General features: G+C 42.3%; 4 protein-coding genes across 8 annotated transcripts in view; 2 read left to right on the forward strand and 2 right to left on the reverse strand.

The window, feature by feature from the left end:
• Positions 1-1922: 1922 nt before the first annotated feature.
• Positions 1923-31552, forward strand: rc3h1a (ring finger and CCCH-type domains 1a). 4 transcript variants are annotated; one of them, XM_021603435.3, is made up of 18 exons: positions 1923-2471; positions 7798-8239; positions 15672-15792; positions 17292-17528; positions 17707-17882; positions 18089-18289; positions 18406-18538; positions 18854-18972; positions 19323-19435; positions 19648-19914; positions 19985-20169; positions 20327-20727; positions 21252-21413; positions 21548-21688; positions 22050-22257; positions 22347-22618; positions 22945-23036; positions 24129-31552. In XM_021603435.3, the coding sequence occupies exons 2-18, from the start codon at positions 8009-8011 to the stop codon at positions 24292-24294; spliced, it is 3225 nt and encodes a 1074-aa protein (XP_021459110.2). In that variant the 5' UTR covers positions 1923-2471; positions 7798-8008; the 3' UTR covers positions 24295-31552. The 4 variants fall into 4 exon arrangements, with proteins under 4 accessions (XP_021459110.2, XP_036833810.1, XP_090091452.1 ...); XM_090235326.1 differs by lacking the exon at positions 1923-2471 and adding an exon at positions 6723-6926; XM_090235325.1 differs by lacking the exon at positions 1923-2471 and adding an exon at positions 7214-7647.
• A 7874-nt stretch (positions 31553-39426) lies between these two features.
• On the forward strand, positions 39427-45143 carry serpinc1 (serpin peptidase inhibitor, clade C (antithrombin), member 1). Of its 2 annotated transcripts, XM_021603437.3 has the most exons (8): positions 39427-39717; positions 40658-40710; positions 41333-41702; positions 43041-43256; positions 43748-43885; positions 44029-44247; positions 44414-44653; positions 44871-45143. In XM_021603437.3, the coding sequence occupies exons 1-8, from the start codon at positions 39649-39651 to the stop codon at positions 45045-45047; spliced, it is 1482 nt and encodes a 493-aa protein (XP_021459112.2). In that variant the 5' UTR covers positions 39427-39648; the 3' UTR covers positions 45048-45143. The 2 variants fall into 2 exon arrangements, with proteins under 2 accessions (XP_021459112.2, XP_021459113.2); XM_021603438.3 differs by lacking the exon at positions 40658-40710 and having other exon boundaries at positions 39532-39717.
• A 5668-nt stretch (positions 45144-50811) lies between these two features.
• LOC110522975 (zinc finger and BTB domain-containing protein 37) lies at positions 50812-54268 on the reverse strand. Its single transcript, XM_036977916.2, has 4 exons — positions 53716-54268; positions 52568-53627; positions 52195-52294; positions 50812-52094 (listed from the first exon to the last, which is right to left on the reverse strand). Exons 2-4 carry the CDS (start codon positions 53596-53598, stop codon positions 51579-51581), a joined length of 1647 nt encoding a protein of 548 aa, XP_036833811.2. The 5' UTR covers positions 53599-53627; positions 53716-54268; the 3' UTR covers positions 50812-51578.
• A 15371-nt stretch (positions 54269-69639) lies between these two features.
• LOC110524100 (sphingosine 1-phosphate receptor 1) overlaps positions 69640-71656 on the reverse strand; it is a 3748-nt gene continuing 1731 nt past the window's right edge. Inside the window, exon 2 of the mRNA XM_021603441.3 lies at positions 69640-71656. This exon is cut by the window's right edge and continues 245 nt beyond it. Coding sequence (XP_021459116.1) covers positions 70587-71656 — 1070 coding nt within the window. The 3' untranslated portion in view covers positions 69640-70586.

The following is a 71656-nucleotide window of genomic DNA, read 5'->3' on the forward strand; positions in this document are numbered from 1 at the left end:
CACATTTTCCTCATCAAACTACACACAACACCCCATAATGACAAAGCGAGAAAAAAAACAGAAATACCTTATTTACAGAAGTATTCAGACCCTTTGCTATGAGAATTGAAATTGAGCTCAGGTGCATGATTGATCATCCTTGAGATGTTTCTACAACTTGATTGGAGTCCACCTGTGGTAAACTCAATTGATTAGACATGATTTGGAAAGGCACACACATGTCTACATCAGGTCCCACAGGATTGTGTCGAGGCACAGATCTGGGGAAGGGTAACAAAACATTTCTGCAGCATTGAAGGTACCCAAGAACACAGTGGCCTCCATTCTTACATTGAAGAAGTATGGAACCACCAAAACTCTTCCTAGAGCTGCCGTACATCCAAACTGAGCAATCGTGGGACTAGGGCCTAGGTCGGGGAGGTGACCAAGAACCCGATGGTCCCTCTCACAGAGCTCCAGACTTCTTCTGTGGAGATGGGAGAACCTTCCAGAAGGACAACCATCTCTGCAGCATTCCACCAATCAGGCCTTTATGGGTAGACTGGCCAGACGGAAGCCACCCATCAGTAAAAGGCACATGACAGCCCGCTTGGCATTAGCCAACAGGCACCTAAAGGACTCTCATACCATGAGTAACAAGATTCTCTGGTCTGATGAAACCAAGATTGAGCTCTTTGGCCTGAATGCCAAGCGTCACGTCTTGACGAAACCTGGCACCATCCCTACAGTGAGGCATGGTCAAATCAATGTTTTTCAGTGGCAGGGGCTGGGAGAGTTCACCTCCAAACAGGACAACGACCCTAAGCACACAGCCAAGACCACACAGAAGTGGCTTCGGGACAAGTCTCTGAATGTCCCTTGAGTGGCCCAGCCAGAGCCCGGACTTGAACCCGATCTAACATCTCTGGAGAAAATAGCTGTGCAGCGATGCTCCCCATCCAACCTGACAGAGCTTGACAGGATCTGCAGAGAAGAATGGGAGAAACTCCCAAAAATATGGGTGTGCCAACACTGTAGCGTCATACCCAAGAAAGACTTGAGTCTGTAATGACTCGCAAAAAGGTGCTTCAAAAAAGTACTGAGAAAATCGTCTAAATACTCATGCAAATGTGTTAATTTGTTCTTGTTTTTTTGTTGTGAAAATAAATGAAAAAAACTGTTTTTGCTTTGTCGTTATGGGGTATTGTGTGTAGATTGAGGGAAAATATTTTTTTCATCCATTGAAGAATAAGGTTAAAGTAACAATGTGTAAAAAGTCAAGGGGTCTGAATACGTTCCGAATGCACTGTGTATATTGAAAAAAAATATTTTGACTGGGCAAGTCAGTAATTTAGGAACAAATTCTTATTTACAACGACAGCCTACCCTTGCCAAACCCTCCCTAACCTGGATTTTAAAGTATTCAATGTAGTCCACTAGTTGGGGCTCCTATGGGTTGTAGCCTCAATGGTGCTGCCCATGCTGTCACAGATGCTATATGGCACAGATATAAAGATGAGTCCTCTATCTATCTTTATGGTCAACACTGCAATAGTCTTGAGGCAGTTGTTTGATGTCTTGAATGACATTCCTCCCAGTTGTCAAATCAGATAAAATTGTAATTGTCACGTGCCCGAAAACAACAGACCTTACAGTGAAACGCTTACTTACAAGCCCTTAACCAACAATGCAGTTTTAAGAAAAAAAGTGTTAAGAAAGTATTTACTAAAATAAAATAAATACAAAATAGAAAAATAACTAGTAATTAAGGAGCAACAATAAAATAACAGTAGCTGTTGTGTGTGCTGCAGATGGTCAACATAAACAGGGTAGGCCTATGCACAAAGCAAGTTCTCTCCAATTGGTTAAACAGTAAAATCATTGTATTTGATACATTTTAATAACTTTGAGCATGTAACAGTGCAGTCTAACAGTCATATGACTATGCTTTGTGGAGGCTGGGATGGACTATACATGGCTCTTTCAATAACCAATCAGTGCAACTTCCAGCAAAATATTCTGTTCAACAAGTGATATGCTTTGTGGAGGCTGGGATGGACTATACATGGCTCTTTCAATAACCAATCAGTGCAACTTCCAGCAAAATATTCTGTTCAACAAGTGATATGCTTTGTGGAGGCTGGGATGGACTATACATGGCTCTTTCAATAACCAATCAGTGCAACTTCCAGCAAAATATTCTGTACAACAAAAGTGATATGCATGTGCAATTTTTTTTATTATGTAAATTACAGTAAAGCATATTTGCAACCTTTTCCTTTTAGAAATTCTGTTATAGTAACCTGCCTATGTGTTATTTTTTTTCTCAGGTCTTGCACCTTTCCTTACTGTTTTGGGTGCTGTCTGACACACACCCTACCTAAAAGATAGTAACTCGCTTGCTCGTTACTGCCAGGCTCCAGCTACACCGAGGAAATACAACAATATTATCATAGAAACAGCTGAAGATTGATGGCATTTTATTGGAAATTGTAAGTATATTCTGCCGGCGGGACTACATTAGCTATAAACAGCTAACGTTGGCTAGCTAAGATTTATGTTCGACATGTTTTATTTTTGCGGCAAATTTACGTCTAGCTATGCTAGCAGCTAAGCTAACGTTAGCTAATTAAACGGGCTAGCCGTCCAATCTAGCTGTCGAGCTAGTTATTGTTCATGGTTTATTGAGGACCTTAGGTGCATGAAGTAGATTAAAAAAGATTCATTTGTATTTGTGATTACTAGCTAGCTACTTAACTGGTTGGCCGTGTCAATACGTTAACGTTAGCTTGCTCGTAACTTAGCTACGTTAGTTAGCTATCCTAGCTAACGTTTACATGTGTCCACTGAATTTGCATTACTACTTTACCCTTATAGCAAGTTCTCTGTAGCTAGTATTTCTGCTAAAGCTAACTAGATCGAAAGGGCTTGATAGACACAGCGTTATAACTAGTCAAATAGTTAGGTTATATGGGCTTTTGCCAAATGTTGCGATGGGTACCTTTTTTAGCTAGCTAGTAACGTTAACTAGCCTAATTTGAAGTAACTCAGTAGCTAGCTAGCTACTCTTGCATTGTTTCCATTGCACCGTAGTGATATATTTGCTTGCTATGTTTAAATGCTTTTAACTAATACATTTTCAGAGGCCTAACAACTTAAAAACATTTGATCTTACTGCTGTGAAAGTGGAAAACAGAGGAAGTGCCCATGCTATTCAAACTGAGTTCCCAGGTTGTAGTATTCATATATCCAACAGCATAACCAGAGTGAACAGTGAAACAAAACAAAAATGCAACTACTTGTTACTTATAGTGCTTTTTACATATTCAGGAAAAATGGTGGCTTTGATGATAAAATTGTAAAAACGCATCACAGATACTGGTCTGGATTGAATTGATTTAGTGTAGGGTAATTAATAGGCCTGTGAGTAGTGGTTGTGTAAGACTAAATGCAGTTCCTTATTGTTAGCAATTATGAGTCATGGTAAAAAAAAATGGTTTGGTAGCTGTGAGTGTTTGCATCTGCATCCTCATCATGACTGTATGTCTGCAGTGGCCACAGTTTCCACTATGATTTAGGCCGAGGCCTTACTTGACTTTGTTTGGGACTGATAGAATACAGTCAGCCGGATAGCAAATCACATAGTTCTACACCGGTAGCCTGTCTAGTTGAAATTGGCTATAAAGGGAACGTTATAAAGGGACCAGCAATTGGGATAGCTAGTGAACATTAATCTGTCAGTGTCACATCATGATTTATATGGCATTTGTAACATGCACAATTGCGTAAGTTAGATGTGAGTAAAAGGGTCTGGCCTAAATACTGTGTGAAATGTAACCGCACAGTATGTAGGCCAGGCTATAACAGCCAGACGGTCAGGGGGAGTTGGGTGTAAATTTAGTCATGTAATTGTAACCTCACTTTGGTGAAGGAGTCATAGCTAAGACAGAGGCTGTATTTTATCTAGGCTAGAAGTCACTGCAGGATGTGTCGCATCAGTCTGCGATGAAAGATGAAGTGAAAGATGAAAACGTAGACCTCAAATCTCTGATTTGAGTTCCATGTAATTCAAACTATTGTGCCTTGTCTTACAGTAACCATATTTCCAATGTCCAGTTATTATGTGAGTAAAGTCATACCAACAACAACAACAACAAAATCACGCTCATGGTGATGGAATCAGGAAGTGCCGATGCAATTTTATAAATGTTGACAGACAATTTGTTCATTCGACATGGTGCGATCTTTTTGTGTCGGTAAACTGAATTATGTGACAAATTGCGGTGGAAGCGATTTTCTGCGCAATTGTTGATAGAATAACCATGTTGAGGTAAATTTGCAGTCACGCAGTGCTATGTTGTGTGGCCCTCCCACTACGACTTGAAAAAGCATGTCCAGTTTATTAGGCTACAGATGCTACAAATAATAATGAACTTCACAGGGTGGTGAAAGTGCACGGTGATGAGCTTGATGCTCTTTTCCAATAAATATCCAGGGTGTTAATTTGTATGCTAGTAACATGATGATCAGTGCTTAGCTGCCAATTAACAAATACACATGATCTTTCTCTTTTCCAACTCACCATATAACCTAACCTATCCAGTGTCCACTTTATCAGCAAACTGTTGTCTAGAGGGCATACGTGAATACCAGATTGGACAAGTTTGCCATTTATTGCAACAGTTTGTGTGACAAAACCATCAATATAGTGAAAAATGCTATAGAAACGCATTGAATTTGTTTTTGAATTTGTTTTTTTAATGTGTACTAACTTTACGTCATCACACACAGCCTTGTATCCGCAGCAAGTCAGCTTGGTGGAAACAAACTTCTTGTGGGAAAACGTGCATATTAAAAAAACAAAGTGGACTTTTATAATATTTGCATGATAATCTGTTGCATATAGGATGGAAACCTAACTATTGATGTCAATGGAAGATTTGTGTGGAAGTTGACCTCGGAAGGGCGGCAGGTAGCCGAGCGGTTAAGAGCGTTGGGCCAGTAACCGAAAGGTCACTGTTTTGAATCCCTAAGCCGGAAAGGTGGACAAATCTGCCGTTCTGCACTTGAGCATGGCAGTTGACCCCCAACAACAACTGCTCCCTGTGCGCCGAGGATGTCGATTTAAGCGAGCCCCCCCACACCTCTGATTCAGGTTGGGTTAAATGCAGAAGACACATTTTGGTTGAATGGATTCAGTTGTGCAACTGACTAGGTATCCCCTCTCCCTCAATTGCCCTATTTCAAGTAGTTGTAGTTTATGGACAAGGCTGCACTGCATTCACTTATCTATTTGGTCTTGTGTTGTTAGATCACATGCAGACATAGCCTACCTATTACACCATTTTGTTTTGTCCAGAAGTATTAAAGGAAATGACAGATGGCCTTCTGCTACTGCATTTTGAGTGGAACCAGAGCAGTCCCAGGCAGTGACCGCAATGTCTATCATCCTTCCCCGAAACACATAGGAATATTTCTCTTCTTGGTGTAGATTAGTATATAGTTGAATTTATAAGAGGGTACTTTCCCGCTGTCTGTCAAACACTGACTGAGGAAAAGCCCCTGTTGTTCCATTGTCACCTGTTACAGCCAATTCCCAGGCTTAACACACACACATAGCCTGGGCCATTCAAATCAAATTTATTTATATAGCCCTTCGTACATCAGCTGATATCTCAAAGTGCTGTACAGAAACCCAGCCTAAAACCCCAAACAGCAAGCAATGCAGGTGTAGAAGCATGGTGGAAAGGAAAAACTCCCTAGAAAGGCCGAAACCTAGAGATGAACCAGGCTATGTGGGGTGGCCAGTCTTCTGGCTGTGCCAGGTGGAGATTATAACAGAACATGGCCAAGATATTCAAATGTTCATAATTGACCAGCATGGTCAAATAATAATAATCACAGGCAGAACAGTTGAAACTGGAGCAGCAGCACGACCAGGTGGACTGGGGACAGCAAGGAGTCATCATGCCTGGTAGTCCTGAGGCATGGTCCTAGGGCTCAGGTCCTCCGAGAGAGAGAAAGAGAGAATTAGAGAGAGCATACTTAAATTCACACAGGACACCGGATAGGACAGGAGAAGTACTCCAGATATAACAAACTGACCCTAGCCCCCCAACACATAAACTACTGCAGCATAAATACTGGAGGCTGAGACAGGAGGGGTCAGGAGACACTGTGGCCCCATCCGATGACACCTCCCGGACAGGAAGGTGATAACCCCACCCGCTTTGCCAAAGCACAGCCCCCACACCACTAGAGGGATATCTTCAACCATCAACTTACCATCCTGAGACAAGGCCGAGTATAGCCCACAAAGATCTCCGCCACGGCACAACCCAAGGGGGGGCACCAACCCAGAGATTGCAACACTGTGAGGGTGTTTCCTGCTCCTATTTCATGTGGTGTATGTTGCTACATTCGCCACAGCCCTACTCTGATTGGTAACTCACCCACTGAGTACACCCCTCTGGCTATTTTCATTCTGTGAAATCCTTGTTCAGGTCGAAGACATCGGTTGTGACTTTTTTGAAACTGGCCACAAGACCAAATGATGCCTTAGTGACGGGCCGGTGGTGGCACGGGCATGTATGTGAACAAAATATATAATTTGAATGTTACACATGTCCATTTTGAATCAGATACAAGGATACGTGCAGATTTTAGGCAAATTCGAATGACTGTTTTGTTAGGTTTGTTTTTGCTTCCGGGAGCATAAATCAACTGAGAACCTCTTCCTCATTGTTTTCACATGTCAGGTGAGAAAGTGGCAACACTAGGCGCACAGTGTTTCTATCTCTGCAGACTAGCTAACCAGTACCAGCATCATGGAGTAGACTATCTTATACTCTGGAAATCCGCAACAAACTAAGAAGTGATTAGCCTCTCTGTCTGTCCACTCATGTTGCAACAGATGCATTTCCATCATATCATCCATACTTCTTGTGGTGAGTCTTTTTTTATTGTTGGTTGGGTTGTTTTGTTTCGGTGCGTTTGAGAGCACTGCTTGTACAAGAGAGGTTTACACAGCAGACTTTTGTATTGGCATCTATCTTGATATTCAAATCATTTCTAATGGAAAAGAGGAGTTGATACGCACTAATGGGTCACAGCAACATAGCAGCAGAAGTGTTTTTTTTGTCTACAGGCTCAGACATGCTTGTGAAGTGAATCATAGTTCGCCACGTGATTACATAAAGACAATGATTTATTGGAGTGAACCATTTGGTTGTTTCCTGATAGTCATGCTCACGTTGCATAAGGTTTGCCTAATATTAATCATGTGAAACTCCCTTTGGTATGTGATGAGACAGTCGAAATTATGTTTCTTTCCACTCGTTACGCATCAATAATGGAATAACATCTAGCCCAGGGTTTCACTTTTGCAGCTGAAATGTGGCTATTCACTTACGGTAACCTGTTCGTACACAGCAACAAGAAGCAGTCTCTCCCCATTGAAGCCCCAAACTTCCTGTTTTCAGATGAGCGCTTTTTATTGGACAGAGGAAGGGTCTTAAAATAGCCACTAAGTAACTCATCAGCCTGCTGGCATTTAGTGAACACGACTGCTGCTGGGGGATATCCCAACGCTCCCAGACCTCAGTGAAGACAACAGGGGAGTCTCATTGACGTCCTGCTGGTTTTGTCCTTTACTGAAAGGGCAGACAGGTGAATCTGCTGCACCCTTGCTGCTTTTAGCTGGCCATAGCATAGTTAGGTAGTTAAAGCAAATTTGGATGTTTTTTCTTCCCACGGGATTAATCTGTTTGCTCTTTGGGTTTGGTGTATGCAGTTGACTGTTCTCTTTTGTCTTTTCAGGTCATACCACGTACTGAATGTTCATGATGTCTGAACATTTAGAAGAAAATTGATGGTCAGAAGAGTTTTTGATTCCAGTGGAATTTGTCACATCTTTTGCGTCACTTTGTTTTCGAAAAGAAAACGCACTGAAGGATCTACCTTTTTATTTGAAAGGGAAGGCGTTTTGTCGAAGCCATTGTGCTTCCCCTAGTGACCTCTGTGGGTTACAATGCCTGTACAAGCGCCGCAATGGACGGAATTCCTGCTGTGTCCCATCTGCACCCAGCTGTTCGAGGAGAGCGTCCGCAAGCCCATCAGCCTGGGCTGTGGACACACCGTCTGCAAGATGTGCCTGAACAAGCTGCACCGCAAGGCCTGCCCCTTCGACCAGACGGCCATCGCTTCCGACATCGAGCTGCTGCCTGTCAACACTGCCCTACTGCAGCTGGTGGGAGGACAGGTGAGACATAATCTAGGCTGGGTATGTGCTACTTAGATGAGATGCTAGGCAGGTACAACTCGGGTACTAATCAGGTGAGACAGGCTAGGTAGGTGCTACTCATGTGAGAGGCTAGGTAGGTACTACTCAGATGAGATGCTAGGCTAGGTACTCACTCAATGTCACGTTCACATTCATAAGATTATGAATATTGTTACTGTTGGGACAGGTCCAATGTAAATGTGCGGACAATTGCCCCCCTTATTCTCTCCCCTATTCTCCTAATGACAGTTTGTATCACTTGATGAGGTGAATGTAGGTTATGTTAATGTAGCGTGGGAACGGTACTCAATTGTTTATGCTCATACATGGACTGGTGATGACTGACAAACAAAATATCTGGTTTGGAAAATTGGTATTCTTTCATTTGTCTTGTTGTGTAGTAGCAGTTTACCCGATTCTGGATTGGGACAGATTTATTCTGCTAGTCAATGCAATTTTCCCATTACATTTAGAGACAAAATAACTTTCACTTGTCTTTATATTATTCTGGCTGTTGTACCTAAGTCTTAAAGGGTTCATATTTTGAGTCTTGTGGGAGAGCTACAGTGCATTCGGAAAGTATTCAGACCCTTTACTCAGTACATTGAAGCAGCTTTGGCAGCCATTACAGACTTGAGTCTTGAGTATGATGCTACAAGGTTGGCACACCTGTATTTGGGGAGTTTCTCACATTCTTCCCTGCAGATCCTCTAAAGCTCTGTCAGGTTGGATGGGGAGAATCGCTGCACAGCTATTTTCAGGTCTCTCCAGAGATATTAGATTGGGTTCAAGTCCGGCCTCTAGCTGGGGAAACTTAAGGACATTTAGAGACTTGTCCCAAAGCCACTCCTGCGTCGTCTTTGCTGTGTGCTTAGGGTTGTTGTCCTGTTGGAAGGTGAACCTTCGCCCCAGTCAGGTCCTGAGCGCTCTGGAGCAGATTTTCATCAAGGATCTCTCTGTACTTTGCTCCTTTCATCTTTGCATCGATCCTGACTAGTTTCCAGTCCCTGCCGCTGAAAAACATCCCCACAGCATGATGCTGCCACCACCATGCTTCCCCGTAGGGATGGTGCCAGGTTTCCTCCAGACGTGACGCTTGCCATTCAGGCCAAAGAGTTCAATCTTGGTTTCATCAGACCAGAGAATATTGTTTCTCATGGTCTGAGTGTCCTTTAGGTGCCTTTTGGCAAACTCCTAGCGGGCTGTCATGTGCCTTTTACTGAGGAGTAGCTTCCGTCTGCCCATTCTACCATAAAGGCCTGATTGATGGAGTGCTGCAGAGATGGTTGTCCTTCTGGAAGGTCCTCCCATCCCCACAGATAACTCTGGAGCTCTGTCAGTGACCATCTGGTTTTTGGTAACCTCCCTGACCAAGGCCCTTCTCCCCCGATTGCTCAAGAATGATCAATGGTACCAGGATGCACCTGAGCTCAATTTCGAGTCTCATAGCAAAGGATTTGAATACTTATGTAAATTAGGTATTTCTGAGGGGTTTTGGCCAAAGTTTCTAAAAACCTGTTTTGGCTTTTTCCATTATGGGCTATTGTGTGTAGATTTGAGAATTAAAAAAAAAAAACACAAAAAAGAGAAAAAATATAAATTTCAGAATAATGTAACAAAATGTGGAAAAAGTCAAGGGGTTTGAATACCTTCCGAATGCACTGTCAGTTTTTTTTCCCTGTACAAATTGAAGCCGAACATTGTCAAAACCATTTATCAGTTTGCCTTTCAGGGCCACAAAAAGGTGGTATGCTATCTATCAGTTTCTGCATGATGATCTGTTTGATGTATCAATATCTGTCACGCACAAACAGTCAGTGAATCCCCACTGCTCATTACAATACCACTGTGTCATATTTGTGAGATTTGATCAGAAATATGATACTAGCTTGCAGCTGGTTAGGCTGGTTAGGTGTTTTCATAACTCAACCAATGTTGCACAATAGCTGTTTTTTTTATTTTACCTTTATTTAACTAGGCAAGTCAGTTAAGAACAAATTCTTATTTTCAATGACTGCCTAGGAACAGCCTGTTCAGGGGCAGAACGACAGATTTGTACCTTGTCAGCTCGGGGATTTGAACTTGAAACCTTCCGGTTACTAGTCCAATGCTCTAACCACTAGGCTACCCTACCGCCCCAACTGTCATGAGATGTTTACTGTCCCCAGCGGTTGTTTTATTTAGCTACTGTGACGCATTCGAAGGGATACAGGAAGGACTACTGTTAGTCACAATGTCACAAAGATGAACCTCTGAGAAGGTGAGATGGCCTGAGAGACCACAACTGAGAAGGAAGGGCAAGGAGAGAGTGCACACATGAAAGGTGGGAGGCTAACATGGATCCTGAAGCAGGATTCTGTAGCGCGTGGTCTGGGACTCAGCACACTGTGTGACAGCCATTCTGATTTTTATATATCAGCCTGTTGAAGGAATTCTAAATTCCTCTGTATTATTTCCCAATCAGAATTTAATACTCTGTCAATGCATTCGAAGGGTTTGTAAGACCCTTAATTTATAAGAATGGACAGAGCCCCGGTCTTAAAATTCAGGTAACAGCGTTTAATTCAAGAGAGTACTGGTTACATACACATTTTTCCACAGGTTATAAACTGAAAATGACGTCAGCGTTTTCTAAATGTTCTATCTCTTCATGACACGGGTAGAGAGGCCCTATAGTTCTCGAGCCTTCCCTCCTCGCCTGAAGCCAAGGTCAGTCAGTATAAATCGGCATTCTAGACAGTCTGGAGATAGTCCGTCCCTGCCATCTGGAGATAGTTCATTCATTTGTACAAAGGAACAGACCGTCATTGTTACTAAACTCCTGACAATATTATATACAATTGGGAATGGGAGCAGGAGACAAAATTCATTATGTACAGTACATAATAGCATTTGGACTAGTCAGTCCTGATTGAAATGTATACATTATTAGTCATCATTGATAAAAATTCCCTTAACACAGCCCACCGATGTTGTGGTCAGAGTTTCCTCTAGTTTTCAGTTGTCGTGCTTATGGCTGTAGCTGTCATGACAATTGATCATCCGGGAATTGTCATGCAAAAAAAACTGCCGGTCTCATGGTAATTGACCGTTAAATGCTAAACGTGTTTATTTTAATGAAGAGCTTCCCAGCACAGCCTACAAGCCACTGATGCAGACCTTTTGGAACATTTTACATTCTAAAAAGTGTAATGAATCCATTTAATATAGCCTACACCATCACAATAAAGCCATTATTTATGTTAGGCAGGTCTAAAGAAACATTATGATGTAAAGAAAATGTAGCCTATTTCAGAAGAACCGAATAGCAAATTCTGAGTCGTCCTTAAGTTAGGCCCTGATCTGGCTATGCCATATGGCTTTGGGCTGCACTAGTTCATTTAACAGACCAATATTTGCTTATAATTCCTGTGGCATTATTTTATCTGTTTTTATAGTAAGAAGAATATAATTGAACATAGCTGAATAAAATGGAAAGTTTTTTTCCCCCCAAACGATTTCCAAAGTAATGCGCACATTAATAATGTGCGCATTCTGTGTTGAGCAGTTAACAAAGTGATCATTTGAAACATGTCCTCCCATATGCTTAATTTAGAGTTATTCATGCAACTTTAGTTGTGATACAAACCTTAGGCTCTATGTTTCTATCTCTAATACATTTTAAGGCTACATGATGCGACTAATGATTTTTAAAAAGTTCCATGAAAGGCATGCACTGCTCTGTTTCTTTTGCATGCTGCACACAGTTCATCACTCTCATTCACAATTTGACAAGCACTTGGTAATATATTCTTAATTTAATCTTGTCTTTTACACACGGCCTACTAATATACAGTTGAAGTCGGGTTGCGTGAGCATTGCGGATGCTATATAGATATGCGGTGTTCATGCCTACAAAGTTCTGATTGGCCTATTAGGAGTGGTTGAATAAGGTTTCTGCAAATATAGGACACAAGGGGCGTATCCAATAGTGAGATGTCGACTGAAAGAGAACACTTTTGTACGTGTCGTGCGCACACACACACACTGACCCAAACACACGCTAAAAAGAATTACCCTTCAACTAAAACAAATACACAGGAAGTCTTACACCCTCAGCAGTTAACTGGAAAAAGTTTTACCCCTTCCCCTTTTAATGCAAATTTTGCCTTTTAGAATGGGAGTGTGTGTGTGCATGAAACTGCACTCGTTTGCAGAGAAACTGAAAGCAAACCTTTGAGCTCCAGTTCGAAGGCTGTTTGTTTGGGGTCCAGTTACTTTTCAAAAAGAGATGTAAGCTAAAAAAAAATACGTAACCTCTGGTAAAAGGGTGTGCCACCATGTTTCATAAATCAACCACCATGCTAGTTGACCTCACTTCCTCATCGGTTGATAAGTTCCCATAGGGTGTTTAAATGAAGTGCTGGTTTGCCCTGTGTTGAAGGCACTCAGCATACTATCTCCATGTGACAAGGAAAAATACTGTTTTATTATGGCCCAAGTAGCTTTGGCAGAGGTAGTATGTGACCGATGTTATGTAACACAGAAAACACTGCCTTACTGCCAACTCCTTGCCTTTGCTACTCTCCACAGTCCTCAGTTCAGATCCTGCTCTTTGTACTCATGGGATATGAATGAATTCACTAAAAGTAGGCCTACACAATGTGTACACATTAATAGATATCTATAAATAGAAGGGGGGCTTTTGGATTTCAAAATGGGAGCAGGCACAGCCAGCAACTGCGGCTGGTTGAGGGTTTGCTGAAATTATGATCTAGAACTTTCCTGCAGCTGGGAGTGCTTGGTGGAGACCTGCATGTCATGTTGGGAGGGATGACGCACGTGTGTGTGTGTCAGAGTTCCTCTTCCTTGGCAAACCCAATGACTCAGCAAACACTGATACTCATTTGCTCCCTCCTCTTACAGCTGCCAAACATCAGAGGTTTGATGGATTGAGGGGAGGGAGAAAGGGAGCGGGAGAGAGGGAAAGGGTGGGTGGGTGCCACACTGGCAAGTCCCGAATCATGACCATCATTAGTAGCTGACCAAACTTGCTAATGGACGGTCACTAATGGCCTGGTACTCAGCACTCTATTGTCCCTCTTATCACTCTGACAGCAATGCAAATGCGATCAAATCAAATCCTATAAGCCCATGTTGCACAACATTTCTATAGGTAATGTGATGCAATTGTGTGATAAAACAAATTTGATGGCCTCTATTAAAAAGAAGATTCCATCAGCTTTCTATTGGCTACCCCTACTATATTTATTTGAAAACTTTCCTAATACTAAGCACATTGCTTACAACTGGAGTAGCCTACCTGGCTGGCATGAAAACGACCCGCGGGAAAAGCGTTCTCCAAGTGCATACAGATTACATGTCTTTTTCCCCCCTGCCCCTGTTCTGACAGGTGCATGATAATGGCCCGTTCTAAATCAAGACAAATTTCACACATAATATTTAGTATATTTTATAGACTAGATTAAATTGAGAATGGTCTGATGGGTGAGAATATTATAATTGATGCCCAATGTGTGGTAAGAAACAGCATGTGCTGTTTAAATAGTTGAATGCATCACGTAGCCTAGCCCATACGCCTAGATGTTTTGATAAGGTTCGTATCCCAACTAAAGTGTCCAAATAACTCTAAGCATAGCCTATAGGCCTAGAACTCCTGGGACAGAGTTGGAGAGCCCAACGCCTACAGAGCCTAGTGAAACGTGTTCTTACAAGCCCAGTCATTGCACAATCGCGTTAGAAACCAGTTTGACTGGCCACAGTTTAAAAGAGGTCTCGTGCAGCTATTGATTGCTCAATTCTTAAATTTAAGCACATTAATCCGCTTTACAACCGGTGTAGCCTACCAGGCTAATTCGTAAATTTCACCGCACGTACCCTCTATTTGCTATTCGAGAGCAAGCTACGGATGTTGTTTTTTTGGCAGGGCCATTCTGAATCAATAAATAATTCCACACATAGAGTTGAAGTCAGAAGTTTACATTCACCTTAGCCAAATACATTTAAACACCGTTTTTCACAATTCCTGACATTTTTAATCCTAGTAGATATTCCCTATCTTAGGTCAGTTAGGATGACCACTTTATTTTAAGAATGTGAAATGTTTCATTCAGCTTTTATTTCTTTCATCACATTCCCAGTGGGTCAGAAATTTACATGAACTCAATTAGTATTTGGTAGCATAGCCTTTAAATTATTTAACTTGGGTCAAATGTTTCGGGTAGCCTTCCCCAAGCTTCCCACAATACGTTGGGTGAATTTTGGCTCATTCCTTCTGACAGAGCTGGTGTAACTGAGTCAGGTTTGTAGGCCTCCTTGCTCGCACACGCTTTTTCAGTTCTGCCCACAAATTTTCTATAGGACTGAGGTCAGGGCTTTGTGATGGCCGCTCCAATACCTTGACTTTATTGTCCTTTATCTTCTTATGGCTGCATCCCTTGTTCTCAATTTCTGCCTGGAGACACCCTAATCTAACTGCCTGTAGCTCAGCCCCAGAGGCAAGGATATGCATATTCTTGGTATCATTTGAATGGAAACATTCTGAAGTTTGTGGAAATGTTAATTGAATGTAAGAGAATATAACAATAGATCTGATAGAAAGAAAGAGCATACGTTTTCTGTCTTGTTGTTGTAGCATCTTTCTAGAATAGGATGCTGGGGATAATTTTGATGGATAACACGAGGGCAAGTGTAGTTGTGCAAAGTTTCAGACTGATAACTTCAGGAATGGGTGAGCTACATGACATTTAGCATGAAGTCACAGAGGTGTCCCACACAAGTTGCCCAAATGTACCCAAGTGGCCGAATTGGTGAAATGATATAACTATATACAACAGTGCAAATAACTATATACAACATATCAAAAAGCAATTCTAACACACAAATGTTTTTATAAAAATGTTTTTAAAAATGTTTAAAAAAAACGGGGGTAGACCCTCAGTCCTCTACACAATATTTTGCTGCTGGTGCCATGTCCCATAGCAGTCTCTTTCTGCTGTAAAGCAGAGGCAAACTGAACAAGTGGTGCAGGTGATGGGGAACTTCATGCGACACAGAACACAACGACTCCTCCATGCTGTGCCCTTTTGGCCCTGAGGCACATTCATGCCTGCAGTTATGAACTTTGGCATATGAACACCCCTGGAGGCAGAGGTAGAGGGGGCAGAGGTAGAGGGGGCAGAATGTGATGTAGTGGACTTCGTGCTATAGCCAGCAAGCTCCTGGTTGAGCAGCTCCCTGAAAGGCTAGCTGTGATATGGGGGGCTGTACATTAATATAGTGTATCATTTTTTTTGTCCCTTAAATTCAGTCCGTTTATATGCAGTGTCTCTCTCACACACACACAATGGAAATGGAAACTATATTTAAACGTGTGTGTTGTGACCATGGTGTGTCTGTTTTGTCTCCCCAGGTGCCCAAACGGCAGACTACCACCTTGCTGACGGGGCCAGAGGACATAGCCCACTATGAGGAAGCCAGTGATTGTGTGGAGGAGCTGGCTCTGTACCTGAAACCACTGAGCAACAGCAGAGGTCAGTCAGACACCACCTCATCCTGCTCACCGTCACAACCATGGCTCATTAATTATGGGAAAAGCTTCTATTCACCCTGCATTAATTTCTCAACATATCATATTTAATAGCATCAGATTCACACACTCTCCCTTTGTATCATGACAATCCACATTCTATTCTAGTGCACTAGTTTTCAGTGCCTGTGAAGAAGTATTTGCCTCCTTTCTGATTCTCTATTTTTGCTTGCTTTTGATACTATCAGATCTTCAACCAAAACCTAACATTTGATAAAGGGAACCTGAGTTTACAAATAACAGAAAAATGGATACTTCAAAGTTATGCAACACCCAATCCCCCTGTGTGGAAAAAGTCATTTCCCCGTTACACTCTAACTGGTTATGCCACATGTATCTACAATGACTGCAACCAAATATTTCCGGTAGTTGTTGATCAGTCTGCACCTGTACATAGTCCATCTATAATTTAGCCCAAACAACTACCTCTTTCCCTACTTTATTTATTTATTTAGCTCCTTTGCACCCCATTATTTCTATCTCTACTTTGCACATTCTTCCACTGCAAATCAACCATTCCAGTGTTTTACTTGCTATATTGTATTTACTTCGCCACCATGGCCTTTTTTTTGCCTTTACCTCACTTGCTCACATTGTATATAGACTTGTTTTTCTACTGTATTATTGACTGTATGTTTGTTTTACTCCATGTGTAACTCTGTGTTGTTGTATGTGTCGAACTGCTTTGTTTTATCTTGGCCAGGTCGCAATTGTACATGAGAACTTGTTCTCAACTTGCCTACCTGGTTAAATAAATAAATAGATAAATAAAGTCTCTCACATCGCTGTGGAGAAATTAAGGCCCACTCTTGCATGCAGAACCGCCTCGTCAAAGTCCAGACCTAATCCCAATTGAGATGTTGTGGTAGGACTTGAAACCAGCAGTTCATGCTTGAAAACCCACAAATGTCGCTGAGTTAAAGCAGTTCTGCATGGAAGAGACGTGAGAGCCTGATTAACAACTACAGGAAGCGTTTGGTTGGGGTCATTGCAGCTAAAGGTGGCACAGCCAGTTATTGAGTGTAAGGGGGCAGTTACTTGTTCACACAGGGGAATTGGGTGTTGCATTGCTTCTGTTTATGAAATAAATCAAATAAGTATATAATTGTTATTTGTTCCCTTTATCTAATATTAGGTTTTGGTTGAAGATCTGATTGCATTCAGTATAGAAAATATGCAAAACTAGAGAATTATTTTTCACAGCACTGTATTTCGGGAATAGCTTGGCATATGGTATAAACAGTGTATTGAATGGTGCTTCTTCTCTCTCCCCCTCCTCACAGCCTCACACTTTCCTCTCATCCTTATCCATTTGCTTTGATCCTTGTGTATTTACTTGTTTCGCAATTCCTCCCTTACTGTTGCACTGCTTCTAAGTTGCGATGGATACAACCCCAGCCTCTCTCTCACACTCCACCCCCCTTCTTCTCTCTCCGGGTGTAGGGTTGAGCACCAGCGGTGCACAAAGCTCTCTGAGCCGGCCCATGCAGAGGAAGCTGGTGACCCTGGTGCACTGTCAGCTGGTGGAGGAGGAGGGCCGGGTGAGGGCCACGCGGGCGGCCAGGTCCCTAGGGGAGCGCACTGTCACTGAGCTCATTCTGCAGCACCAGAACCCACAGCAGCTCTCCTCCAACCTGTGGGCTGCAGTCAGGGCAAGGGGCTGCCAATTCCTCGGCCCAGGTAACATACAAACAGACAGAAGCGCAAGCGCAGGCGGGCAAAATGGCGAGCAAGCCACTCATACACATACACACACGGCCCAAATGACAAATGTTTCAATTACATCCGCCCTGAACGACTGAGAAAATGAATGCTATCGGAAGCATGTGAAAATATTATGCATGTGTTGTTGTTGTAGCGATGCAGGAGGAGGCTCTGAAGCTGGTGCTGTTGGCTCTAGAGGACGGCTCCGCTCTGTCCAGGAAGGTCTTGGTGCTGTTTGTGGTCCAAAGGTTAGAGCCACGCTTCCCTCAGGCCTCTAAGACCAGCATAGGCCACGTGGTGCAGCTCCTCTACAGGGCCTCCTGCTTTAAGGTAGGTCTGACTACCTACAAACATACACCTAAACACGGTTCTAAGACCAACATGTGCCATGTGGTGCAGCTCCTCTACAGGGCCTACTGCTTTAGGGCACACAACTGAAACCGTAAAAAAAAAAAAGTCCCTTTCAGTGCATTTCCTTCATATTGGTGCCTAATGAACACAACCCTGATGTCCTGTCTGTCACCCTGTGTCTTCAGGTGACCAAGCGAGACGAGGACTCGTCCCTGATGCAGCTGAAGGAGGAGTTCCGGACATACGAGGCACTGCGGCGCGAACATGACTCCCAGATTGTCCAGATCGCCATGGAGGGTGGCCTCCGCATCGCCCCTGACCAGTGGTCCTCTCTGCTCTATGGGGACCAGTCGCACAAGTCCCACATGCAGTCCATCATCGACAAGGTATGTAGGTGTGTGTGTGTGTGTGTGTGTGTGTGTGTATTTTGATGTAACTTAAATGTGATCCCTAGTGGTGTTGCTGTGTATTTGAACAGAGATTTTGTGTGTGTGTGTGTAAGTTGCAGACGCCAGCGTCGTTTGCTCAGAGCGTTCAGGAGCTGACCATCGCCCTGCAGAGGACAGGCGACCCGGCCAACCTGAACCGTCTGCGACCACACCTGGAGCTGCTTGCCAACATCGACCCCAGCCCAGGTTGGTCCATTCACAGTACATCAATACCCTTTTCAAACTATCGTTCCGACCCGTACTAAACTGTGGTGGCCCGGATGTTTTCTGTACACACTGTCCACTCTTGGCTCGGCAGTGCGAAAAGCCCTCAACGCACTCACTTTAAAAGTTATGTATCAGTAAAAGGAATCCAAATTGTATGCGTTTTTTAAAATTTAAGCGACACTGCCGTGCAAGTCGCCATCACTTTCACAGGGCCTATTAGACCGGGTCCCCAGCGCTCTTCCAAGTATAATGCATTTGAACCCAAAAAATACCCCGTCTTGTCCTCCATCTTAGACTCCCCTCCCCCCACGTGGGAGCTGCTGGACACGGGCTTGGTGGCGGTGAAAACGGTGGTGCACGGCCTGGTGGACTTCATCCAGAACCACAGCAAGAAGGGGAGCGACACGCAACAGGTCTGATTCTAGATACTCAATCCCCCAAAGCATATCAGTGGAATAGGGCTGAAATTATTGATAATCCCAGGGTCGTGTTCATTAGAGCAACGCAACTGAAAATGTTTTGCAACATAAAATGTAAGGAGTGTTTTTCTTATTAGACAAGTCCAGGTAGTCCCTTCCTGTTTGTCAGTTTATTTTTCTTCTGTTTGGTGCCTAATGCATATGACCAATGTTTGAATCTTGATTGATACTTGTTAAAGCTAATAATATCAGTCAATGACTGTCTGCTGGTTCGTGATCTTAACAGTAATAACACCTTTTGAATTTTCCATTATTAACATGCCCTTGTGGTGGCTCCTCCCCAGCCTCCCCAGCACAGTAAATACAAGACGTACATGTGTCGGGACATGAAGCAGAAGGGGGGCTGTCCTCGAGGAGCCAGCTGCACCTTCGCCCACTCTCAGGACGAGCTAGAGAAGTGAGTATTCCACCGTGAGCCACTCCCAATGGGGATCGTTGGGCATATTCCCAACTTTACTTAACAGTGAATGTTTTGTGTTATGTTTTGATGTCAATGAGACGTTGACTGTTCATTGCACAGATCCGCTCTGATAGTGTGACAACAATCATTAGGCCAGACAGAGGTGTCAACCTCTTTCACTAACCATGTATTTCTCCTCCTTTCTGAAGGTATCGTAAGATGAACAAGCGTCTGGCTGCCCGACGGCCCCTCAGCCTATCCTTGACGCAGCTCAACGAGGTGGGCCTATTGCCTGAGGAGGTGGGGATGATGGAGGGGCTGGCCCACAAGGGCCTGACCAATGGCATGGTGGCATCAGTCACAGGCTCCGCCCTGCCCCAGCTCATCTCCCGCGGTGCCGACCCCTCTTATGAGCCCATTATGCGGAAGCCCCAGTCCCAGGGAAGCCACAGTGCCCCCGGCTCTCCCCCTGACTTGTGAGTAGATGGACACACACAGCGTCTGTTACACGTACTCACACACACACTGAAATTCTGTCTTTTCCAGACTGGATCCCATGCCCAATCGGTCCATGGCCCACCCCAGGATGGCAGTGGACCACCTGGCCATGCATAAGCCAGTGCCCAGGGGGCCCCCCATGTACCCCTCACAGCAGGGTGAACATTTCTACCCCCCTGAGCCCAGGGCACCACCATCAGCCATGCAGTACGAGTCCACCCAGTACCCCCCAGGTAAGGCAGAACAGACCACTCTTTTTCCCGTGATCTCCTATGTATTGTCTGCTGACGAAAGGAAGTGTTTCTCTCTAGTCTTGTAAATCTCCCAGTGTGGTTCTATTGTGCTTATCTAATACCAATCCTGTTGCCACGCTCTTCTATGTCCTCTCAGGTAACCCCCCCTACCCCTACCAGTCCTCCCAGTACCTTCCCCAGCCCCGCTACGTTCGGAACCTCCCTCCCCCTAACGACCTGGCCACGCCTGCCTACCCGGAGTCCCCCTACCCCGGCACCTACCCACAGGAGCATGAGTGTCCCCCTCCCCCACAGCCCTCGGGTCCCCACTTCTCCAACGCCAACCCCCATGGGTACCCACCTCCCCCTCATTATGACGGCCGTCGACACCCCTCCTACCCGCCGCCACCACCACAAACCTATCCCCACCGGGAGGAACTCTCCTCCATGCCTGCGGACGAGGCCTCCAGAGAAAGATACCCTCCCGAGGGTTACCAGCCCGCTGGCCCCCACCCCGCTGGCCCCCACCCCGGCCACATGAGGCCCTACTCCACACGGGTAAGCACACGTCTGCAGTACTAGGCTCTTTATAAATCTCAATATCCATAGCTCTAAACACCGATGCAATTACTTTTTAGGAGTTTAGTCATCAGCATTATCCAGATTGAGTAGTGACATTACTCAGCCGATTGGCCGTGCATACAGTCTTGCGTGCATAATAAAAACACATATTTATATATTTTACATATCGGGAAGTGTCAAGAATGTATCATTTTTTAAATTTTATTTAACCAGGAAAGGGCTCATTGAGATTAAAATCTCTTTTTCAAGAGCGCCATGGCCAAGCACCAAGTCATTACAAAAAAATGACAGACAGACAACATGAACAACAACAAGTAGTCTAGTAAAAACCATTGAATTCACAAGAGTATAAAACAGCTAATAAAAAACATTGACCGGTCAGGGAATCAGCCTCAAAATCCTCATAAGACTTTCCAGGATAAATCCACTGCAAAAAAATGTATTTCCAACGCTGCAAGAAGTGCACTACAGTAAAGGTGTCCACATGTCCTGTTGTACAGGAGGATTACAGTCGGCCCCAGCCCCCTCCCACTCTGGACTACCTGCACCGCCGACGCCAGGAGATCATGGCCCAGTTGGAGGACAGGAAGCAGGTGACTCCCCCACCCTTTGCCCCCTCGCCCACGCTGCCACACACATACGAGTCCAACTACACACAGGAGGTAAGAGGCTACACTCGTCTAGTGTTTCTATGGTAGTACGCAGTGGCATCTCGCCCCACGTACTACCGCAGCAGTTAGTCACTTAAAGGAAGAGTTAGCTAATAATAATGTGTGTTTGTGTGTGTCAACAACAGCAGTACATGGAGAACTCCCAAGTGTTTGCAAAGTACCGTGAGCCAGACTACGCAAGCCAGTACTCTCCTTGGTCATGTGACACCATTGGCTCCTACATTGGCAGCAAGGAGGGGAAGTCTAAAGACACCATGGAGAGGATGGTGAGTCATCAATCAATCATTCTATGTTCTGTTGGTGTAAAGCTTGACCACTTAATAAAGTTCCAAATCTGAATATCTAAAGCTCGGCCAAGCTCAAAACAGTTTTCAAAAGCTCATCTCTTGTAATAAGGCCAAAATGTCATGTTTAATTTTTGTTGATGGACAAGATGGTTATCTTGCATTTACTATTCTATTGGTTGTCCTCGTTGACTGATCAAAGGTCAGTTATAGAAGAAGTGCTGTGACTTATTCAGAACACGGTTAAGCTCACAAAAGTCTTTCAACTACAGTTTTCCTAGTTTCAGTTGAGTGGCTCTGTACGTCTTATAATGGTACCATAATAACTCTCTGGGTGTTGTAGAACACTGAGGGGAAAGGTGCGGAGGGCCAGCGCAGGTCGGCCGAGGCCAGAGACGACGACCCTATCATCCCCTTCGGCTCCCTGCCCACTGTGTCGCGCTTCGGGGTGATCTCCCGCACCCCCAAGACGGGCTACCAGATGGCCGGGCCAGGGCAGGCGGTGACCCCCCCACAGGGGACCAACAGCCCCAAACACACCGCTGCAACAGGTACAGGGAGAACACATACACACCTTTTAGGGTTTTTGCTCTGTTTACTCCATTTCGTCAGTCTGACCTGCTCTTGTTGTCCACCACAGCGGACTACCCCTATGGGAACGGTGCAGGGTGGGGTGTTGCCCCGTACACCCAGCCCCCTCAGGCCCACCTCAGTGAAAGGCCAGTCCAGGAGAGGGAGCAGCTGACGATGGAGCTCCAGCAGGTCAATCGGCAGATCAACAAGCAGACTGCCCAGGCGGCCCAACCCAGCCCGGGGGAGTGGTCGTCGGGGAGCGTCTCCAGCCAACAGCTGAGCCTGGAGCTCCACCATGTGGAGAGGGAGATTGGCAAGAGGACCCGCCAGATAGCCCTGGTGAGAGAGAGAGAGAAGGGGGCACAGAAATGGCCAAATGTAGATAGAAAGAGCGACAGACTGAAGCAGGAGAGGGAGACACACAGCTTGCTTTGATATCTAAAAAGGCTTTGCGAACAGGAGCAGGGCAGAAGGAGCCCTGGGCTAATGTCACCTACTGCTATCCCACTTATAAGACAAAGAGTGAAACACAAGCGAGCCGAACAGGTGCAGCCTGAAAGCTTTTCTACCAAGACAATATTGATGTAGACTCCAAAACATACAAGCTTTCAGTCTCCCAGTCACTATTGTGGTGAACTGACAGTGGTGCCATTGTCCCCTTGCAGGAGAACCATGTGTCTCATGATGGGAGCGGGGCATACAAGCTGAAGCCCACTGAGAACAAAATGCAGAGAGAGGAGCACTCGTTGGTTCTCAGGTAAACCGCACATTTGGGAGACTAGTAGTCATTTATTTCAACTGCTGTGCCATAAGGAACCATTTAGTGTGCCCCATAAATCTCCCTTAACCCCCTAGAGTTGATTTCCGGGGCCCAACTGAAATCTACTTAGCATAATAAATAAAAAAATCCCTATCAAAATCCGTCAGTTTCAGCTAGAACCAGTTTTTTGCATTGGATGTGTCTCAATCCATCGCATCCGCCAATGTCGCACTTCCGCATCTGCAGTGAAAGGTGGCAGAGCTAGAGCGGTGTCTGTCGGATCATGAGACATCCCAAAAGTCTGTCTTCTCACAACGACGTCTGTAGCATCTGAACGGTTTGGCCTAGAAACTATTATGACCAATCTGTGGAAAGGTGAGACTCTCTCACAAACACAATGCTGTTCTCTGCCGGTCTGCCAACTTCTGTCTGTAGCGTCGGAAACAATTTGGGCTACACACGAATATATGACAGGTACAGCACATGTCGGTTGTTTTGCTCTAGGACTCCCACAAGACTCGTCTGAAGGTCCCTGTTGTCAAAAATGAATGGAAGTATACAGTGCATTCAGAAAGTATTCAGACCCCTTGATTTTTTTCCCTGCTCATTTTGTTAGGTTACAGCCTTATTCTAAAATGGATTAAATTGTTTTTTCCCCCTCATCAATCTACACACAATACCCCATAATGACAAGGCAAAAACTGTTTTTATTTTGGGTATGACAAGTTTGGCACACCTGTATTTGGGGAGTTTCTCCCATTCTTCTCTGCAGATCCACTCAAGCTCTGCCAGGTTGGGGAGCTTTGCTGCACAGACACTACCAGTCAAGTTTTAGCCTACTCATTCAAGGGTTTTTCTTTATATATATTTAGATTTGTTTAACACACTTTTTGGTTACTACATGATTCCATATGTGTTATTTCATGATTTTGATGTCTTCGCTATTATTCTACAATGTAGAAAATAGTAACAAATACATGAAAACCTTTTGAATGAGTAGGTGTGTCCAAACGTTTGACTGATACTTTACAATAATACAAAATGTTTTGTTCATAATGTTGTCTCTCTCTGACCTTTTATTCCCTGCAGTGAGGGCTATAACGGTTCCAGTTGTGTTCTGCTGGATGGCAGTGCGGCCGGCAGCATTTTGTCCTGCCTGACCAGCAAGACCTCGTCCCTCAGCCTGTCCTCAGACCTCCCCACCACCGGGGGAACTGACCGACAGGAGAACATCGCAGTCCACCCGTGTTCCTAGCCACACAACTGGAGTCTGGTACTACAACCACTGCTACAACCAACCAGTCAGTTAACCACACAGAGCCTTGGGGAACCCCTCATCCTCTGAACGCTTAAACCTTTCCACCATTTAGAGTGGAACACACAACCAGGTCCTCCAAACTGTCTGGTATGCCCTACCTAAATCCACATTTGCAAGATCTGGTTGAAGCCACTAAGAGCATTTTAACTCCCATCACAAAACATGTGGAGAGAGGCGCAGTCTCTCCTCGCTTACAATGGTGAGAGACCGTTCTAGGTTTCTTACAGGGATTTGGGATATAAGGGCTATTAATATCTTAAGTAACTGAAAAAGCCACTGATATGCAAATGTGGACGTAGTGCCTGCATAGACAACGGCGCTTCATTTGATACAACACAAATTGCACACTCGCAACTTTAGTTTGTCTACAACTAAGCAGTATCTGCCGTGAATTTTATATTTTTTTCATTTGTTCATTTTTGTTATTCTGTGGATGAATGTTTTGTCATATACAATCTCTCACTGCCTTGGAAACCAAGGGTTTTGAGATTTATGCTCCGTGAACCCAATACTGATTAGAAGAAGAATATAAAGACGAGGCCAGTTCCTTGGTTTCAAATAGACAAGGCCCCCATAATCGCATTGACATAACATCTGTCGTTAGCTTCACAATGTGCTACATTTTTAGTAGCATCCCTAACAACAATCTTCGTGCTTAGTGTATATACAAGTTCTAAAATGCAGACTTTCTATTTGGAATTAATTGTAAGTTCTTGTAGCTGAGTTGCAATGTTATTCGCAGACAAAACATGTAGAGCGTTTCGTTAAGTTTTACTCTTTTGCCACTTGAGGATTTCATACTTGGTGCTCTGTTGAAGGAGCACTTTCACATCTGGTCAAAAGCTCTCCATTTCATAGAAACAATACTTGTCGACAACTGGCTGTGAATAAGTTTTATAAAGCCAAGACGCTACAAATTGAAGATATTGAGTTATCACTTTTCAACTGGGAAGTATTGAAATTTTGTTGAAACTGTAACAAACTAGACGAGGCAAAGGCGTCCCTGCGTCCAGTTGTTAGTTCAGTGGCCTGGACCTCTTTTGGTATCCCCCCCCTCACCACCACCACAACCGCCTTCAGACTCTGGAAAAGGAGATTTACTACAGCCTCTGCCATCCATGCTTTGGGATGAGGCTGATGTGAAACAGGGAAAAGGATATGCGCTGAGTACACAAACATTAAGAACACCTGCTCTTTCCATGACAGATCATGACAAGCCATGATCCCTTATTGATGTCACTTCTTAAATCCACTTCAATCAATTTAGCTGAAGGGGAGGAGACAGGTTAAATAAGGGTTTTTAAGCCTTGAGACAATTGAGACATGGATTGTGTATGTGTGGCATTGAGGGTGAATGGGCAAAACAAATTATGTGCCTTTAAACAGGGTATGGTAGTAGGTGCCAGGCGCACCGGTTTGTGTCAAAAAACTGCTCCTCTGCTGGGTTTTTCACACTCAACATTTTCCTGTGTGTATCAAGAATGGTCCAACACCCAAAGGACATCCAGCCAACTTGACACAACTGTGGGAAGCATTGGAGTCGACATGGGTCAGCATCCCTGTGGAACGCTTTCAACATCTTGTAGAGTCCGTCCCCGGACAAATTGAAGGTGTTCTGAGGGCTTAACCGGTTGCAACTCAATATCAGGAAGCTGTTCCTAATGTTTGGTATACTCGGGGTACATTTAGGCTTGGCATTCAAGCGGTTTTCCTTTTCTTTTTGGGGGGGTAATTTAAATGCAGCGAGGGATTGGGTGGGAGGGAGTCACGTGTCAAGCATTCGTCTGCTGTTGATTGGGTGGCCAGAGATGGGAAGATGGAGTAAAAAGAAAGAGGAATGAAGCCAGACATTAACCATGGCTAGAATTTGAGACATTGATCTACAAAGCGTATTTTTTGCACTTTCATAGCTTTAAGGATTGTTTGTACTGAGGATATGTATTTATTCATATGGATTTTCATCCTGAGGATGGATATAACATATTGAAAGGTAAAACTTACAACCCGCATTCTGTTTTAAGAATGTGTAGTCGAAGATAGGGAGCAGCCATGGCTAAGGCGATAAGAGTTGATCATGTACAGAGCAGGGTTAAAACAGCCACTGTTTTTATTCATCAATCTACTGTATACTTCCTAGTTAAAAAACTATATAATTGGGTGGAGGTTCACCTCCACCAATGTGTCACGGTATGCTATATCACATACCCATAACAGTGAATGACAGGAAAGGCAAATTCCTATTTCAGTTCCTCAACTCCACTCCTCTGATCACCTTTTTCACCAACCGCAGCGGACATTTGTGTCGTTTTTATTTTAACTTCCAAGAAGTTGCTCTAGTGAAAGGGTTTCTGTTATTTTCCTGTAGGGGTTAATCATTTCTGGATGGGGGGTCAGTGCGTAGGTGGGGACAGGCCACTGAACTGGGCTATGGCAGAGCTAGAGTTAGCTAAGCAGTTCGTATCACTGGATCAGCAACCGCAGAACCACCTCAGCAGGGTGGGAGGAGACAAAGTGGCATTTTGTCGCTGCCAAATAAGTGTTATTTTTTTCTAAATATGAACAAATTCAACGCGCAGCAAGTTTTGCAGTTGGATAATGTGCATTATGATGCACCCCTTGCATTGATGTTGCAATTTGAATTGATATTTCGAAATATTTAACTATTTGGAATAGTGCAGTCACGTTTGACACTAGCGTCACCTTTTTGTGTTGTCGGTTACACCTCTCTTACAATCCTATTTCGCCAGTAGAAATGTTAAATAGTACTAACCAGTTATTGCATTTATTTCAAGTAAGTCAACATCTTTAGTTAACTACCTGGTACTGAATGGTATTCACCGCTTATGTATCCCTAAAAAATGAAAGTTAACAATAAATAAGAGTCATGCGGATAATGTTACTGTCAGATACACGCAGACTATGAAATTAAGAACAACGAGTTTGCTTGCCTTCTAGGTAAAAATTAATTCACAGAATGTATTTAAGTTTCATTATGAAATGATGGCTGGGCTATTCCATTTGAATTCACAAGATATCCAACGACTGGTATAGTCACACTTGTTTTAATCAAGTCTTTGTCTTCATGGAAATATTTAAGTATGTTATACATGTTTTTAGTTACATCTCACTTTTTGAGGTTTTTATTTGAGATGTGAAACAGCTTACACTGTATGTGCACAACCTATACTGTGTTGGCTTTTTGCAAAGCCAGACAATGACATTGACTTCAGTCCATTTTTCTCCTATAGACGTTCTGTGCACATGACATTGAAATATTAATTGGACCTCAATGATTGCTATCTTTTTGAGCATTCACTCGTTTAACCATTTTCTGTACTAATTTCAGAGCATTAGATTTGTTTGTTAGCATTCTAGCTAGCAATATTACGGAAAATGACTGTTAATCAGACCATAATGTAGATTACTCAATGCGGTTTGCATTACTCTTCATGCTAACCATAACCAATGGTCCCTTCATACCTCATCGTATTTTTTATCAATTAAAACTGATTTTCAAGGATATGATGACACAATCCCTTTGGCATCATGCATGTTTGTTATCAATGACTACGTTATCTCGCTTTAGTCACCTCTGTATCATTGGGTTTTTGGCACGAATGTGACTTCAAACTATTGTCATAGTGGGAAATGAATTGCGTTGTAGTGTAGAGCCATTGTGGTGGTGGTGGTTGTAGTAGTTATAGAAGTTCATAGGAAAAGAGAAAGTATGTATCATTGTGGAAAATAGTGCACCTGTAGTTTGGGGGCTGAACAGAACTGCAGTCAACTATGCTGTGTACATACAAAGACACAAATATTTAAATGTCTGGGGAAATTGTGGTCAGTGACAACCATTGGCGTAATCACAAGACTATTATATATGTATCATGCGGTGTTTCCCCTATGTTAATTTAATACGGCATAAGCCATGGCAAAATGTGTAGAATTGCAGGAAATTTGCGTTAAAAAAATAATTAAAAGGTATGTTTTATCTCTGTGACCAAGAGGACGGCTTCAACATTTGGTTGGAGACCGTCCCATACCATCGCCTCCCCCTCCCAACTTTGGCACAACAGCGCAAAAAAAATCACAGGGGGGAAACACTGATCATGTATGTGCTTAGTTGGGTCTAAATCACACTGACCTGTTTGACCTCTGTGGCTTTGACAGCCCTGAGACGTACCAAGAATACACTGGGTACCACCAAGCCTGCATTAATGCCAGGAGCGTCACTTCTGTTATCTGAAGAGCAGTGCTTACAAATATCTGTCAAACCATTCAGTAAAATTAAACTCCAACAATCCTTCCAATTGCATTTGGACGTACGGTTGTATCAGACGGCTTGATGTATTTGGACATGCTGTATGTTCCTCCCATCAGCGTCATCATCAAGGCAACATGTCTCCTCATAAAAGGCTGAGTCATTGCTCTCTGAATGTGGATTAATAATGCACACTTTTTTTTGTCTTGAAGGTGTGCAGACACCTTTTTACAGAGAACGTCAAAGTCCTCTGAGGACCTGGTTGAGAGTTGTCGGTGTGTTAGCCGCTAGGGGGTGCTAATTTACCAACTTGTGGGATCACTCTGAACGTGGGTCAACGTACATCTTTACCATGACTTGACTCCCTATTGAGGAATTGGACTAATAATGTACGTTCTTTGTACATTTATTCAGTTATTCACCTCTTATTTGATGTGTTTGTTACTATTTTGTAGACCAATATAAACTGGTCTCTCGAGACATCTTAAAAACACCAATTTTGGTGGGACCTTTTTTTTTAAATGTGTAATCGCTATGTAACATTATACTATTGTTGATTTTTGGTGTTACTATTTCTTGGGAAAGCGCTATTGACATTTGAACAATCGTAAAGATTGGATACAAAACCCTTGCTGTAATGCATTGTAGAGATGGTTTGTTATATTGCCATGCTTCATGGGTTAGGCTACTTCAGGACAATTCCGCCACTTTTTAAAAATTTTTTTTTTTTACCTCATTGATCATTACCAAACCAGTGTCTACATATGTGTAAACAGCACGTTTCTATGACCTGTGGTTAAAATGACAAAGGTCCTTTAATAAAATGCTTCTCTGGGACATCAGAGTAGGATTAAAAGTTTTTTTTTTCCTTTTTTTTACAACAACAAAATAAACAGATTTTTAAAACCGGCAATGAGTTTATAGCCCAAGGGAGGATATTTTCATGGTCCCTGTGTCACCGCGACTCGCATAGTGTTTGAAAATCACTTTTTAAAATGTAGCTTTTGATGTCATTCGGGTAGAATGTAACTTTTTAAAAAAAATTAAAAAATGTAGAAATGCACCATTTACACATATGTTGACAATGGTATTGTGTTGGAGATAATGAAAATGAGGTAGAAAAGTGGTGGAGGTTGTCCATTTAACATGCCGTGGTTTCTAAGAACTGCTTTCGATCCGAGGTATTAACCAGAAGGAACTGCCATTGCCCGCACTGGGAAAGTGAATTACCTCTTAAGTTAACTACTGTGGTTCAAAGCCCTGTCTGTTGCTCAATGATTTTTTCATATTTAAGTGTTTAAAAAAAGGTGAACATTTTGCACCAGTGCAAATTAATATAATATTAAAACTTAAACATGTATGTTTAAATATGTCCTTATAAATGTATGTTTTTTTTTTTAAGTATTCGCTTCTTTCAAAAAACAAATTGGTGGGAAAATGTATCCTTTTAATGTGTCTGAATGGGAATTCTCTTCACTCCATACCTTCACTGCTATCTTTTGAATACTGTCTGTTCTCAGTCGTTCTATTGTTGAGCGCACTGATTGAGGCTTAAGAAATGTGACGAGCTTTCCAGCAGGTTGACTATTTCAACGTTTAAGATGCAAACCTACAGGCTTGTCTATACAGTACATCAACTTCCCGCTGTTAATTAAACTTCAAGAGTCAGCATTTATATTAAATGGTCTCTACATATCAGCTGTGCAAAGAGGAGTCAATCAGCTGATTGCCAATGCAGAGCCGAGGAACCGCTTATCCTTTGAGACAAAGGAGTTCAGTGCCAGAATCTACACTTGTAAAACTGCAACGCAAGTTAATATTTAAGATCCATTGATACCGGGAAACTCACCTGTTTGTTTACATAGCCATTTTGTGTCTTTCATACAAACCAAGAAAATAGTTTGGGCTGTCGGAGCATTGTCTGGTCTGTGTTTGATTAGAGGAAAGACATCTGCCGTTTCCAAGGGGCTTTTATTTTTCCAACCCTTCTAGAAGGTTGTCTGTTTTTTGAAGTTGTGGAGAGAAGATCCCGGTAGTCTTTTTTTATTTTATGCTTCCTAATTTAAATTAAGTGTGCGTGTGTGTGATGATTGACTCGTATTGGGTAAACGCAGTAACATTTTGATAGTAGGATAGCCATACACCAAGACAACGCGAGTAACTTAATTATTTTCCAAGAATGTTACTTTCTTGTCCAGGAAATGTCTTCAGTTATTCACTGAGTTTTTACTAAATACTGCAGAATGAATTACTTCTTTGGATTTAGTTGTCCTTATATTAGCAAATCCTATCAGTGTTTCCCCTATATTCATTACAAAGCGGTGGCCCACCTCTGCTTAATTGTTGCCACCTCTGCAAACAAGTAGCACAGGATCACTTAACTTTTTAAGTGGATATGAAATGTAACATTAACCCACATTGTAACACCTCACACACTGACAGGCAATGGGTATTATTGGGAGTTGATTTCCATGTGAGCGGCCATGTCCCAATGGGAGAGACCGCTTTTCTTTTTTTCTTTTTCTCTTGTTCACGCTGAACACACTCATTGGTTTGGGAACTGTAATTGGGACATGTAATTGCTTTGGGAAATGTAATTGCTTTTGATTACTACGACCCAAGTTGTCTTGTAAGAATTTGCTTAATTAAGTGAAGGTACATGTTTAACTTCAACATGATGAAGACAATGTTTGTTTTTATATTCTACTCCCTTAAGGAATGTTTAGAATATTTTTCCAATGTGGATGTAGCTGTTATACCATTTCTCTTTTGTTAAAGAATTCACTGTGTGAAAATTGGATTGCATTTTTGTATAATACAATTGCTTTTGGGGGGGGGGGGTAAACTAACTGGAAGTTTGAAGTAAATGTAACTTATGTGCAACAGTGATTCTTTACTGGCAGGGACTGTAATTAAATAATATTGTGAAACTGATGCTTTTTTTTAGCTGTCATTTGTATTTCTACAAACACACAACTAATGGGCAGCATTACCGCTAAAATGGAAGAGGCAAGTGGGAGGGGGAAACCGTAAGGAACTTGTCTGTTGGCCCTGCATTAGTTTTTTGCGATTGCTCACACACTTGTTGCGGAATTTGTCTCACTGTGTTAACTCTACACACAAGCCAAATAAGACGCAACACTTGGACATTAACATCTCACTTCTATGTCAAAATGAAACGGTTCCTCTCAAATGGAACCCTGTACAGCTGCTTCATCGTAAGTTGGTGTTGACCCAAGATGCGGCAGTGTCGACATACTGACACGGTTGATATTATGGAATGTTGTGGGATCGGTAATGATTTACCCTCGTAGTTGATGTAGGCGGATGGTGTTGACTGACAATGGCCAGTTCCTGTTCATGGGTGAACAGATGTTGCCGTTCACCCACAGGAGGTCGTCTGGCAGTTCTGTAGATAATACAAGAATATGTCGTCATTGGTTAGGTTATTTTTTTACATACTGTACTGTCATACTGTACACAGTAACATCAAAACTGTATTGCATGTACTTCACAGCACAATATATTTTTTTGTTCACTGAGGATCATAAACCTAATATTGTAGGACTACATTGTATTGTACTGTGATGCAGAATGATGTGCAACAATTACATATGTACAGTCTAGTGTAGAAAGTTGAAGACATACCTGTTCTCCAGTCTAAATGTCCGTATTCTGGATGCTACAGTGTAGCGACTCAGGTTGGGCTGGACTCTGCCCAGCCTCCCTCATCGTCAGGCTGTGATTTATGACATGGTCCACCAAAGTGGCCCTAATGTCGTCGGAAATAGGTCTCCGGCTATTGCTCTCTTCCTCTCGCTCTCACTGCCTCCATGTTTGCAAAGAGGTGGGCTTACCTGAGGTCTATTTGTAGTGCTAAGGCTCAGACTAATTGGTGTTCAATTACAGTATACGTGTTTTTGTGTGTGGGTGTTGCCAATTTCAGGTATGTTTTTCATGTTTTCCCAATGATTGCAAGAGATTTCATTCTTTAACGAAGTGTCGAATGTAAGAAAGTGTTTTGCTTAATTGCAAACAAAGTGCAAAGCAGAAAATGTGTTTGTACTTTAGGTGCCTTTTTGTTTAAGGCATGGTTTCAAAAGTTAAGGTTTTGATGCTTTTGTCAAAGCATTCACTTCCCGTGTGTAAGCAATCGGCAAAAACTGTAAAGACCAAAATTGGTTAAAGACAATTGTAACGATTCCATGGCAGATGGTTTATGAACTGATACACAAAACGACACCGTGTTCAAAACTTAGAATTTTTCAATTAAAATGATTATACAAAATTCTTGCAACCAATATGTCCCATACATACAGTGGGGAGAACAAGTATTTGATACACTGCCTATTTTGTAGGTTTCCCTACTTACAAAGCATGTAGAGGTCTGTAATTTTTATCATAGGTACACTTCAACTGTGAGAGGCGGAATCTAAAACAAAAATCCAGAAAATCACATTGTATGATTTAAGTAATTAGCATTTTATTGCATGACATAAGTATTTGATCACCTACCAACCAGTAAGAATTCCAGCTCTCACAGACCTGTTAGATTTTCTTTAAGAAGCCCTCCTGTTCTCCACTCATTACCTGTATTAACTGCGCCTGTTTGAACTCATTACCTGTATAAAAGACACCTGTCCGCACACTCAATCAAACAGACTCCAACCTCGCCACAATGGTCAAGACCAGATAGCTGTGTAAGGACATCAGGGATAAAATTGTAGACCTGCACAAGGATGGGATGGGCTACAGGACAATAGGCAAGCAGCTTGGTGAGAAGGCAACAACTGTTGGTGCAATTATTAGAAAATGGAAGAAGTTCAAGATGGTCAATCATCCTCGGTCTGGGGCTCCATGCAAGATCTCACCTTGTGGGGCATCAATTATCATGAGGAAGGTGAGGGATCACCCCAGAACTACACGGCAGGACCTGGTCAATGACCTGAAGAGAGGTGGGACCACAGTCTCAAAGAAAACCATTAGTGTAACACTACGCCGTCATGGATTAAAATCCTGCAGCGCACGCAAGGTCCCCTTACTCAAGCCAGCGCATGTCCAGGCCCGTCTGAAGTTTGCCAATGACCATCTGGATGATCCAGAGGAGGAATGGGAGAAGGTCATGTGGTCTGATGAGACAAAAATAGAGCTTTTTGGTCTAAACTCCACTTGCCGTGTTTGGAGGAAGAAGAAGGATGAGTACAACCCCAAGAACACTATCCCAACCGTGAAGCATGGAGGTGGAAACATCCTTCTTTGGGGATGCTTTTCTGCAAAGGGGACAGGATGACTGCACCGTATTGAGGGGAGGATGGATGGGGCCATGTATTGCGAGATCTTGACCAACAACCTCCTTCCCTCAGTAAGAGCATTGAACATGGGTTGTGGCTGAGTCTTCCAGCATGACAACGACCCGAAACACACAGCCAGGGCAACTAAGGAGTGGCTCCGTAAGAAGCATCTCAAGGTCCTGGAGTTGCCTAGCCAGTCTCCAGACCTGAACCCAATAGAAAATCTTTGGAAGGAGCTGAAAGTCTGTATTGCCCAGTGACAGCCCCGAAACCTGAAGGATCTGGAGAAGGTCTGTATGGAGGAGTGGGCCAAAATCCCTGCTGCAGTGTGTGCAAACCTGGTCAAGAACTACAGGAAACGTATGATCTCTGTAATTGCAAACAAAGGTTTCTGTACCAAATATTAATGATGTATCAAATACTTATGTCATGCAATAAAATGCTAATTAATTACTTCAATCGTACAATGTGATTTTTCTGGATTTTTGTTTTAGATTCAGTCTCTCACAGTTGAAGTGTACCTATGATAAAAAATTACAGACCTCTACATGCTTTGTATGTAGGAAACACTGCCGATTTTGTAGGTTATCAAATACTTGTTCTCCCCACTGTATATCAGCAAAAAAAGAAACGTCCCTTTTTCACGACCCTGTCTTTCAAAGATAATTTGTAAAAATCCATATAACTTCACAGATCTTCATTGTAAAGGGTTTAAAACACTGTTTCCCATGCTTGTTCAATGAACCATAAACAATTGATGAACATGCACCTGTGGAACGTTCGTTAACAGCTTACAGATTGTAGGCAATTAAGTTCACAGTTATGAAAACTTAGGACACTAAAGAGGCCTTTCTTCTGACCCAGGGTCCCTGCTCATCTGCGTGAACGTGCCTTAGGCTTGCTTCAAGGAGGCATGAGGACTGCAGATGTGGCCAGAGCAATAAATTGCAATTTCCGTACTGGGAGATGCCTAAGACAGGGAGACAGGACGGACAGCTGATCGTCCTCGCAGTGGCAGACAATGTGTAACAACACCTGCACAGGATCGGTACATCCGAACATCACACCTGTGGGACAGGTACAGGATGGCAACAACTGCCCGAGTTACACCAGGAACACACTCCCTCCATCAGTGCTCAGACTGTCCACAATAGGCTGAGAGAGGCTGGACTGAGGGCTTGTAGGTCTGTTGTAAGGCAGGTTCTCACCAGACATCACCGGCAACGTCGCCTATGGGCACAGACCCACCGTTGCTGGACCAGACATGCCTGGCAAAATGTGCTCCTCACTGATGAGTCACGGTTTTATCTCACCAGGGGTGATGGTCAGATTCGCATTTATCGTCAAAGGAATGAGCGTTACACCGAGGCCTGTACTCTGGAGCGGGATTGATTTGGAGGTGGAGGGTCTGGGGCGGTGTGTCACAACATCATCGGACTGAGCTTGTTGTCATTGCAAGCAATCTCAACGCTGTGCGTTACAGGGAAGACATCCTCCTCCCTCATGTGGTACCCTTCCTGCAGGCTCATCCTGACATGACCCTCCAGCATGACAATGCCACAAGCCATACTGCTCGTTCTGTGTGTGATTTCCTGCAAGATAGGATTGTCAGTGTTCTGCCATGGCCAGCGAAGAGCCCGGATCTCAATTCCAGTCCATGAGGAGATGCAGCTGGTGGCCACACCAGATACTGAGTGTTACTTTTGATTTTGACCCCCACCCCTTTGTTCAGGGACACATTCAATTTCTGTTAGTCACATGTCTGAGTTGTTGAATCTTATGTTCATACAAATATTTATACATGTTAAGTTTGAAAAGAAATGTAGTTGACAGCGAGAGGACATTTCTTTTTTTGCTGAGTTTATATAGGGATAGAACCATCTCAGCAGATTTTGCTACGAAGAGACAGAATCATTAGATCATTTGTTTTGGTACTGTCCATATGTAGCTGGTTTTTGGTTGCAGGTTCGGGAATGGCTGAAGAATGACAACATTCACATGGAGCTAACTCTGCCGATAGCAGTGCTGGGTGATTTGAAAAGTAATAGTCAATCGATCAATAATCTAATATTTTAGCAAAAAAAAATGTATCTTTAATTGACAATCTGTAGAAAGTATGAGAATAGAAAGGTTCAGAATTTTTGTGAAACATCACAGCTGAAAAATATGGCAAATGGAAATCAAAACTGGATGGTGCTAAGAGATAAGACGGGTTGAGTGGAGCTGAAGGGTGGGACTAAAAACAACAAGATAACTAATGGCAAATGTACTGTGTCTGTAAAATGTATATACAGTAGGTTCAGAACTTTTGTGAAACAGCACAGTTAAAAAAAATGTCAAATAGAAACTGTACAGTCTTCAGAGAATTACCTGGATTTCTGCATAAATTAGTAATAAAATGTGATCGGATCTTCATCTAAGTCACAGCAAAAGACAAACACAAGTCTGCTTGAACTAATAACACACATTATTGTATTTTTCTTGTCTATGTTGATTATGCATTTAAACATTCACAATGTAGGTTGGAAAAATGATGTGAACCCCGAGGCTAATCACTTCTCCAAAAGCTTATTGGAGTCAGCTAACCTGGAGTCCAATCAATGAGACGAGATTGGAGGTGTTGGTTAAAGCTGCCCAGTCAAGAGTCCTGGCCTCAATCCGATTGAGATGCTATGACATGACCTCGAGAGTGGTTCACACCAGACATTCCAAGAATATTGCTGAACTGAAACAGTTTTGTAAAGGGGAATGGTCCAAAATTCTTCCTGACCATTGTGCAGTTCTGATCCGCAACTACATAAAATGTTTGGTTGAGGTTATTGCTGCCAAAGGAGGGTCAACCAGTTATTACATCCAAGGGTTCACATACTTTCCCCACCCTGCACTGTGAATATTTACACAGTGTGTTCAATGAAGACATGAAAACGTATAATTGTGTGTGTTATTAGTTTAAGCAGACTGTCTATTGTTTTGACTTACATGAAGATCAGATTTTATGACCAATTTATGCAGAAATCCAGGTAATTCCAAAGGGTTCACATACTTTGTCTTGCAACTAGATGGGAGGGGTTGAGGGTAGTTGAAGGATGAAAAAAATAAAATAAGGAAAGACAACTATTGTAGAATACATTGTGTCCGTAAAATGTATATATAGTGCTTTCGGGAAAGTATACAGACCCCTTTTTCCACATTTTGTTACGTTACAGCCTTACTCTAAAATTGATTAAATAAAACATCATCAGTCTACACACAATACCCCATAATGAAAGCGAAAACAGGTTTTTAGAAATTTTTGCAAATGTATTAAAATGTAAAAACATCTTGTTTACATACACTACCGGTCAACAGTTTAAGAACACCTACTTATTCCAGGGGTTTTCTTTATTTTTACTATTTTCTACATTGCAGAATAATGAAGACATCAAAATAACACATATGGAATCATGTAGTAACCAAAAAAGTGTTAAAATCAAAATATAATTTATATTTGAGATTCCTTGTGCAAAGCGGTCATCAAGGCAATCTTGGCATTCTCTCAACCAGCTTCATGAGGTAGTCACTTGGAATGCATTTCAATTAACAGGTGTGCCTTCTTAAAAGTTAATTTGTGGAATGTATTTCCTTCTTGATGCGTTTGGGCCAATCAGTTGAGTTGTGACAAGTTAGAGGTAAGCCCTATTTGGTGAAAGACCAAGTCCATATTATGGCAAGAACAGCTCAAATAAGCAAAGAGAAATGACAGGCCATCAATACTTTAAGACATGTAGGTCAGTCAATATGGAACATTTCAAGAACTTTGAAAGGTTCTTCAATTGCAGTCACAAAAAACATCAAGCGCTATGATGAAACTGACTCTCATGAGGACCGCTACTGGAATGGAAGACCCAGAGTTACCTCTGCTGCAGAAGATAAGTTCAGTAGAGTTACCAGCCTCAGAAATTGCAGCCCAAATAAATGCTACACAGATTTTAACAGACACATCTCAACATCAACTGTTCAGAGGAGACTGTGTGAATCAGGCCTTCATGGTCAATTTGCTGCAAAGAAGCCACTACTAAAATACACCAATAATAAGAAGAGACTTGCTTGGGCCAAGAAACACGAGCAATGGACATTAGACCGCTGAAAATTTGTCATTTGGTCTGGTGTCCAAATTTGAGATTTTTGGATCCAACCGCCGTGTCTTTGTGAGACGCGGTGTGGGTGAATGGATTATCTCCGCCTGTGTATTTCCCATCGTAAAGCATGGAGGAGGTGTTATGGTGTGGGGGTGCTTTGCTAGTGACACACTCAGTGATTTATTTAGAATTCAAGGTACACTTAACCAGCATGGCTACAACAGAATTCTACAGCGATACACCAAGCCATCTTGTTTGGGCTTAGTGGGACTATCATTTGTTTTTCAACGGGACAATGACCCAACACATCTCCAGGCTGTGTAAGGGCTATTTTACCAAGAAGGAGAGTGATGGAGTGCTGCATCAGATGACCTGGCCTCCACAATCCCCCGACCTCAACCAAATTAAGATGGTTTGGGATGAGTCAGACCGCAGAGTGAAGGAAAAGCAGCCAACAAGTGCTCAGCATATGTGGAAAATCCTTCAAGACTGTTGGAAAAGCATTCCAGGTGAAGCTGGTTGAGAGAATGCCAAGAGTGTGCAAAGCTGTCATCGAGGCAAAGGGTGGCTACTTTGAAGAATCTAAAATATATTTTCATTTGTTTAACACTTTTTGGTTACTACATGATTCCATGTGTGTTATTTCATAGTTTTGATATGTTTGCTATTATTCTGCAATGTAGAAAATAGTAAAAATAAAGAAAAACCCTTGAATGAGTAGGTGTCCAAACTTTTGACTGGTACTGTATATTTACAATGCTTTTAATGGGAGATTGGAAATGATGCAGACAATTACATCGATGGAAGCTACAATCTGCAATATTAAAGCTGATCTAAAAATGACAACACAGACAGCTGTTAATGTGATGTAGAGCAACATCTTTCTCTTAGATGTACAAACTTTAAGCATCAGCTATCTGAGCAGCTTACCGATCGCTGCAGCTGTACACAGCCCATCTGTAAATAGCCCATCCAACTACCTACCTCATCCCCATATTGTTTTATTAACTTTTTTTGCACACCAGTATTTCTTCTTGCACATCATCATCTGCACATCTTATCACCCCGGTGTTAATTTGCTAAATTGTAATTACTTCGCTACTATTGGCCTATTTATTGCCTTACCTCCTTACTCCATTTGCACACGCTGTATATAGATTTTTCTATTGTGTTATTGACTGTACTTTTGTTTATTCCATGTGTAACTGTGTTGTTTTTTATCGCACTGCTTTGCTTTTTCTTGGCCAGGTCGCAGTTGTAAATGAGAACTCGTTCTCAACTGGCCTACCTGGTTAAATGAAGGTGAAATAAATAAATAAAAATCCTTCTCATTATCAATATTGCACCATGTATGTTGTATTTCTGTACAATTGTACAAATGAGGCTGTACTTATTTATTCTTCACTGTGACCATTCTCTGTGTATTGGCATGATGCATTATTTCATCTAAACACATCTTTAATAGTATTTGTTTATAACATTGGATCAATCAACATGTGGGACCAACTCAACTGAATCGATCAATACTTCAAAGTCAAAACTTCAAAGTTTGAGCTGAGTAAATCTTCCTTTCTCCAGCCCCCCACTTGCGCTACAGGACACTGACCCCTATGAGGGACTCATGAGTTCAACTCGCAGCCGATACTTAGGTTCCACACACACAGTCATTTACAAGGAAAATATACCTCAGGTAAGGCATTGTCAATTCATAATATTGTTACATAGGGTTTAGTTTGGTTGAAAGAGGCGATGCTATGTTCAAAGAAGGCACGTATTTAGCAACAGGTATTTGTCAATGGCTCGCTGAATAAACAGACGGGTAAATTCAAAGCTTCTGTAAGTCTTTGAACTTAAAACATAATATTTTCTTTTAGCATTATGTTGTTCCTAGTTGCTATTTTAATCCCTTTCATATCCAATGGGATTCAAAGTTCTTGACACCCTTGATAAAGATGATCAATAATGGCTGTATTACATCATTCAAATATTGAGCTATGTTCTATCCTAAAATAATTGGCAAATTATTTTATACTGATACAATTGCGCCGGGAAAGATTGTGTGTCACAAGTAATACTTTTCTTTCTATAAAAGCTAGGGGTCAAAATTGACACCCCTAAAGGTTCATATTAAGTAGTCAAAGGTTTTGTATTTGGTCCCATATTCCTAGCACGCAATGACTACATCAAGCTTGTGACTCTACAAACTTGTTGGATGCATTTGCAGTTCATTTTGGTTGTGTTTCTGATTATTTTGTGCCCAAAAGAAATGAATGGTAAATAATGTATTTTCATTTTGCAGTCACTTTAATTGTGAATAAGAATAGAATATGTTTATAAAAATGTGGATGCTACCATGATTAAGTATCATCCTGAATGAATCATGAATAATGAGTGAGAAAGATACAGATTACCAATAACAAGAACTTAGCATGTACAGTATTAGTATAAAATAATACCATTTCAAAACTGTTAGCATACAATATAGCTAAGTATTTTATTGCTTATATTAATCAAGGGTGTCAATCATTTTGGACCCCACTGTACATAGATGGCCACTCTTGAGTTATGAATTCCATTAAAGTAGAGGTTTTACTTGCATCCAATGTTTTTTTTGTTGTTGTTTTTTTCAGCTGCTGAATAAAACGACTAACTACTTTAAAGAAAAAAAGGTGCTTCTAATAAGGTGATAACATACCCTAAGCTTTATTCAAATATCACGTATTCGGAGAGCAAACTGAGTGGAAACTAAAATGATTAATTTCCCCATTGAGATAGCCCCGGTGTGTGCTTTGTTATTTTTTGTGTTTCCCTACATTACAATGGCCTCCCACTAGGCAAAGAGACAGTTGAACTTTGGAAGTTACTTTGAGTGGTGTTATGTTGGTTAGAATGTGTGCTGTAGTGGCATCTGGTGACTTAAAAAAGTAAGGGAGATAGGTTGAAAGTTATTTTGAATATGTTCTAGTTAAGCCAATGGTTTGGCTTAATGTAGGACATCCTAAAAAAAGGAGGACATCCCTCTCCTCCCTGAAGGAGCCTCCTCTGGTTTGTACCAGTATTTCAAGGTAGCTTAAAACAATAGATGTGTGTGTATACAGTACCATACTGCAGCCTATACCAACGCTAGTCCTTGTGAGCTGCAGTGTCTGCTAGTTTCCCCTTCCCCCGGTGCTTCATTGATCCTTACATGCCATCAGTTGGCCAGAGACAGCTGGTTTCCCAAATCTAAATTAGCCTGTGACCAATGACCAAAGGGATTGAATAAACCTCATATAACCTGACCCAGACCCCTCTCTCCCCCTCAGGATGAGGTTGTCCGAGTTTGTGTGGATTCTGGGACTGCTCCTCGCCTTGCTATCAACCTCCCAGGCGTTCAAAGACTTCTGCCATGTCAAGCCCAAAGACGTGCCCCTGGAGCCCAAGTGTGTCTACCGCAGCCCCGAGGATGAAGCCTTGACAGCGGATGCTAAACCAGAGAAAGTCCCTGAGAACACCAATCCCCGGGTGTGGGAGCTGTCCAAGGCGAACAGTCGCTTCGCCTTGTCCCTGTTCAAGCAGCTATCCCAGGGTAAACCCAGCGAGGCCAACATCTTCATGTCCCCTATCAGCATATCCACAGCCTTCGCCATGACCAAACTAGGCGCCTGCAACAACACGCTCAAACAGATTATGAACGTAAGAGGTCTGAAGCGAAATGTTGGTGTCTCGTGTGTTCTCACGTGGCAAGCTTTTGTACATTCACTTCTGCCAAAACACTACACTCACTCACCCTTTTAGATAACTTGAAATAGTCGAACCAGGTCTAGTGTCTTGACGTTGCCTAGGCTAGGTAGTGCTAGCCAATTAGCTTCAGCCGGCTGGTGTGAGACCGTGGAAAAATAGGCTATCCGATGTCAAACCCATCTCTGGGGCTAGTTAGGGACCATCAATAAATTACACAATGTAAATGGGACAATATTTTCATGTTGCACATCTTTTATTTGTCTCATTAAATACTTTCAATATTTGTATATGAATTTTGACAATATATATAGTTGATTTGAGGTTTGTAAGTCATTGAAATTTGGAGCTATTGACCTTTTAAAATATTGTGTACAAATTTACCATGGGCATTACGATCGGGTCGTGTGCAGCTGCACTCCAAATGGATGATTATTTGGGTGCTTCCAGCTGTGGGCGGGATTGAAATAAACCCAACCCAAGGAAAACTGTTAAGGTACCCTTTCATTCCATGACAACGATTTTTCCTATCATCTCGCAACTCTGTGTTGGACTAGACCGACTTTATGACAAAATTCTACTTTGTGGACAATAGAATAAATGTGAATAAATGTGTTGGTTTTTAGGGGCAGTCGCTCTTTAAATGGTCTTGGTAACCCGCATTAAAAGGCCAAAATATAGTGTACGAAACATTAAGAACACCTTCCTAATATTTTGTTGCACCCCCTTTTGGCTGGATGTGCTTTGAGTGGTCGACCATTCATAATACAAACGGGAAACTGTTGTGTGAAAAACCCAGCAGTGTTGCAGTTCTTGACACACTCAAACCTGTGTGCCCAGCACCTACTGCCATACCCCGTTCAAAGGCACTTAAATATTTTGTCTTGCCCATTCAGCCTCTGAATGGCACACATACAATCCATGTCTCAGGGCTTAAAAAGTCTCCTCCCTTCACTGATTGAAGTGGATTTAACAAGTGACCTCAATAAGGGATCATAGCTTTCACCTGGTCAGTCTATGTCATGGAAAGAGCAAGTGTTTCTACACTCTGTGTATAAAACCATCAAGATTGAGACTGTTACTATACATTTACAACTACATGCATGACCCACTCAGCATTTGTTTCATACACATTAGGCAGGAGGAACTTAGAAATGTGGGTTTGATGTCAGTTAATATGTTGACTCAGTCTGTCTTGCTCTTCTTCAGTGATTTTTATTTATTTATTTATAGCCACAACCAATAACAGCTCAGGCCTCCCAATGTCTGACCTCTGTCTCAATCTCAATTCAGGTGTTTGAGTTTGACACGATCAAAGAGAAGACGTCGGACCAAGTGCATTTCTTCTTCGCCAAGCTAAACTGTCGCCTGTACCGCAAGAAAGACAAGACGACAGAGCTGATCTCAGCCAACCGTCTTTTCGGAGAAAAGTCTCTGGCATTCAGTGAGAATTACCAGAATATCAGTGAGCTGGTGTATGGCGCCAAACTCATGCCACTCAATTTCAAGGTCATTCCCTCTTGCATTTTTCATAGCCTACTGCTTAATTTGGCCTTTTCACACATCACAAATTGCATGTGTTATTATGCACTCTTTAATAACAATTACTGTGTGTACAAGAGTTAATTAAGTCACTTGTTACTATTATGGACCAGAGTTAAGTAATCAATTAGAGAAGTTGTTCCTAACTCCAGTCCTCGAGCACCCCCAACAACACACATTGTTGTTGTTGTCTCAGACAAATCTGATTCAACTCATTGAGGGCCTGATGATTAGTTGACAAGTTGAATCAGGTGTGCATGTCCAGAGGTACAATAAAAATGTGTACTGTTGGGGGTAGTCAAGGACCAGAGGTGGGAACAACTGAATTAGATGTACTGAGGTATGTTATTTATCTGAAGTTACTGCAAAGTGTTGAGTAATTCAATTCCAGAGTTACCAAAGTAGTTCAAGGCATGTGACATGGTAGAAGTGCAATTCTGTGAACATGGGTCTTTTAGGAAAAGCCAGAGCTGTCCCGGGTGACCATCAACGATTGGATCTCAAACAAGACGGAAAAAAGGATTCAGAACACTTTGCCGGAGGGATCACTGAACTCCAACACTGTGCTGGTCCTAGTCAACACCATCTATTTCAAGGTGTGTTGAGTATATTTTTCTCACACATTTTGTGTCCTGCACTGCCTATGGATGGACAGGCCAAAACAAGTCTAATTTTGGCCACCACCCAGGAACCCATTGCCTTTCATTCAACTGTCGCCTTATTTTTTGCTGTCTCCCAGGGTCAGTGGAAAAGCCAATTCGACAAAGACAAAGTCTTCAAGGCCGACTTCTACGTGAGTAAGTCCAAGACATGCCCAGTGTCCATGATGTACCAGGAGACCAAGTTTCGCTACGGCAGGTTCACTGAAGATAAGGTGCAGCTGCTGGAGCTGCCGTACCGTGGAGAGGGCATCACCATGGTGCTGATCCTACCACTGAAAGGAACACCCTTGTCTGAGGTGGGTCCTGGGTGCCTACTGTCGTCAGTTACACGGTTCACTGACAATTATATTGTACTCCCAAGGTTATTCATGTTTTAGTGATTTGCTATTCATGACACATTTAGATAATTTCAACTCATCCTCCATACCACCAATCACACTGAACATCTGCTGTTGTTGTAAGGTGGAGGAGAACCTGGACTTGAAGAAGCTGACTGGCTGGCTGGATAGCATGAGGGAGACCGCGGTGTCGGTGCATCTGCCACGCTTCCGCATCGAAGACAGCTTCAGTCTGAAGGAGCAACTTCAGGCCATGGGGCTCGAGGACCTCTTCAGCCCCAGGGACGCCAGCCTCTCAGGCATCCTGGAAGACGAGGCAAATAATCTGTACATTTCAGATGCATTCCATAAAGCATTCATAGAGGTATGTACAGGATCCATAAGAATAATATGAAATCCATTAGGATCATCACTTAAAGTAGCTGGGGAAAAAATGACTTGCTAACAGATCAAATGTGCATCAGGTGGGGCACTAGGCCTAATTGAACAATTAACAAGCATAAAATATAGTTGTTTAACTTCATTAAATCAATGATCATAAACTTTCAAAACTATTTTTAACAAATAAACAAATGTTGCAGGTGAATGAGGAAGGCAGTGAGGTGGTTGCTGCCACAGCTGTGGTGGCCATCGGCCGCTCCATCAACTTAAACCAGGAGGTGTTTATGGCCAACCGGCCCTTCCTCCTGCTCATCCGAGAGTCCACCATCAACACCATGGTGTTCACCGGCCGGGTGGCTGACCCCTGTGACCCCTGATCACACACACACCAACCTCGGATTTGTCATTCATGTCATGTAACAGCCCATTTCTGATCTCTGTATCAATGTAAAATAAACCAAATCGGATGGACAGTGGACCACTTTTTTTTTAAGAGTGAGTACTTTTTTATGTAAATCTGTTAAATTAGTAATTGATTAAGTATCTGTAGATTGGTGAAAGGACCATCCTTAAAATGACACTTTTAAACAAACACTCAAAAGGTATACATACAGGTAGAGGTCGACCGACTAATCGGAATGGCCGATTAATTAGGGACGATTTCAAGTTTTCATAACAATCGGAAATCGGTCATTTTGGACGCAAATTTCTTTCTTTACACCTTTATTTAACTAGGCAAGTCAGTTAAGAACACATTCTTATTTTCAATGATGGCCTAGGAACGGTGGGTTAACTGCCTTGTTTAGGGACAGAACGACAGATTTTTACCTTGTCAGCACAGGGATTCAATCTTGCAACCTTACGGTTAACTAGTCTAAAGCTCTAACCACCTGCCTCACGAGGAGCCCGCCTGTTACGCGAATGTAGTAAGAAGCCAAGGTAAGTTGCTAGCTAGCATTAAACTTAATCATTCATAATCACTAGTTATAACTACACATGGTTAATGATATTACTAGTTTTTCTAGCGTGTCCTGCGTTGCATATAATCGATGCAGTGCGCATTCGCGAAAAAGGACTGTCGTTCCTCTAACGTGTACCTAACCATAAACACCAATGCCTTTCTTAAAATCAATACACAGAAGTATATATTTTTAACCTGCATATTTAGCTAAAAGAAATCTAGGTTAGCAGGCGATATTAACCAGGTGAAATTGTGTCACTTCACTTGCGTTCATTGCACGCAGTCAGGGTATATGCAAAAGTTTAGGCCGCCTGACTCATTACGAACTAATTTGCCAGAATCTTACGTAATCAGTCTGACTGAGCGATGGTGGGCACCAGGCTCATAAGCATTCATTCAAACAGCACTTTCGTGCATTTTGCCAGCAGCTCTGCTTTTTATGAATTCAAGCCTATCAACTCCCGAGATTAGGCTGGTGTAACAATGTGATGTGAAATGGCTAGCAAGTTAGCGGGGTGCGCGCTAATAGCGTTTCTAACGTCACTCGCTCTGAGACTTGGAGTAGTTGTTCCCCTTGCTCTGCATGGGTAACACTGCTTCGAGGGTGGCTGTTGTCGATGTGTTCCTGGTTCGAGCCCAGGTAGGAGCGAGGAGAGGGACGGAAGCTATACTGTTACACTGGCAATACTAAAGTGCCTATAAGAACATCCAATAGTCAAAGGTATATGAAATACAAATGGTATAGAGAGAAATTGTCCTATAATTCCTATAATAACTGCAACCTGAAACTTCTTACCTGGGAATATTGAAGACTCATGTTAAAAGGAACCACCAGCTTTCATATGATCTCATGATCTGAGCAAGGAACTTAAACCTTAGCTTTCTTACATGGCACATATTGCACTTTTACTTTCTTCTCCAACACTTTGTTTTTGCATTATTTAAACCAAATTGAACATGTTTCATTATTTATTTGAGGCTTTAGCCTTTTTTTTTTAGATTTTATTGATGTATTATTTTAAGTTAAAATAAGTGTTCATTCAGTATTGTTGTAATTGTCATTATTACAAATACATTTTTAAAATCGTCCGATTAATCGGTATCGGCTTTTTTTGTCTTCCAATAATCGGTATCGGCGTTGAAAAATCATATTCAGTCGACCTCTACATAGGTACACATCCATTCACACATGTACTCATCCTGTCACATGTACGCAAACGGCTAAATCTGACCTTACTAAAAATAAAACCAGCCAATCACAGTAACACTTAAAGTGCTTTATTTCCTTTGAAGAGAATGTACTTTAATAATGAAAATGATATAGTGGTTATTGTGAAGTAACCCTTTTTCACATTATCAAAAGCAATTAACAAATCAACCTTTGGCCTTGCAAATGACCCCAAGCGATAAACCAAACCCCCTTCATACCACCAACCCAAAGCATTGCCCTTTACAGTATAATCAAGACATTTTTCTTTTTCAGGAACAGGACCATGCAAAAAATAAAATAAAAAGGGAACTTCACATATAACCTGCAAGATCTTGCAAGACCACAGCTGGTTTTGTACATTTCTTGACAGTGAAAATGTAAAATATTGTAATTTAATATATTCCATTTCCTTTGAGATATTCTTTGTTTATGAATATATTTTTTACGTCAAATAATATTTTGCCTTAAGTATTAAATATTTTTGCCAATTAATTACATAGCCTAATAATTAGTTGGAGTAAGCATTTTGCAGTCAAAATCATATTGGATATACTGCATGTATGCATTTGTGTATAGACATTTCACCCAAGACAATTGTAAAAAAAAACAAAAAAAACAATGAATCAAGACAATGGATCAGCAAGACCAAGACATAATAGCACAAAATGTAGAATATATTAAATGTCACCTAATAACATTATTTGGCATGTTTTGGAGCAAATATATTGATAAAGAAACTTTCCCAAGTTTGGCATTGAAAACCTATGACAAAGATGGCATGCATTGATGTAGGGCCTCAGCTTGACAATTCATTCAAGTAACTGAAATGTTTGGATTCCTGATTTTGACATCTTAACATTTTTAGCTAGATGTTGTTTTTCACAGTTGGATAGATGGGTCAAAACAGAACTTTCCAGAGCAGTACTTAAATCAACTATATATGCATTATTGACACCCTCGCACTAGCTTAGTAAGAATCTTCACACGACATACCGAGGTAAGTGGAGACGACATAGATCTGTTTGCTGAAACTGGAGAGGCTACACGAGATGGCTTGTTCCTGTCATTGATCCACATTCAGCAGTAACTATACATATACAAGGGTTCAATAATCATATTTACACTGCAAATACACATGTCCTCTGCACAGTTAAAGCTTATTAAAAAAGTAACAAAAGCCATTTGAATTATAAGCAATAGACAAAGAAAACAGCATGACAATCAATCTTGGTCGAATCCCCAAAAAGGCCTGGGAGTACTATTCAAACTAAATTGAAATCCGGCAAACCTGGTACCTGCTGGGGGAAAAATCTTGGAAAACCAAACATTGAGTTTTGTTATTTTTTCATATAGTAATTGTTTAAAAATCATATCGTTCTTTAGTTCTACTTTGGAATGCTATGTACGCACTGGAATGTTTTAATTCGAAGTCGGCACACCTTGTAGCTCTCCAGGACCAAGGTTGGTGACCGCTGGCTTAGAGGCATGATCTGTGAGCGTGACACATTTAAAAAAAAAAATGTTAGCTGAAGCCATCTCATTGTTAAGAATCTTCATGCTGCAAGCATAATATTGAGTATTAAAATACTTATATCATGCATCCCTAATTGAAACATATCTGACTTCACATCAGTGTAGGACAAATATGGCTGAAAAAAACAATATTCTGTACCAATATTATATGGTGTTAAATCTGAGCTAAAATAAAATGACAGGGTGCACTGTTCACCTTGTACAACTCCCAACACCCGGGGATTGATGTTCTCTAGGTGAAACTATATTGGACCTTTACAAAAAATGGTCTTTTATCAATTATGAAAAAGGCCTTTTGATAAATAGCTAGTTGTTGACACAATTTCTGTAATACCATTTTTCCCATGATAGCTGATACAGAAATTATATCAGTCATCATGGACAAAAATATATTGGTTACTGACCAAGATTTCCCCCCTAGCCTTTTGGGGGCCTTAAGCAACATTTTGTTGGGAGGCCCCCCCCCCCACCTCACAGGAGAAAAATATTTTAGTGGACCCCTCTTGATGGCGTAGAGAAAAAAATATATGTTTTGAGTGAATTTCCTGCAATACATTTTTGTTTTTGCCATTGGGCGCAGAGAAAATATTGCAGTTTTAAAGCAGGTTTGCTACAATTCTACACATTTTGCCATGGTGCAGAGAGAAGACTGCGATTTTATTTCATTTCAACGCTATTCCACTCATTTTGCCATCGGGTGGAGATTTCCTTCTTCCTTTTTACACCATATTTCCTGCAATTCTACAGACTTTGCCATGACTTAATATGATATCTGAGGGAGAGTGACTGGCAAAATCAATGGGAGGCCCCTGGGCATGTGCCCTTCATGCATGCTCAATAATTGACTGACATAAGCGAAAAAACTGGTGATGCTCAACTAAATTTCAAAACTGTAAGTTGAGACCCCAACAGAGTTCCTAAAAACTCTAACGGCTTGGGCCCTAAGCAACCGGTTTAATTTCCACATTTGTGCATCCCTAGTTTCGACGTAAGATAATAGCTGCATTGCTACTGCCATAATGGCATTTTCATTTACACAATAAAATATTTTATTAAAACATGTATATTTAAGCTTTGCACACTTGCTAAATAAAGCTTGCTGTAAGATATCACTGCAGTTAGCCCAAGAATGTTTTTTTTAAACTCCATAATATTAAACGTAACTTACAAAGAGAGTAAACTTAAAAACAGTAAACAAAAATACCTGATATTTGTTGTAACAAATGTTGACCTGTTTTTGTCTGACGAATCTAGACTGAGGTGTACTGTGGTGATGTGTAATGCATTCTCAATCCGGATAAGAAATAACCAGTGGACAAATCAGTAGCTGTTTTTCACTTGCATACACCCATTCATAAAAACTCCTGTCACAACCACAAATGATTCACAGCTCTGTAAAACAAAAAGGGGGGGGGGGGGGGGGGGAACAGCCAATCCACTATGCTACCATTATATCTGCGTTCAAAATCATAGCAAGTTTAGGTTCTCTTTACTCTTATATAGCAACAAATGTGTTTAAATATGCATATGCGATATATACCTTTTACATAATTTTTAAATGCTATCCTTTCAAACCCCTCCTTTAAGTGCTTGGCATAGTAATGTTGGCCTCCATGCGAGGGGGGGGGGGGGGGGGGGGGATAAGTTCCTTGGCTTATCCTCTCAATTCCATTGGTTGCCAGGATGCCTCTTACGGATTGCCAAAGGAGCACATTCTACTGTAGCAAGCACGCAGGCTGCGTGTCTATCCTCTGGTGACAGGCCATCCGTGGCAGTCAGTGACCTCCTGCTTTCTCTTGGGTGGTACTACAGTACAGCCGCAAGGTCTTATTAGTCTCCCATCCTGCTCCTCCTTAGGACTCCCCCGATAGGGATACGAGTGTCCCCCATTACAATCTCGTCTCGTCTCTACGTCCTCCAGATACATTGTCAGAGCTAGATACAAAAATGTTCCGAAAGACATGAGATCTATGCGGGGGAAAAAATCTTGTCACTTAAAAAAAAATCATTAAAAAAGTAGTTAACGTTAACCACAACATATAAAAATGAGAAAACAATTACATACGGTAAATTCTGCTGAGTGTATCGACCAATCTGCTTGGAGCAGACCTGTATTGCGTAGTGATGTGTGAGAGGTAACTGAGTTTTATTGTAGCTTATCGGAGGTTGAAGACCATTGAGTTTCCTGTGTTTTGCATTCCTGTATATAAGTATGCATTCAGCAGCTAGTTGAAGAATGTAGAGATATGAGGTTTTAACCGGCAAATTACAGATGGATCAAGAGTCCTCTTTCACAATACATCTGTAAAATTGTTGTACTGATTAAATAATGTTACACTTTCGAAAGCATTTAGCCATGTTGACCCTTCAGTCTTCTTGACATCTGTCAAGAAGGATGTGTTATTTTCATCATTGCACTTATTACTACCAAATTAAGTTTTTTTGTTCACTGGGCCATGTCTACTATTCATGTGCAATTGCATTTTTTTAAAGCCATTCTGGCACTTAAAATGAGCATATATGAAGAGTCTGATTATCTATCATTGACCCCCAACTGCTCAAGATTGTCTCAAGGCAAAAGGAAAAAAATGGAGTATGTATGTATGTAGTTATTATACTGGCACAGTGTTTTGGCAATATTAATACAATATGACCAAACTGTGACCAGTTCAGCCTGTTATGTTTCTGCATTCTGAACCTGTAAACCGGTAATACAAAAGTATAAAACTGTAACATGGGAAAATAGACAGTCAAATAAAAACTACGGGCATTCAGTGTTGTATGAAGTTATTAGAGTGTGGCATTTCTTGTGTTCGATTTATCTGTTCAGTTTGTGTTATGAAGGTAGATGTGGTTTAAAGCGGACATTTCACTTATAAATAACTATATAATACAAAGTGCCCTATCAAACTACTCTTTTGCATCATTCTGGAACTCCCGTCCCTGCTGTTTAGTTGAAGGGATTTGAAAAATGCTTATAAAAATAACACCCTGGATGGACTTGAAACCCTCTGAAATCACCTACTCCCTTTTCATCCTTTCCTTTGAAGCAACTTCAAGATATATATTTTTTCCTTCGCCTGGCAGGAGAGCACAAAATGACAGCTTAATTGCCTGCCTGCCCCCCTGCCCCCCCCCCCCAAAAAAAAAACCTAATACCCTGTTCTCCCATACCCCAACCATCTCCCTCCATGGTCCACTGAGTTAATCAGGCCCAGTGGTGGAGACTGAGGCCTGGGCACCCTCTCCAAAAGAGGCCCCTCCTCCATTGCTACCCCCCTCTGGCTCCTCCTGGCTGGGCGACTCCTCCTCGTTCTGGCCCCCCCGGGAGGAGACGGTGGTGGTCTCTGGGGAGGCACTGTGGGCCACCTCCTGAGGGGCGCAGCCCGGGTGGTTCTTGCGGAAGTGCTGGTTGAGGATGGCCTGGAAGGGGAAGCTTTTGCCGCAGACGTGGCAATGGAAGGGCTTGTTTCCTGTGTGCTTGCGAATGTGGTACTCCAGCTGGTCCTTGCGGGTGTACTTCTTGCCGCAGATGCGACAAACGAAAGGTGTGATGCCCATGTGCAGCCGCATGTGGCGGTCCAGGCTGCCCTTCTGGTTGAAGGACTTGCAGCAGTAGATGCAGGTGAGCCGAGGGTTGTAGCGGAACCAGCGGTCACCCACCTGCTCACGCAGGTACTCCTCGTAACCACCCATGTCGAACACGGCCTGCTCCTCCCCCTGGCAAACAAACCACAGGACTAGCGATGTATGGTGGACTTTGGGAATGCATAGTGCTGACCACCAGGGTAGAATACCAGTCGATGAGGGTGACACATACCTGTGAGCTGGTGTGGCGCTGGTTGTCCGCTCTGCTGGGTGACTCACTTTTGGCTCTCTGTCTCTCGGCCATCACCACCACACTGCCAGTAGGACTAAACCTAACAGGATAGAGATACTGGATCCATAAACCTCAGTTCGGTGAGTAGCTCCACCTTGCCATTTACCTTAGCACTCCATCTTCCATTAGTAATACATATAGTAGGCTACTTTGTATTGAATTTTCACTCAACTTTAAATATTACCCAAAGTGCTTTTCTGAGGTACTTTGTACTGAATTTGACTGCAGTTCAAAACTTGCATGCACACTCTCCCGTTATATAAAGGCATAGATGAAACCATGAAGGGCCTGCTTTCCTGGAACTTGTACCCACCTCTCTGTCTCACTGAAGCTGCTGGAGGGCTGAGAGCTTTTGGCCCCCGTGACAAAACCCTCCTGCACCAATGAGCTGCGCCCGGACGTGTCGATCATCATGGCTGCTCCCTCCTCCGCCCCGCTCCCTTCCTCCTGGGTATCGGCCCCCATCCACTCCTCCAACCTCTCAGTCTTTATCCTCAACCCGTCCACCACCCGCACTGACTCCCCCTCTTCACCACCACTCCCTCTCTCTGACTCGGCCTCCACGTACCACTGGCCAGCCCGATTGATGCGTAGTATGGGCTCCTTCCCCAGCCTGCTGCCCACTACCACCCCCCTAGCCAGCCCCTCTGGGCCCAGCCCGCTGTGCTCCACCATCTGGGGGCTCATGGACTCCCCCCCTGGGCTTCCCACCTCCCGGATATCCAAGGCCCCTCCAGCACTGTTTCCTCGAAGGCTCAGAACCCTGGGGCTGCTGTGGCGCGGGCTAAGGGAGCGCGAGCCCCCTGATGTTCCTAACCCCCCTCCTCCTCTTCTGGCCTCCAAGCTCCCAGCCCCCCTGTGCCTCACTCCGGCCCCTAGCTCCTCCTCTACATCCGCCAGGCTGATCTTCAGATGGATGCCCTCCAGGATCTGGGTGCAGCGGTCGATGATGTGCTGCATCTGCAGGAAGCTGGCAGCTGTCAGGTAGCTGATGATGTCTGCCAGCTGCATGCACAGCCTCCCGGTGTAGCAGAAGGAGAGGAGCTGCTCGAACACAGAGGGATTGCGGATGACTGACAGGGATACGGTGCTCATCTGGCTCAGCGACATGTGGTCTCGGAAGTAAGGGGAACTGGCAGCCAGCACCACCTTGTGAGCACGGAAGCTCTGGCCCTGCACGTTCACCACAATGTCGCACAGCCGCCCCTGCATACGCAGCTGGTTCAGGTGGGACAGCACAGAGTTGCTGAAGTCAGGGATGTCCAGTTGGATGCTGCCAGCTCGCTCCATGGTGTCTCCTCGCTCCATGGTGTCTCCTCGCTCCATGGTGTCTCCTCGCTCCATGCTGCCTTGTATGATCCCCAAGTTGGAAACTAGTGGACAGATATCTTGGAGATTAACTGTTTGATAACCTAACCAAGAAACTTTGCTTACTTAGCAAAAGAGGACAACTTTTCTTACCTTTTCGGGAATACAACGGCAGCACTGTACCACGGGCAGTGAAACGTTACTTGCAATTAATTTCTGTACTGCACCATCATATTAACTACTGACTAAGCTGGCTGGCTAACTTGCATAGAACATGGAATTAATTATAGCTTGCAAAGGGTTGTGCATTTTTGACCAATGGTTTGAACCGACGCTGTTTTTGCACAGCGGTAACGCTCAAATGCTATAACCGAGCCCTGGCCCTCTTTTTAGCCACTGTAACATACTGCAGTACGGTGATGAGCCGAAGCCTAAACGAAGATATCCACCCCGGCGTTGCTCGCGACAGGGAGGTGGCTAACGTTAGCCAGCTAGTTCAACGTCCATGTAGCTAACAACAAAAACGAAGAAAGACAGAACACCGTACAACTTCTATGTCATAACGAACCGTCGTAATACAACTGCGGTGCTGTTCCATATTTAATGTGTCTATGTGCACGTTAACTTATGTTCAATTTCATCTGCCTGGTTACTCGTTTCTCAGCTCTCATTTTCCCATTTCGTGATACGGCAGACGGGACAATTTCGAGGGAAAAAGTAAATTTGCATGATGGGAATTGGTGTTCTCTTCTCATTGACAAGCCCTCAGAGAACAGAGAAGACGCTCGATAAAATAACATCTGTTCCCAGAATGCATTACTTTGAAGTCAAACAGATGTTTATGGTGCTTGTAGTTCCTGATGTATTTATTTACTTATAGTAGCAAAAATGAGAAAAAAAAGTGCAGTAGACTATCTCCTCTTGCTTGTTAGTTTGTAAGTTGATTGATTGAAAGTTGAGGATGTTGAAAAGATCACTTTCATAACTTGACTTTCTGATATAATAAAAATGTGTGTGGGGTGGGGGGGGGGGGGGGGGGGGGCAAATAATCCTCTAAGGAAGAATTTATGGCATTTAGTTTATAGTTCATAATCATGCAACTACGGGCAGAAAAATGGGTTTCTTGGGTGTAAATGTAATTTAAAACACTGCTCTTTCTTTCCCCTCACCATCTGCTTCCCCATCCATGTATTTTATATTAATGTTGCCCTCGATTGCCTGTTCGGTCTGATGTGCTTTCTGGACTTCAGGAGTCAGCATAGAAGACTGAAACTCTCCACCACCTTCATTAAGTACACACTTTCAAACTACTCCACAGATCAAACAAAAAATCCAACATGTCCTTTGTTTGTTTGTCTTTTTAATTGGTATACTAAATATAATTTTCCACAGTATAACTTTTTATGCCACTTTACTTGACAAACAACCCAACAGTTAAGGTATGTACAAATCTGATTGGAAATACTGCTGCTGTTGATGGCCTCAGCAATCATTTTTCTTTCCTGTCCCAGACTGAGAGGCATTGGCTGTCTGCAGTAGTGGCATTAAAGTACTGCGCAGTAAATGGAACTGTTGAGTGGTCCTTTGCATGGGGTGATGTACGTTTCCCTTAACAATCAGTCTTCCAGATAGATGACACAGACACAGGAACCTTGGTATAAAACTCTTTAGTAATAAAATGCAATTGCAGACAGAGATTAGATACAAAGTATGTCAAATGAGAAAGACATGTCTAGACTGTGGTTTCTCACTCTACTATCTCCGCCTTGAGGCTGCGTGACTATCAGCAGGTGCAGACAATTCTCAGAACTAAAGCAGTACATCTCAATTTTCCATCATTGCGCATTGCAAGCATACAAAGGTTATCACATATATGCAGTAATCATGGCATTGGTGTAGCCCCACACCTGACTCCCAAGGTAACCCCCAAAATTCCCCCCTTTGAGACTACCTAGTCTCATATAACCATGTACAGAAATCAACGTTAGACATCTGGAACCATTCACATATAGGTAGTATAGTAATAATCCTCTGGGTCAGTTGGGCAAGCGAGAGGGTCATAGTTGGGGTCAACACCAGTGGATTCATAGTGTTCATCATATGAGGCAGGTAGAGCCAATACTGTTAAACCAGGCATGGTCTTCTTCACTGCCCATTTACCAAGACAACAAAAAATCAAAACACAGCAAAAGCCTATCAACACAGGAACTACAAATGATAAGATACCCATTCAAATCTGGAACATAACATTTCCAAATTTCCCAGTGAACCATTACGCTGGCTCTGCTTTTATTTTGCCCTCCTCATAAAATACAACATTCCACAGGCCTGATCTGTCTCTGCCATTGGTCTACTCATTGAACCAAACAACTCTCTCATGGATTTGGGTTTAGACAACATTAACACCACAGTCCCGTTTGGGGACACTTTTCTACCTAAGTCTCGAACAAACTTTACCCACGTGTTGACAGGTACGGCATCACCCACACAAACAAGTAGTGTGGATAGAGCCAACACAGTCAACCACCAACAACCACATGTTGTTGTCTTCCCTCTCTTATACCCCCCAAGGGTTTTCAACATAAACTTGCTGATCATGTAAAACAGTTGGTTCTTCATGGCTTTGGTCTTGCCCTTCATCTTTCTCAAGTCTTTGGTCTCGACTCACATCTGCTTCTGCCTCTTATTTTAGGCTGTGTCTGGCTCCATCATCTCCTGTGGGGTGAACACCTTCTGGCAGGTGGGCCAGTCAGACCTTTCCTGAACTCTGACTGTGGTTGGTGTTGCCATGGTTACCTTGAATGGGCCCCATCCATCTTGGTTGGTTCCATTTTCTCTTGTGGACCTGGATTTTGACCCCGTCTCCAACCTTCACAGGCAGATAGTCGGGGTCCTCACCTGGTACCTCCTCCTGAGCTTTCGTAGTGTGAGAGTGGAGAGATCTGACAATAGTACTTAGCTCTTTCATGTACTCCTTCAGCTAGAGTGAGGTCTATATGTCTGTCAGTCATGGGTCTGTGTGCGGAAACATTAATGGATATCCTGTCAAAATTGAATTTGGTGTACACCCCAGGTCTTTATTAACATAGCTGCACATTTTCATTAACACCATTGGTAAACAATCCAACCAAGATTTCTTGGTGGAGTAGCATGCCTTAGCTAACCCTTGTTTTAGCTCTCTCGGTAACCCCATTACTCTGGGGGTGGTAGATGGACACAAATTTCTGGTCCACTCCCATCATTATGGCTACCAGCTTCCCTACATCACAAGTGAAGTGGGTACCATTGTCTGCAGATAAACCCCAGGAACACCAAATCTAGGTATAATCTCCCTCACTGGTAGCTTTGCTACTGTCTTAGCTTCACAGTGTGTTGTGGGAAAGGCCTCCACCCACCTTGGTGAACCTGTCAATGAGGACTAAACAGTACCTTTTCCTTTCTTTTCTTTCTGCAAGATCTATCAAATCCATGGCAAGATGGACAAATGGTCCTCTTGGCGTAGGGAAATGACCCCGCTGTTGCCATACCAAATGAGAACCAGCATCCAAAGCCTGTTAAGATGCCAAATCATCAGTGTCTTTCCCAACAGTAGCAGAGAAGAACATGGAGTGGCTATGACACTTGGAGGCAGCCAATTTAGCAGCCTCATCTGCCATGGCGTTACCCATACTCACAACATTTCCCCCCCCAGTGTGAGCAGCAACCTTCACAATAGCCAAAGCAGAGGGCAGCATCATAGCCTTCAAGAGATCTAAAACCATAGTTCTATTCCGAATAGGACTTCCACTAGCATTGTGGAAACCCCTGCTCCTCCAGACACCACACCAGGAGGGACAAACACCTATTGCATATGCAGAATCAGAGAAAATTGTAACCCTTTTCCCTTCTCCCATTTTACAGGCAGTGGTTAGTGTCAAAAGTTCAGCCTGTTGAGCTGAGAAAGTATCTGGTAATGGTTCTTGTATGTGAGTGGTTCTATCAATTGACACTGTACCAAACCCTGCAAGTTTCTTCCCTGTAGTTTGATCCATATAGGCAGAACCGTCAACGAAAAGCTCCAAGTCAGCATCAGTCAGGCCAGTGTCAGAGGTCAGGCTCACCCTTCATTGGTGTGGGATCCACTGTCTCTGCACTGCCTTTGGTTGAATCTGTCATGGTGCCCCGTGATTTTGTTTTAATCAGGTTCTATGTAATGTGGACTGAGTGACTTATCTGTATGGTACTGTAGAAAAACCCAGTTCTATCCCCTCATACGGGTAGTAGACCATAACATAGGATGATATACCGAACGCAGTTCTATTTCCTCTAACCCCTCTTCTTCTTTAGTTTCACTACATTTATTCACTAACCACACTACTGTAAATGGTTCCACATATGTGTGGTAAATAACCCCAATTGGCTTCAATTGTATTTTAACTTCAGTACGGGGGTCTCCCTCTCTCCTCTCTTGTGGATGTAATGGAAGAGTAAACTCACAACATGTCTTTCTCAATATGCAATCCGCAAATGTATCCCTTCTTGTACTAGTCTTAAAGATTTGTTGTCTATACCAGTCTAGATTTTTTTCAGTACATAGAAATTCTTGATATTGACTAGCATATGTCCATTCACTGTTATCAAATACACTCAACTCATACAACAATTGTTCCACACCAAATCTATAATGACACCAATTATACATATATCAAAACAAAACCAATAGCTTCCCTCAGGTAAGAACATCATACATAAAACCAGTGTCTTCCCTCAGGTAAGAACACCATACATAAAACCAGTGTCTTCCCTCAGGTAAGAACACCATACATAAAACCAGTGTCTTCCCTCAGGTAAGAACACCATACATAAAACCAGTGTCTTCCCTCAGGTAAGAACACCATACATAAAACCAGTGTCTTCCCTCAGGTAAGAACATCATACATAAAACCTGCGCCTTCCCTCAGGTAAGAACACCATACATACAACCAGTGTCTTCCCTCAGGTAACAACACCATACATAAAACCAGTGTCTTCCCTCAGGTAAGAACATCATACATAAAACCTGTGCCTTCCCTCAGGTAAGAACACCATACATAAAACCAGTGTCTTGCCTCAGGTAAGAACACCATACATAAAACCTGTGCCTTCCCTCTGGTAAGAACACCATACATAAAACCAGTGTCTTCCCTCAGGTAAGAACACCATACATAAAACCAGTGTCTTCCCTCAGGTAAGAACATCATACATAAAACCTGTGCCTTCCCTCAGGTAAGAACACCATACATAAAACCAGTGTCTTGCCTCAGGTAAGAACACCATACATAAAACCTGTGCCTTCCCTCTGGTAAGAACACCATACATAAAACCAGTGTCTTCCCTCAGGTAAGAACACCATACATACAACCAGTGTCTTCCCTCAGGTAAGAACACCATGCGCATATAACACTTTCAATCACTTGTCACCCAGTACCTCAGTACTGACTTGGTTCATCCTAATCTATAACCAAGTTCCTGACACAAGGTTCCATTAGACCCTCAGGAATTTCTAACTATTACACCTGGGATTCTGTGTCATTTATCACATATACATCCTATTACGGGTTTGTACATACATTTAGGTATCGACTGTTCCTGTAATTATCAACCCCATGAGTGAGGTGCCACTTACATACTGGAAAGAGTCATCAACCACACAGTGCTTTTTCTAATTTCAGACTTCTGGTTTAACAGGCGTCTGCTTACCTTATAATTTGATGCGCTGCACATTGGGAACAAGATCATCCAGACGCAGTAGTAACTCTCTCCTGGCAAGCTCGCCAAATGTTGGGTGGTCCTTAGCATGGGGTTTCCTTTAACAATCAGTCTTCCTGGTAGATGACACAGACACAGGAACCTTGGTATAAAACTCTTTAGAAATAAAATGCAATTAGAGACAGAGATTCACATACAGAATACCTCAGTAGTCTATAGTAAAGATCTGTGTGGCGAAACAGGAGACAACGCTCTTTATACTAGTTGGTGTAGACAACCTACCGTCAATCATACCGTAACATTATTGCATTGGATTAGATACAAAGTATCTAAAATTATAAAAACATGTCTAGACTGTGGTTTCTCACTCTACTATCTCCGCCTTGAGGCTGCGTGACTATCAGCAGGTGCAGACAATTCTCAGCCTGAGAACTTAAACAGTACATCTCCGGGTGTACTTCTCGCTGCAGATGCGATAAACCGAAGGTGTGATGCCCATGTGCAGCCGCATGTGGCGGTCCAGGCTGCCCTTCTGGTTGAAGGACTTGCAGCAGTAGATGCAGGTGAGGCGAGGGAAACTGCATCACCGTTTGGTTTGAAACTACATCACCGTTTGGTATGGAAACTGCCTCATCCTCGTCGGTGATCAGGCTTACCGTTGTGTTGTCAGCAAACTCAATGGTTTTGGAGTCGTGCGCGGCCACTCAGTCGTGGGTGAACAGGGAGTACAGGAGGGGGCTAAGCACACACCCTTGAGGGGGCCCCTGTAGGCATAATTGGCATAATTTAAGCAACTTAAGATTGAAAATAGTGGTCCCTATAAACCAGGATGAATATAACCATAGTAGACATCATAGGCACCTCCCCTCAAACCACCACTGTACGTTTGTCCTTGGACACAGGCAGCCTCATAGTCACACCTCAAGGTTGTCCGTGTCCCTACAGGGCTCTCTCCCAGCAGCTCTTGTGAGGACATGAGGAACTCATATGTGTAACCATTGGTTTGCAGCAACTTTTTCCTACCTCTATAAAGACAACAGTGTAGTCAATGGCAACTCCACACAGAACTCCCAATGAATCTCCCTCCAGAATGTCAGATGAATTCACATTGATCCATGTTACTTTTATCTGTAAAGTTTGTTAGAACATGGTGAAACATTCAGTCCTCAAGCAGAATATGGCATTGCCGTCTTACCACTCCATGTTGACCTTGTGACTACCATGCCGCCTGCAGTGCAAAGGAAAGCATGTCAGCACAGTGTAACAGAGTTAGGAACGTGCCATACCTCATTCCACAGGAAGCTTGGATTGTTGCTGAGGGAGTTATCCAGTTGATACATTTTGTATAGCTCAAATGGTTTGCATGTTGTCTCGCGGGCAGTCACTTGTGTTGGCGAGACAGAGGACCCAGGTTCAAACCCATGTCGGTTACATGTCACTTCATTGAAGATTTTTCGATGTCTAGCTGTCTTCTGGACTGCTTTGAGTTCAGCGACAGACACACCTCAGAGAACTTGGCAGAGTGGCCAGAGAATGGCAAGTAGATGGAAAAGTGGTCTGTTGTGTTAGTGACAATGCAGCTAACATAACCAAAGCCATGAAAAATTTCAAATGGACCCATCGTCCATGTCTTGCCCACACAATCAACCTGATTGTAAGAGATGCTCTGAAGGTGATGAAGCCCACTGTGGACAAAGTGAAAGCAGCTGTGGAATACTTCCACAGGAGCACAGTAGGTGCTGAAAAACTAAAGTCTACACAACGCCAGATGGGGATGCCTGAGCTGAGGCCTAAACAAGACTGCACTAAACGGTAGAATTCAACATTTTATATGTTGAAGCGGTTTCTTGAGTCAAAGGATGCCATCATCTCTACCCTGGCCATTGTCAATGCACCTGTTGATGCTCTGACCCAAGAGGAATGGGAGGTGGTGGAGGAGGTGTGCAGAGTCCTGGAACCCTTTGAGCAGGTCACTGTGGAGATCAGTGGAGAGAGGTAGAGCAAGCAGTTATGACTACATCATTATTTAATCCAGTATTTTATATATATATGAGCAGTAGAATCAGAATGTAGTATCAGTAGACAAAACATGAACCTGAACTAATAAGTTACTGTTCTCTCTTTTCAGCTATGTGACAGTCTCAAAAATGATACTCCTGTGTAAGGGTCTGCAGCGAATCACAGCCAGCCGCCAGAGAGAAGCAAATGTAACCACAGGACATTTGACACAGTCGATGGACACCCTATGTTCATCAATGGACAGAAAGTTCCACAGAATGGAATATAATCACGTGCTATCCAAAACCGCTGCACTTGACCCCAGGTGTAAGAAGTTAGCCTTCAGTGATGCCAGAGCGTTTGATGAGGCTCTTCAAAGAATAACCTCAGCAGCAGGGAGGGACAACCCCAGCAGTCATCTGGCTCAGGCACCAGGTCAACGGGAAGAAGAGGGATCAGATGGAGAAGAAGCACCAGCAGTAGTGCCACAAACGTCTGCTGTTTGGATGCTGTTTGACAAGAGAACAACTGGGGATGCAGCACAAAGCACTGCTGAATCCCTCAGCAGATGCCATAATGGAGGTCCGATCCTATTTGGAGGAGCAGATCCTCTGAGCTGGCGGAGGAACAAGGCCTCTGTCTACCCACGGCTTACTAAAGGCATGACAGGGAGACTCTGCATAGTGGCCACATCCGTTCCCTTTGAGAGGATCTTCTCGAAAACGGAACAAATAATTAATGAGATAAGAAACCGCACCAGCCACTCGAAAGTGAGGCAGCTTGCATTTCTGAATGCAAATCTCTCATAAAAGCTAAATATGGTCAGCATTGCTGTGTGTTGCTGGTTATAACATGGCAATAAAGAAGAGAGAGAAAAGAGGGACCAGTTTAATGTTTTAAGTGGGATGCTGCAGTTTTGCACATTGTTATTTATTTTTCTTTGATATGGGGCAATATTCTATTATTATGTTGTTCAGATTGTATTCGATTTGAATTGTTACATTTATATGCACTTTGTTTATATACATTAAAAAAGTTATACTTTAAATGCAAATGTGTAATAGCATCCTTGTTTTTTACATGTATTTTAATATGTGGGATGCTGCAGGTTTGCAAATTGTTATTTATTTTTCTTTGATATGGTGCAATATTATTTTATGCTTTTCAGATTGTATTAGTTTTGAATGGTTAGAATTATATGCACTTTGTTCATATACATTAAAATGTTATACTTTACATGCAAACGTTTTCATAACAAACCAATGCATTTTTAAATACATTGTGGTTAAGATAGAATATGATTTCATTCAATAATTTAATTAGAATTGTTTTAACACCAATCATAGTCAAACTATTGCAAACTGTTTGACTTGAAAAAAATCCCCAAACTTTTTTTTTAAAGTGCCGTTTGGGAGCCAAAAGAGCTGGTTCTTTTTGGTGAGCTGAGCCAAACAGCTCACTGAAAAGAGCCGGAATGCCCATCGCTACAATTAAGTCAGTTTCATTTGATCACGTGAGGTATGGGGTCGAATACCAGTGGTGGCACACTATTTAGATTTTTTTTTAAATAATTGAAACCACACTTTCTGCACATTTTTGTTCAAATAATTATTTTAATTTAGTATAGTATACGCTTCTGTCTCACTAACCAGGTTTCCATTCAACTTTTTTTTTTGCAAGTAAAGTACATCAAGCTCATCACCTTGCACTTTCACCACCCAGTGAAGTTCATCATAATTGATTTCATCTTTAGCCTAATAAACTGCATGATTGCCTGACGAGTCGTATTGGGAAGATCACACACTCATAACGCCAAATTTACTTCGATATGATTGTTATATCAGTATATGCTCACAAAAGCGTTTCCACCAACATTTCTTTAATAATAAATTTTACCAACACAAAAAGATCCCACCATGTCGAGCCTACTTTGTTTTGTTGACATTTGAAAAGTTTACTGAAACATTTTCTGTTTCCATCAGGAAAAAAAAGGAGAGAGGGAATTAGAGGGAGCATACTTAAATTCACAAAGGACACCGGATAAAACAGGAGGATTTCGACAAAGCCACTTTCTTGCCATGCCATTAATTCTCCTCCCCTTGTAATTTCCTTAATTTTGTGGCTGGAGTCAAATACTTTCTGTGGCACACACTACTGGTCAACATGAGCTACCAAAATGATTTGGAAGTGTACCAGGCCTTGCAGTCCCAAGATAGAAGGGGGTGGGGGGGTTCAGCAGGCAAGGAAATGGCCTTGCCAAAATCCCCCCCCCCTTCTAATTTCCTTAATTTTGTCACTAGAGTCAAATACTTTTTGTGGCACACATCAGAGTCAAATACTTTCTATAGAACAAACTTCACATCAGGATAGGAAACCGAAATTAATAATTCATGTATGTGTGTTATATTATGCATAGAGGAGGGAGTAAAATGTAGGCAAGCAATAAACATATAGTCGAAAAAGACATGGGAGAGATGACGAATTTTGGCAAAGAGATTTATTTATAGACTAATTTATAGACGAAACAAATGACTGAGGATTGGTCCCATTACAGGGATTTGGCTCGGAATATATACAGCAACACCTCCCCATAAGCATTTCTGTATCTTCTATAGATGTTATATCATTGTATTGCTAGTGCTGTATCGTCAAATGAATTATCTAGGCGAGTCTCTGAAAGGGCTAATATATTAATGTTATCTGATGTTAGTAAGTTATTGATTTCATGAACCTTATTTCTAAGGCTACACATATTAATATGGGCTAGTTTCAGCCCTTTCCTGGGTAGCTTATCAGAGATAAACAATATCAAAAAAGCAAGAGAAAAAAATCTACATTCAGCAGTCCATTAATCAATTGGTGTGTGTGTGTGTGTTTTGCGGGGTTGAAGCAACAAACCCATAGGCTTGGCTCTCTCATCCCCTCCAGGCTTCTGGGAAGGAGGGTGGACATGAGTCTGTCTTAGCGAATGTAAGCAATGTCCCCACGAGCTCTGGGATCAGTTCTTTCCTCTTCTGGCGCACAGCTTCAGGATAGTTCTCGTTGAGGAAGATATATGTTCCTCTCGTGTTTTTGGCTCTTTCCAGAACAGATACCTTGTCCTTGAACCTCAGGAACATGACGAGTATCACCTGGGCCGGTAGTTGGTTTTCCAGTCCTGTGGGCGCACTCCACCTCAATCTTCCTGTGGTCCATCTTCAATTTCTCTGAGATAATTTCCCTCACTTTGTCCTCAGACTTCCACATTTTGTTGTGTTACAGCCTGAATTCAAAATCGATTAAATAGATGTTTTCTCTCACCCATCTGCAGACAATGACAAAGTGAAAATGTATTGAACATTTTATTCAGAAATATCTCATTTACATAAAAAGTCAAAACATGTTCAAATAACTTTTGGCAGCTGTGAGTCTTTCTGCGTAAGCACAACTGGATTGTACAATATTTTCCCATTATTCTTCAATTTTTCAAGCTCTGTCAAGTTGATTGTTGATCATTGCTAGACAAACATTTTCAAATCTTTTTTTTGGGGGGTGGGGGGGAGATTTTACCCCCCTTTTCTCCCCAATTTCGTGGTATCCAATTGTTAGTAGCTACTATCTTGTCTCATTGCTCCAACTCCCGTACGGGCTTGGGAGAGACGAAGGTTGAAAGTCATGTGTCCTCCGATAGACAACCCAACCAAGCCGCACTGCTTCTTAACACAGCGCGCATCCAACCCGGAAGCCAGCTGCACCAATGTGTCGGAGGAAACACTGTGCACCTGGCAACCTTGGTTAGTGCGCACTGCACTCTATTCTGTTTATTTTTATGTTAAAAAAACTCCCTTCTCCGTGCCGATGACAAGCATACCCATAACATGATGCAGCCACCACCATGCTTAAAAATATGAAGAGTTGTACTCAGTGAGGTCTTATGTTTGGGGCAAATCCAACACAACGTTTTGTATTCAGGACATAAAGTTAATTTCTTTGCCACATTTTTTTGCAATTTTACTTTAGTACCTTGTTGCAAACAGGATGCATGTTTTGGAATATTTGTATTCTGTACAGGCTTCCTTCTTTTCACTGTGTCATTTAGGTTAGTATTATGAAGTAACTACAGTGTTGTTGATCCATCATCAGTTTTCTATCACAGCCATTAAACTCTGTGGCCTCATGGTGAAAGTGTGTGAGTGAAAGTGTGGTTTCCTCACTCTCCGGCAACTGAGTTAGGGAGGACGTCTGTATTTTTGTAGTGACTGGGTGTATTGATACACCATCCAAAGTTTGGTTAATAACTTCACCATCCTCAAAGGGATATTCAATGTCTGTTTTTTTTTACCGATCTACCAATAGGTGCCCTTTGTGAAGCATTGGAAAACCTCCCTGGCCTTTGTTGTTTAATCTGTGTTTGAAATTCACTGCTCCACCAAGGGACCTTACAGATAATTGTGTTGTATGTGTGGAGACAGAGATGAGGTAGTCATTCAAGGTAGTTATTAATTATTTAATAATAAGTTTCATGTGAGCCCATGAAACTTATTAAGCACATTTCTACTCCTGAACTTATTTAGGCTTGCCATTGACTCAAGACATTTTAGCTTTTCATTTTTTAAATTAATTTGTAAACATTTCTAAAAACATAATTTTAAATTCAGGCTATAACACAACACAATGTGTAAAAAGTCGAGGGGTGGGAACATGTTCTGAAGGCACTGTAGGCCTAGGGTTTGACGCTTTTGTTGATTTCACATTTATTCTACTCGTCAAACATTAATATGTTGGATTTGTCTCCATCTCAACCAAAAATCTAAAAAAATAAAATCAAACTTTATTTATAGCACTATTCTTTAAAGGGATACTTCAGGATTTTGGCAATGAAGCCCTTTACCTACTTCCCCAGAGTCAGATGAACTCATGGATACCACTTTTATGACTCTGTGTCCAGTATGCAGGAAGTTAGAGGTAGTTTCCTGAGTCAATGCTAACTGGTGTTAGCACAATAACTGGAAGTCTATGGGTATCTGCTAGCATTCATGGGCATTTGCTTCCAGTCATTGCAGTCTATGAGCATTAGCTAGCATGCTTGCTGAAACCCATAGACTTCTAGTTATTGCACTAACGCTAGTTAGAAATTGCACTAGCGCTAGTTAGCAACTTCCTTCAAACTGAATGCAGAGACATAAAAATGATATCCACGAGTGCACCTGACTCTGGGGAAGTAGATGAAGGGACTCCTTGCCAAAATCCCGGTGTAGCGCTTCAACTTAGATTTTGGGTTGAGATGGAGATGTGAGTCCAACATATCAATTATTCATGTGTAGACAAACTGGATATTGAATTGTGTTTTCTTGTCAACTCAATTAAATATCAACATTTGAAGGAGATCTTCTGCTTGTATAGTTCCATCTGTGACAATGACTTGGGGCTCTTATTCAATCTGCATTGCAGAAGTTCAGCTTTACATTGTGATTGAAATTTAAAGGCAATGTTCCTCTTTAGCAGAGACTGCATTTACAGTAAACGCTGCATATGTCGGCTCAATCGGAAATTACCTTTAAATGTGTGTACAGAATCTTTACAGATTGAATAGAGCCCTTAGTCTGGCTTGAATTCTACAAATTAAAAATGTATATGTTAGATTCACGTCTCCTGTTAATGTTGAGTAATCAACAGATTCAATATTACTTTTTTAATACAGTAAATAGCCTAAAGTTAAGGCTAACTTAAAGTAATGTAACAGTATTTATTCGCCCTTAAAATGAGTAACACAACCATGGCAACATTTTGAGGTTACTGTAACTATAAATGTCTTCTTATGTAGTCATAGAAACCAAGCAAGTTCAAGATGGCATGCAAAAGTTGCATGTTTGTGGAGATCTTCACAATTGCTATAATAATCAGTGCAGAATCTCGAACAGCATTGATCACTTGCACTATGTACTTTTAATGTAATCTCAACTGCAATCCAGGTCATTTGGTTGTGCTGTTAGATGAAGCACAGTGATAACACATTAAGTTGTTGTATAAATACTACATATTTAACATTGTATTCCCATTATAATTTTGTTTTGCTTTTAAATGTTGAAAGCACAATAATGACACATTTAGATGACATCTACACCAAAAATTGGAATTTGGTTGTGCTTTTAGATGGTTGAAGGCACAGTGATAAAACATTGGAAATTCAACAAACTTCTGGCTGTCTTTTTCAGTGGGTGAGTAAAGGTTGAAATGTCATTGAAATGTCCACATTGAAATGACGTGGTATGCCTAGTGGGAGGATCTCGTCATGTGTTACACCTGTTACATACAGAATTAAATATACAAAAAAATAAATGAACATTTGGTCCCAAAAACGGTCAATGAATCTGCTTTATGAAGCAATAACAGCAGATAGCCATAGGGGGCGCTAAGTATCTTAATTATTGTAAATCAGAACTAGACTTGAGTGCCACCCATAGTCTTAGACTAAAGTTCAAATAGGTGTGCCACCAAGATTACCCCAAGAAATGAGAGGGCTTAATCTGTTCAGCTTGCCCTCTGGGAGCGGATAGAGTCTACCTGAGAGAAGAAGCTGGTATTCAGAATGAAGTAGCCTACATGGGAGGGGTCAGCTATGATTTGAATGCTGTCATACACCCATGACTGGTACACTACTCTCTATTACAGCACGATGAAACAATACATGTTTCCTGGTCAACTCCAAAGACCCAGAGTATGTGTAAAATATATTAATTGTTGAACTTTGGAGCAAAAGCTAATTTCTTAACAGGAAAATTAATCAAATGTTTCCTGTTCGGTGCAATATAGCCTAGGTTAGACTATATCAAATTGAAGGAGCAACATTCAACCCTGCATCTAGACCAGTGATGGAAAAAGTACACAATTGTCATACTTGAGTAAAAATAAAGATAGCTTTAAAGAAAAGGACTCAAGTAAAAGTGAAAGTCACCTAGTAAAATACTACTTGAGTAAAAGTCTAAAAGTATTTGGTTTTAAATATACTTACAAGTAAAGGTAATTGCTAAAATATACTTAAGTATGAAAAGTAAAAGTATAAATAATTTCAAATTCCTTATATTAAGCAAGCCAGATTGCACAATGTTCTTACATATAGCCAGGGGCCCACTCCAACAAATTTACAAGCATTTGTGTTCAGTGAGTCCACCAGATCAGAGGAATGACCAGGGATGACCAGGGATGTTCTCTTGATAAGTGCGTGAATTGGACCAATTTCCTGTCCTGCTAAAGCATTCAAAATGTAATGAGTACTTTTAGGTGTCAGGGAAAATGTATGGAGTAACAACTACATGATTTTCTTTGGGAATGTAGTGAAGTAAAAGTTGTCAAAAATATAAATAGTTAAGTACAGATACCCCAAAAAAACTACTTAAGTAGTACTTTTAAGTATTTTTTACTTAAGCACTTTACAACACATATCTGGACAAATGTTTAATGGAACACCAGACAGCAACAGTATTCAATACTGGTATTCTAAATTGAACATGTCATCAGAGGTCCTTGTGCTGGTTTTGATAGTTTTTGTTCAACTTCATTTTTGTTATTGCTTGCCAGTTTATCGGTTTGACAGAGAGCCTGCTGGGGACGAGATAACCCTCTGCCCTCATCTCCTGTTCTGCTGAAACAGCTGGGTAAGTTTCCTTCGGTGGTGGACCTGTCCCCCAAACTACTTGCTTTAGAGGATGATCCTATTATTAACAGATATTTATCCTATTCTCACTACTGTCCCCCATCTTTAGGTGGCAGAACTTATTTCTGTAACAAAATGACAACTTCCTTGGTAAAAAAAAAAAAAATGTTGCTTTAATGTCACAACATTCTGTACTGGGCCTACCATACCAGGTCTCAGTGTGCATTAAGAGAAGACAACAATAACCTTTTTTATTTCCAATATTTATTAAGAGCTAACCAAAACATTGCAACAAAAACACGTGCAAAATATGACTTGGGGTCACATGGAAGTTTGGCAAACGGATTAATTGACAACTGACAAGTGCTATTGTACTTGTCCGTGGGTGTTTAACGGTTCTAAATAACACATATTTACTAACTGAACAAACCATAGGCGGTTTCACCGAACCATTCCAGTGAGCTATTGATGATGTGTGCGTCCACAGTAAGGTCTATGTTCACTTCTTCCTTTATGAAAAATCTAAGTCATTATTGGGGTCGGTGCTTTCAACAATGGACGACAGCTATTGAGTTTATGTCAATCTCTTGTGTTTTTTTTTCCGACCTCGTGTCCTTCCCTAATATTGGGGCATGCTGGTTTTCACAAGAGAGTGGAAACCGAGGAACAGGCAAATATGCAAAATGTTGAATGGCTGGAGCCACAGCATCTACAAAATCTAAAAGGAATCCTCCTTTATTAAGGCAGGTAAAAAGAAATCACAACTGGGAAAAGAAAGACGACCTTTGTCACACATCAACCAGAATATAAATTATTATTGCAACTACATTGCATCGCTACAAAGATAACTTGTATCGAATAAGAGTGAAATAAAACAAATTACAAGTACAAAACACATTCTTAATCAAGGGGTAGAATTTACATTGTACTAGCCTTCAGAGTTAAGTCGAAGAAACACGAGCGCTTCATTAATTGTATTTCTTAAACGTTTCAATGAGAACAATTAACACTGCTAACTATTGTCACACTTCCATCAACACCTTAGAGAATCAGTAAACACCTATAATTGGTTGATGGTTTTTAATGAGCCTTTTTACAACAAGTGCTGTACTCAATACATAAAAAATACCTTTGACTAAAAGGGCTTCTTCTCAATCTGTAAAAAGAACATGGTTGAACTCAATACTGAGAAGTCAGGTTTGCACGTTGGGTGCTGTACTGTAAGTGCTTCCCCATGACATTGTCTTTTGAATATGAAAAAATTAAGTTCAGTGCTGGCCGTCCTCAACGTGTGTGTGTGTGTGTGGGGGGGGACACAAACTGTAACACTCTTTCAGTTCTACTCTCTAGCATGGGCTACTGGATGGCCAGAGATATTCACTTTCTTCCAGTTTAGCCTTTTATTCTGATGAGTTTCTTCTCATGCATCAAAGACAGACCCTTCGAGAAATGATCAAACAAATGGAAACTAAAGAGGCTACTTACACACTGTACATAGACACAACCACGGTGCAACAAAACCACATACAAACACTCACACTCTACTTATACACATATATACATAATGTACACACACACACTTGCACACTGCGCAAAAACATATATACACACATCCACGTTCCCTAAGCAGTGGAGCTAATTCTCTCACAACAGTCCACAAGGCCCTTTAAGAAGAGGAGGTGATATTCCCAGAGGACACGACGGTCTCCCTTGGCGAGTACTCTGGCTCGTCCTTATTGGGGTGGGACGAGTTGTCCGACTTGCTTCGGCTGAACTCTGCACCCATGATGGGCCGAGAGAACTTGCCAGAGGGCCGGGTGCAGACACTGCAGCACATGAGCGTTTTTAGGAAGGCGCGGCGCATCTCGTTGCTGGTGAGCGTGTAGATGAGGGGGTTCATTGCCGAGTTGAGCACGGCCAGGGCCAGGAACCACTCGGCTTTGTACAGGATGGCACACATGCGGATGTCGCAGGCCACGTCCAGCAACAGGAGGATGAAGAGTGGAGCCCAGCAGGCAATGAAACAGCTCAGCACGATGATCACGGTCTTCAGCAGGGCCATGGACTTCTCCGAGCTCTTACTGCTAGCGCTACCCCCGCCGCGGCCGTTGGAGACCTTGCGGAACACCAGCTTGCGGCTGCGGGTGCGCACCAGGGCGTAGATGCGCGCGTACAGGACCACGATGGCCATGAGGATGACACTGAAGACGGTGGTGCAGAACAGGATGTAGGTCTTGTGGTAGAGCGGCAGTACGGTGGAGCAGCTGGGCATGCTCTGGATGCAGTTCCAGCCCATGATGGGCAGGCCGCCCAAGATGGCTGCAATCAGCCACACGGTGCTGATGAGCATGAAGACACGGCACGTGTTGCCATTGTTGTGCAACTTCATCTTCAGCATGGTGAGGTGGCGCTCAATGGCGATGGCCAGCAGGCTGAAGACTGAGGCTGCCAGGGCCACAAACATACTCCCCTCCCGGAAGAACCACTGTGTGGGGGTCAGTTTGTATGTGTTGGCACCTGACAGCAGGATGTTGGCAGTGTACACCACACCCGCCAGCAAGTCTGATAGGGCTAAGTTCCCAATAAAGTAGTACATGGGCTTGTGGAACTTCTTGGTCCTCCAAATGGTAAGCAGGACCAAGACATTCTCAAGGATAATGAAGCAACATACAATGATGAAAACCACAGAGTCCGCTTTGAGTCTGGAATCCTGCTCCACTTTCCGGAGCTTCCCTG

The sequence above is a fragment of the Oncorhynchus mykiss genome, chromosome 5 (genome assembly GCF_057628025.1).
Source record: "Oncorhynchus mykiss isolate SJ-2025 chromosome 5, ASM5762802v1, whole genome shotgun sequence".
NCBI lineage: Eukaryota > Metazoa > Chordata > Actinopteri > Salmoniformes > Salmonidae > Oncorhynchus > Oncorhynchus mykiss.

Bases quoted from the DNA above. Each gene is read 5' to 3' on its own strand.
- rc3h1a (XM_021603435.3), top strand. From the start codon at position 8,009: ATGCCTGTACAAGCGCCGCAATGGACGGAATTCCTGCTGTGTCCCATC. The intron at 18,973-19,322 runs GTCTGATTCTAG...GCTCCTCCCCAG, and splicing joins AGGGGAGCGACACGCAACAG to CCTCCCCAGCACAGTAAATA. The intron at 21,689-22,049 runs GTGAGTCATCAA...TGGGTGTTGTAG, and splicing joins AAGACACCATGGAGAGGATG to AACACTGAGGGGAAAGGTGC.
- serpinc1 (XM_021603437.3), top strand. From the start codon at position 39,649: ATGAGTTCAACTCGCAGCCGATACTTAGGTTCCACACACACAGTCATT. The intron at 40,711-41,332 runs GTGATAACATAC...TCTCCCCCTCAG, and splicing joins AAAAAGGTGCTTCTAATAAG to GATGAGGTTGTCCGAGTTTG. The intron at 43,257-43,747 runs GTCATTCCCTCT...TGGGTCTTTTAG, and splicing joins TCATGCCACTCAATTTCAAG to GAAAAGCCAGAGCTGTCCCG.
- LOC110522975 (XM_036977916.2), bottom strand. From the start codon at position 53,598: ATGGAGCGAGGAGACACCATGGAGCGAGGAGACACCATGGAGCGAGGA. The intron at 52,295-52,567 runs GTGGGTACAAGT...CTATCCTGTTAG, and splicing joins AGCTTCAGTGAGACAGAGAG to GTTTAGTCCTACTGGCAGTG. The intron at 52,095-52,194 runs GTATGTGTCACC...TTTGTTTGCCAG, and splicing joins AGCGCCACACCAGCTCACAG to GGGGAGGAGCAGGCCGTGTT.